The sequence below is a fragment of the Oncorhynchus masou genome, chromosome 23, assembly GCF_036934945.1.
Source record: "Oncorhynchus masou masou isolate Uvic2021 chromosome 23, UVic_Omas_1.1, whole genome shotgun sequence".
Lineage (NCBI taxonomy): Eukaryota > Metazoa > Chordata > Actinopteri > Salmoniformes > Salmonidae > Oncorhynchus > Oncorhynchus masou.
Genome location: NC_088234.1, coordinates 4,980,782 through 5,052,870, shown reverse-complemented (window position 1 = coordinate 5,052,870; position 72,089 = coordinate 4,980,782). Strand labels below are relative to the sequence as shown.

General features: G+C 42.4%; 1 protein-coding gene and 1 pseudogene across 1 annotated transcript; one reads left to right on the top strand and one right to left on the bottom strand.

The window, feature by feature from the left end:
* Nucleotides 1-14,728: 14,728 nt before the first annotated feature.
* Nucleotides 14,729-51,499, top strand: LOC135510205 (broad substrate specificity ATP-binding cassette transporter ABCG2-like). Its single transcript, XM_064930999.1, has 15 exons — nucleotides 14,729-14,928; nucleotides 28,967-29,026; nucleotides 30,939-31,053; nucleotides 34,656-34,808; nucleotides 34,895-35,052; nucleotides 39,005-39,156; nucleotides 39,381-39,482; nucleotides 39,657-39,789; nucleotides 39,922-40,039; nucleotides 42,623-42,705; nucleotides 46,524-46,613; nucleotides 47,298-47,422; nucleotides 50,307-50,461; nucleotides 51,076-51,245; nucleotides 51,337-51,499. Exons 1-15 carry the CDS (start codon nucleotides 14,729-14,731, stop codon nucleotides 51,482-51,484), a joined length of 1,962 nt encoding a protein of 653 aa, XP_064787071.1. The 3' UTR covers nucleotides 51,485-51,499.
* An 18,031-nt stretch (nucleotides 51,500-69,530) lies between these two features.
* The window catches only part of LOC135511230 (neuronal migration protein doublecortin-like), a 29,188-nt pseudogene continuing 26,629 nt past the window's right edge, over nucleotides 69,531-72,089 (bottom strand).

The following is a 72,089-nucleotide window of genomic DNA, read 5'->3' as shown; positions in this document are numbered from 1 at the left end:
GGTGTGTATAGACAGTAGTTATATAGGATGGTGTATAGACAGTAGTTATATATAGGATGGTGTGTATAGACAGTAGTTATATAGTATGGTGTGTATAGACAGTAGTTATATAGTATGGTGTGTATAGACAGTAGTTATATAGTATGGTGTGTATAGACAGTATAGACAGTAGTTATATAGGATGGTGTGTATATACAGTATAGACAGTAGTTATATAGGATGGTGTGTATAGACAGTAGTTATATAGGATGGTGTGTATAGACAGTAGTTATATAGGATGGTGTGTATAGACAGTAGTTATATAGGATGGTGTGTACAGACAGTAGTTATTTAGGATGGTGTGTATAGACAGTAGTTATATAGGATGGTGTGTATAGACAGTATAGACAGTAGTTATATAGGATGGTGTCTATAGACAGTAGTTATATAGGATGGTGTGTATAGACAGTATAGACAGTAGTTATATAGGATGGTGTGTATAGACAGTAGTTATATAGGGTGGTGTGTATAGACAGTAGTTATATAGGATGGTGTGTATAGACAGTAGTTATAATAGGATGGTTTGTATAGACAGTAAAGACAGTAGTTATATAGGATGGTGCGTATAGATAGTAGTTATATAGGATGGTGTGTATAGACAGTAGTTATATAGGATGGTTTGTATAGACAGTAGTTATATAGGATAGTGTGTATAGACGGTATAGACAGTAGTTATATAGGATGGTGTGTATAGACAGTAGTTATATAGTATGGTGTGTATAGACAGTAGTTATATAGGATGGTGTGTATAGACAGTAGTTATAATAGGATGGTGTGTATAGACAGTAGTTATATAGTATTGTGTGTATAGACAGTAGTTATATAGGATGGTGTGTATAGACAGTAGTTATATAGGATGGTGTGTATAGACAGTATAGACAGTAGTTATATAGGATGGTGTGTATAGACAGTAGTTATATAGGATGGTGTGTATAGACAGTAGTTATATAGGATGGTGTGTATAGACAGTATAGACAGTAGTTATATAGGATGGTGTGTATAGACAGTATAGACAGTAGTTATATAGGATGGTGTGTATAGACAGTTATATAGGATGGTGTCTCTAGACAGTAGTTATATAGGATGGTGTGTATAGACAGTAGTTATATAGGATGGTGTGTATAGACAGTATAGACAGTAGTTATATAGGATGTTGTGTATAGACAGTAGTTATATAAGATGGTGTGTATAGACAGTAGTTATATAGGATGGTGTCTATAGACAGTAGTTATATAGGATGGTGTGTATAGACAGTTATATAGGATGGTGTCTATAGACAGTAGTTATATAGGATGGTGTGTATAGACAGTAGTTATATAGGATGGTGTCTATAGACAGTAGTTATATAGGATGGTGTCTATAGACAGTAGTTATATAGGATGGTGTCTATAGACAGTATAGACATGTGGATACATTGAAGAATCATCTCAAGACATCAGTCAGGAAGTTAAAGCTTGGTCGCAAATGGGTCTTACAAATGGACAATGACCCCAAGCATACTTCCAAAGTTGTGGAAAATGTCTTAAGGACAACAAAGTCAAGGTATTGTAGTGGCCAACACAAAACCCTGACCTCAATCTTATAGAACATTTGTGGGCAGATCTGAAAAGGAAGGAGACTGTGCGAGGAAGGAGGCCTACAAACCTGACTCAGTTACACCAGCTCTGTCAGGAGGCCTACAAACCTGACTCAGTTACACCAGCTCTGTCAGGAGGCCTACAAACCTGACTCAGTTACACCAGCTCTGTCAGGAGGCCTACAAACCTGACTCAGTTACACCAGCTCTGTCAGGAGGCCTACAAACCTGACTCAGTTACACCAGCTCTGTCAGGAGGCCTACAAACCTGACTCAGTTACACCAGCTCTGTCAGGAGGCCTACAAACCTGACTCAGTTACACCAGCTCTGTCAGGAGGCCTACAAACCTGACTCAGTTACACCAGCTCTGTCAGGAGGCCTACAAACCTGACTCAGTTACACCAGCTCTGTCAGGAGGCCTACAAACCTGACTCAGTTACACCAGCTCTGTCAGGAGGCCTACAAACCTGACTCAGTTACACCAGCTCTGTCAGGAGGCCTACAAACCTGACTCAGTTACACCAGCTCTGTCAGGAGGCCTACAAACCTGACTCAGTTACACCAGCTCTGTCATTAGGCCTACAAACCTGACTCAGTTACACCAGCTCTGTCAGGAGGCCTACAAACCTGACTCAGTTACACCAGCTCTGTCAGGAGGCCTACAAACCTGACTCAGTTACACCAGCTCTGTCAGGAGGCCTACAAACCTGACTCAGTTACACCAGCTCTGTCAGGAGGCCTACAAACCTGACTCAGTTACACCAGCTCTGTCAGGAGGCCTACAAACCTGACTCAGTTACACCAGCTCTGTCAGGAGGCCTACAAACCTGACTCAGTTACACCAGCTCTGTCAGGAGGCCTACAAACCTGACTCAGTTACACCAGCTCTGTCAGGAGGCCTACAAACCTGACTCAGTTACACCAGCTCTGTCATTAGGCCTACAAACCTGACTCAGTTACACCAGCTCTGTCAGGAGGCCTACAAACCTGACTCAGTTACACCAGCTCTGTCAGGAGGCCTACAAACCTGACTCAGTTACACCAGCTCTGTCAGGAGGCCTACAAACCTGACTCAGTTACACCAGCTCTGTCAGGAGGCCTACAAACCTGACTCAGTTACACAAGCTTTGCCAGGAGGAATGGGACAAAATTAACCCAACTTATTGTGGGAAGCTTGTGGAAGGCTACCCAAAAGGTTTGACACAAGTTAAACAATTCAAAGGCAATGCTACCAACTACAAATTGAGTGTATGTAAACTTCTGACCCACTGGGAATGTGATGAAAGCAATAAAAGCTGAAATAAATAATTCTCTCTACTATTATTCTGACATTTTACATTCTTAAAATACAGTGGTGATCCTAACTGATCTAAAACAGGGAATTTTTACTTGGATTAAATGTCAGGAATTGTGAAAAACTGAGTTTAAATGTATTTGGCTCAGGTCAAATCAAATTTATTTATATAGCCCTTCGTACATCAGCTGATATCTCAAGGTGCTGTACAGAAACCCAGCCTAAAACCTCAAACATCAAGCAATGCAGGTGTAGAAACACGTTGGCTAGGAAAAACTCCCTAGAAAGGCCAAAACCTAGGAAGAAACCTAGAGAGAAATCAGGCTATGAGGGGTGGCCAGTCCTCTTCTGGCTGTCCCGGGTGGAGATTATAACAGAACCTGGCCAAGATGTTCAAATGTTCAAATATAATAATAATAATAATAATAATCACAGTAGTTGTCGAGGGTGCAGCAAGGTGTATGTAAACGTCCAACTTCAACTGTATACATGACTAGAATCCAGTAGATACATACAGGCCTTGGCAGGGTTACTGATCACACAAACCTACATCACTACTGTCACCACTATATCATGAGCCCAAGCCCCTCCATTACGCAGGAGACCCTGTGACACACAGAGATGTGACCCTTAAACAATCCTAACAGGTCAGAGTGTAGGTTACACCGCTCTGGAAGTGTGTGTGTGTGTGTGTGTGTGTGTGTGTGTGTGTGTGTGTGTGTGTGTGTGTGTGTGTGTGTGTGTGTGTGTGTGTGTGTGTGTGTGTGTGTGTGTGTGTGTGTGTGTTCATATGCTGGGTAGATTTCTCATGAACTAAAATTAGAATCTCCACATATTTTGAGGAAGCCTGACTACTAGAGGTATCTTCTTTACATGACGTGTGTACGTGTGTGTGGGTCAATGTGGGTGTATTTGTGTGTTTGCGTGTGTTTGTTTCACAACATGAACTCTGTGACCTTTCTTCTTTCTCACAGGAAGACTGTAAACTGTTAAATGTTAGACTGCCAGACATTAACCTACTGAGAGAAAGACTGTTACTATGACTACTGACTCAAGACTGCATTAACCTACTGAGAGAAAGACTGTTACTATGACTACTGACTCAAGACGGCATTAACCTACTGAGAGAAAGAGCGTTACTATGACTACTGACTCAAGACGGCATTAACCTACTGAGAGAAAGAGCGTTACTATGACTACTGACTCAACACGGCATTAACCTACTGAGAGAAAGAGCGTTACTATGACTACTGACTCAAGACGGCATTAACCTACTGAGAGAAAGACTGTTACTATGACTACTGACTCAAGACGGCATTAACCTACTGAGAGAAAGACTGTTACTATGACTACTGACTCAAGACTGCATTAACCTACTGAGAGAAAGAGCGTTACTATGACTACTGACTCAAGACTGCATTAACCTACTGAGAGAAAGACTGTTACTATGACTACTGACTCAAGACGGCATTAACCTACTGAGAGAAAGAGCGTTACTATGACTACTGACTCAAGACAGCATTAACCTACTGAGAGAAAGAGCGTTACTATGACTACTGACTCAAGACGGCATTAACCTACTGAGAGAAAGAGCGTTACTATGACTACTGACTCAAGACTACATTAACCTACTGAGAGAAAGACTGTTACTATGACTACTGACTCAAGACTGCATTAACCTACTGAGAGAAAGAGCGTTACTATGACTACTGACTCAAGACTGCATTAACCTACTGAGAGAAAGACTGTTACTATGACTACTGACTCAAGACGGCATTAACCTACTGAGAGAAAGAGCGTTACTATGACTACTGACTCAAGACGGCATTAACCTACTGAGAGAAAGAGCGTTACTATGACTACTGACTCAAGACGGCATTAACCTACTGAGAGAAAGAGCGTTACTATGACTACTGACTCAAGACTACATTAACCTACTGAGAGAAAGACTGTTACTATGACTACTGACTCAAGACGGCATTAACCTACTGAGAGAAAGACTGTTACTATGACTACTGACTCAAGACGGCATTAACCTACTGAGAGAAAGACTGTTACTATGACTACTGACTCAAGACTGCATTAACCTACTGAGAGAAAGAGCGTTACTATGACTACTGACTCAAGACTGCATTAACCTACTGAGAGAAAGACTGTTACTATGACTACTGACTCAAGACTGCATTAACCTACTGAGAGAAAGAGCGTTACTATGACTACTGACTCAAGACGGCATTAACCTACTGAGAGAAAGACTGTTACTATGACTACTGACTCAAGACTGCATTAACCTACTAAGAAAGACTGTTACTATGACTACTGACTCAAGACGGCATTAACCTACTGAGAGAAAGACCGTTACTATGACTACTGACTCAAGACGGCATTAACCTACTGAGAGAAAGACTGTTACTATGACTACTGACTCAAGACTGCATTAACCTACTGAGAGAAAGAGCGTTACTATGACTACTGACTCAAGACGGCATTAACCTACTGAGAGAAAGACTGTTACTATGACTACTGACTCAAGACTACATTAACCTACTGAGAGAAAGACTGTTACTATGACTACTGACTCAAGACTGCATTAACCTACTGAGAGAAAGACTGTTACTATGACTACTGACTCAAGACGGCATTAACCTACTGAGAAAGAGCGTTACTATGACTACTGACTCAAGACGGCATTAACCTACTGAGAGAAAGACCGTTACTATGACTACTGACTCAAGACGGCATTAACCTACTGAGAGAAAGACTGTTACTATGACTACTGACTCAAGACGGCATTAACCTACTGAGAGAAAGACTGTTACTATGACTACTGACTCAAGACTGCATTAACCTACTGAGAGAAAGAGCGTTACTATGACTACTGACTCAAGACTGCATTAACCTACTGAGAGAAAGACTGTTACTATGACTACTGACTCAAGACTGCATTAACCTACTGAGAGAAAGAGCGTTACTATGACTACTGACTCAAGACGGCATTAACCTACTGAGAGAAAGACTGTTACTATGACTACTGACTCAAGACTGCATTAACCTACTAAGAAAGACTGTTACTATGACTACTGACTCAAGACGGCATTAACCTACTGAGAGAAAGACCGTTACTATGACTACTGACTCAAGACGGCATTAACCTACTGAGAGAAAGACTGTTACTATGACTACTGACTCAAGACTGCATTAACCTACTGAGAGAAAGAGCGTTACTATGACTACTGACTCAAGACGGCATTAACCTACTGAGAGAAAGACTGTTACTATGACTACTGACTCAAGACTACATTAACCTACTGAGAGAAAGACTGTTACTATGACTACTGACTCAAGACTGCATTAACCTACTGAGAGAAAGACTGTTACTATGACTACTGACTCAAGACGGCATTAACCTACTGAGAAAGAGCGTTACTATGACTACTGACTCAAGACGGCATTAACCTACTGAGAGAAAGACCGTTACTATGACTACTGACTCAAGACGGCATTAACCTACTGAGAGAAAGACTGTTACTATGACTACTGACTCAAGACGGCATTAACCTACTGAGAGAAAGAGCGTTACTATGACTACTGACTCAAGACGGCATTAACCTACTGAGAGAAAGAGCGTTACTATGACTACTGACTCAAGACGGCATTAACCTACTGAGAGAAAGACTGTTACTATGACTACTGACTAAATCAGCACTCCTACTCTGAGACACTTTGAAAAATCAAATCAAAGTGCATTTGGTCTCGTACACAGTTTTACTTAAGTTTCTAGCTCCAACAATGCAGCAATATCTAGCAATACAATATTCATACACAGTGCAGGAAAATCTGTGTACAGCATTAGCTATACTGTCACCACTATATCATGGGTCCAAGCCCCTCCATTACGCAGGAGACCCTGTGACCCACAGAGATGTGACCCTTAAACAATCCTAACAGGTCAGAGTGTAGGTTACACCGCTCTGGAAGGGTGTGTGTGTGTGTGCGTGTCCAGGGTAGATTTCTCATGAACTAAAATTAGAATCCCCACATATGGAGAGGAGGCCTGACAGTACTAGAGGTATCTTCTTTACATGACGTGTCAGACAGACAGACAGACAGACAGACAGACAGACAGACAGACAGACAGACAGACAGACAGACAGACAGACAGACAGACAGACAGACAGACAGACAGACAGACAGACAGACAGACAGACAGACAGACAGACAGACAGACAGACAGACAGACAGACAGACAGACAGACAGACAGACAGACAGACAGACAGACAGACAGACAGACAGACAGACAGACAGACAGACTGTGACCTTGTTAGTCTACAGACTGATCTATATCCGAGTTAGTCTACAGACTGATCAATAACCAAATTAGTCTACAAACTGTGATCAATAACATAGTTAGTCTACAGACTGAGCAATACCTAGTTAGTCTACAGGCTGTGATCAATAACCTAGTTAGTCTACAGACTGATCAATACCTAGTTAGTCTACAGACTGATCAATACCTAGTTAGTCTACAGACTGATAAATACCTAGTTAGGCTTCAGACTGTGATCAATAACTTAGTTAGTCTACAGACTGATCAATAACCTAGTTAGGAGGCAGACTGATCAATACCTAGTTAGTCTGCAGACTGATCAATACCTAGTTAGTCTGCAGACTGATCAATAACTAGTTAGTCTACAGACTGATCAATACCTAGTTAGTCTACAGACTGATCAATACCTAGTTTCTCTACAAACTGTGATCAATACCTAGTTAGTCTACAGACTGATCAATACCTAGTTAGTCTACAGACTGATAAATACCTAGTTAGGCTTCAGACTGTGATCAATAACTTAGTTAGTCTACAGACTGATCAATAACCTAGTTAGTCTACAGACTGATCAATACCTAGTTAGTCTACAGACTGATCAATACCTAGTTAGTCTACAGACTGTGATCAATACCTAGTTAGTCTACAGACTGTGATCAATACCTAGTCAGTCTACAGACTGATAAATACCTAGTTAGTCTACAGACTGATCAATACCTAGTTAGACTACAGACTGATCAATACCTAGTTAGTCTACAGACTGATCAATAACTAGTTAGTCTACAGACTGATCAATACCTAGTTAGTCTACAGACTGATCAATACTTAGTTAGTCTGCCTTACATCATAATATGGAGTTCAGTTTGTTAAAGGTTTTCGTATAATTTGTTTCACGATTGTGAACAACTTCCTCCATTTTGTATGATGTGTTACGTCCTGTAAAAACATACATAATCAGACTAATGATCCCTGCTATTCCTACAAAATGTTATGAATTAAATGATTAAACTCACTTTGAATCTCTTTTAAGTATTGTCTGCTTTTACTATGGAACTGATACACTGTCCAGTGGAACAGAGCGGAACATTCCGCAGCGTGAGCCAGTTCAGATGGATGCAGGTGGAAGCCTCCGTTTCCTGATGGAAAACACTTCAAATCATTGTAATGTACAGTATGTGTAGGTAAATAAGCAGGTCTCTCTCTCTCTGGCTCTCTCTCTGGCTCTCTCTCTCTCTGGCTCTCTCTCTCTCTCTCTGGCTCTCTCTCTCTCTCTCTCTCTCTCTCTCTCTGGCTCTCTCTCTCTGGCTCTCTCTCTCTCTCTCTCTCTCTCTCTCTCTCTGGCTCTCTCTCTCTCTCTGGCTCTCTCTCTCTCTCTCTGGCTCTCTCTCTCTCTCTGGCTCTCTCTCTCTCTCTGGCTCTCTCTCTCTCTGGCTCTCTCTCTCTCTCTCTGGCTCTCTCTCTCTCTCTGGCTCTCTCTCTCTCTCTGGCTCTCCCCTCTCTCTGGCTCTCCCTCTCTCTCTGGCTCTCCCTCTCTCTCTGGCTCTCCCTCTCTCTCTGGCTCTCCCTCTCTCTCTGGCTCTCCCTCTCTCTCTGTCTCTCTCCCTCTCTCTCTGTCTCTCTCTCTGGCTCTCCCTCTCTCTCTGGCTCTCCCTCTCTCTCTGGCTCTCCCTCTCTCTCTGGCTCTCCCTCTCTCTCTGGCTCTCCCTCTCTCTCTGGCTCTCCCTCTCTCTCTGGCTCTCCCTCTCTCTCTGGCTCTCCCTCTCTCTCTGGCTCTCCCTCTCTCTCTGGCTCTATCTCTGGCTCTCTCCCTGGCTCTCTCTCTCTGGCTCTGTCTCTCTGGCTCTGTCTCTCTGGCTCTGTCTCTCTGGCTCTGTCTCTCTGGCTCTGTCTCTCTGGCTCTGTCTCTCTGGCTCTGTCTTTCTGGCTCTGGCTCTCTCTCTCTCAGAGAGATACTGTAGATAGCCCCCTCTAGTGGCTCAATGGTAAAACGAGGCATTGTGTAACGGTACTTTATGATGTTGGGTCTTTCCTTCCCATGACCATGGAAAACACCTATTGGACTCAAAAGTAGTGTACTATATGTAGGGAATATAAGGCCAATGGGCCCTGGTCAAAAGTAGTGCACTATATAGGGAATATAATGCCAATGGGCCCTGGTCAAAAGTAGTGCACTATATAGGGAATATAATGCCAATGAGCCCTGGTCAAAAGTAGTGCACTATATAGGGAACATATTATTATGTTTCATTCTTTATTTATGCAGGTTAAAACCCATTGAGACCAGGGTCTCTTTCTGAAAGGTGCCCCGATCACAGCAATTCAACACCAATTACAATGTAAGATAAAACGTCAATCATTACAAAACACAACAGAAAAACTGTTACATTCCTCAGCTATGTGGTCCTTCATAATAAACACCCTAAGCTGCCTGAGCTGCACCAGAACATCCAATCATAAAGAGTTCTGCAAATTGATTCAGCAGGCGCATTAAAACTAAAAGCGGATTTACCTGATTTGGCGCAGACCCAAGGAACCTCAACATTTAATACCCAACCCTGTGAATGTGGTTGGTAACTCGTGTTTTTATACTTCAACGACGTAGTTAGGTAAGTTGTAAACTTGTGTAGTAGAACTCTGTAAACAAAAAGAGAATAGTGAAGTGATCTAGGAGACTTTAATGAGGACCAGCCAACCTTTAGATACAGGATGTAGGGATGAGCCAACCTTTAGATACAGGATGTAGTGATGAGCCAACCTTTAGATACAGGATGTAGGGATGAGCCAACCTTTAGATACAGGATGTAGTGATGAGCCAACCTTTAGATACAGGATGTAGGGATGAGCCAACCTTTAGATACAGGATGTAGGGATGAGCCAACCTTTAGATACAGGATGTAGTGATGAGCCAACCTTTAGATACAGGATGTAGGGATGAGCCAACCTTTAGATACAGGATGTAGTGATGAGCCAACCTTTAGATACAGGATGTAGGGATGAGCCAACCTTTAGATACAGGATGTAGGGATGAGCCAACCTTTAGATACAGGATGTAGGGATGAGCCAACCTTTAGATACAGGATGTAGTGATGAGCCAACCTTTAGATACAGGATGTAGCGATGAGCCAACCTTTAGATACAGGATGTAGTGATGAGTATTAAACCTGAGGACCAGCCAACCTTTAGATACAGGATGTAGGGATGAGCCAACCTTTAGATACAGGATGTAGTGATGAGCCAACCTTTAGATACAGGATGTAGTGATGAGTATTAAACCTGAGGACCAGCCAACCTTTAGATACAGGATGTAGGGATGAGCCAACCTTTAGATACAGGATGTAGGGATGAGCCAACCTTTAGATACAGGATGTAGTGATGAGCCAACCTTTAGATACAGGATGTAGGGATGAGCCAAACCTTTAGATACAGGATGTAGGGATGAGCCAACCTTTAGATACAGGATGTAGGGATGAGCCAACCTTTAGATACAGGATGTAGTGATGAGCCAACCTTTAGATACAGGATGTAGGGATGAGCCAACCTTTAGATACAGGATGTAGTGATGAGTATTAAACCTGTGATAAAGTGAAGTGTGTTGTGGTAAACAGCATCCAAAGGTTTAAGAGTAGTGGCAGCTGAGTTCTGGTATATGGTGTGACCAGTCAAGAACTGTCAGGAAAGTTAACTGTACAATCTGCTTCCCGCTGTTTTTATTTATTTTTAATTTTATTTTATTTATTTCACCTTTATTTAACCAGGTAGGCTAGTTGAGAACAAGTTCTCATTTGCAACTGCGACCTGGCCAAGATAAAGCATAGCAGTTTGAACAGACAACACAGAGTTACACATGGAGTAAACAATAAACAAGTCAATAACACAGTAGGAAAAAAAAGAGTCTATATACATTGTGTGCAAAAGGCATGAGGAGGTAGGCGAATAATTACAATTTTGCAGATTAACACTGGAGTGATAACTGATCAGATGGTCATGTACAGGTAGAGATATTGGTACAGCTGCAGCGATCGGTTAGCTGCTCAGATAGCAGATGTTTGAAGTTGGTGAGGGAGATAAAAGTCTCCAACTTCAGCAATTTTTGCAATTCGTTCAAGTCACAGGCAGCAGAGAACTGGAACGAAAGGCGGCCAAATGAGGTGTTGGCTTTAGGGATGATCAGTGAGATACACCTGCTGGAGCGCGTGCTACGGGTGGGTGTTGCCATCGTGACCAGTGAACTGAGATAAGGCGGAGCTTTACCTAGCATGGACTTGTAGATGACCTGGAACCAGTGGGTCTGGCGACAAATATGTAGCGAGGGCCAGCCGACTAGAACATACAAGTCGCAGTGGTGGGTGGTATAAGGTGCTTTAGTGACAAAACGGATGGCACTGTGATAAACTGCATCCAGTTTGCTGAGTAGAGTGTTGGAAGCTATTTTGTAGATGACGTCGCCGAAGTCGAGGATCGGTAGGATAGTCAGTTTTACTAGGGTAAGTTTGGCGGCGTTAGTGAAGGAGGATTTGTTGCGGAATAGAAAGCCAACTCTAGATTTGATTTTCGATTGGAGATGTTTGATATGAGTCTGGAAGAAGAGTTTGCAGTCTAGCCAGACACCTAGGTACTTATAGATGTCCACATATTCAAGGTCGGAACCATCCAGGGTGGTGATACTAGTCAGGCGTGTGGGTGCAGGCAGCGAACGGTTGAAAAGCATGCATTTGGTTTTACTAGCGTTTAAGAGCAGTTGGAGGCCACGGAAGGAGTGTTGTATGGCATTGAAGCTTGTTTGGAGGTTAGATAGCACAGTGTCCAAGGACGGCCGGAAGTATATAGAATGGTGTCGTCTGCGTAGAGGTGGATCAGGGAATCGCCTGCAGCAAGAGCAACAACATTGATATATACAGAGAAACGAGTCGGCCCGAGAATTGAACCCTGTGGCACCCCCATAGAGACTGCCAGAGGACCGGACAGCATGCCCTCCGATTTGACACACTGCACTCTGTCTGCAAAGTAGTAGGGAGAAGCAAGATCTATTTTGAATTTTTTTTAAAAGCCCATTTTAATTCTTATCTTTTTAACTAGCTCATCAGTACCTTATTTAAACATTAAATCCTTGACAATCCAAACGCCCAGATATTTATAGGCAGGAACCCAATTGATGGGAAAACCCTTAAATTAACTAATGTAGTCTATCTGAAACATTTATTACGAGAATTTAGAGAACAACATAAATGTTGTCTTGCCCATATTATGTACCAGTTTTAGGTAGGTAACAAAGTCAGATTTCAGCTCTAACAACACCTGGTCTACAGTTGGGCCCACGGCATACATAACAGGATCATCTGCATGTATATAAACATTACGCATTTTAACAGGTAGACCAATATTATGTATATTACAAGTTAACAGAGAGACCAATGTTATTTATATACTATTTATATTACAAGTTAACAGATAGATAGACAGTTAACACTCCAATAGATAGTTAACACTCAGATAGACAGTTAACACTCAGATAGACAGTTAACACTCAGATAGACAGTTAACACTCAGATAGACAGTTAACACTCAGATAGACAGTTAACACTGACATAGATAGTTAACAAAAGGAAGAGCCTGTCCACGCCCTTAGTACATTGAACAAACTCTCTCTCCTGATACACACTATCTGCCAGAAAGCTCATGTACAACATTTGACATAATAGGACCTGGTGCTGCACGGCCACACACACAATGGGATTTTATGTGAGAGGTCATGAACTCCTGCCATAAACAGGTGTCACTGTGTGAGTGTGTGTTTCTGGAGAGCCAACGTAACCAGGTCACATGATAAGGTTATAACTGTGAATAGACAACTTTCCCCTCACAAGTTACATGGACAAAATGTGGACAAAATCACCTATGAATGTTATTATGTTCCTAAAACAAGTTGTAATATCACTGTGTTGCTGGTTAATTCGTTACCCTCGAATTCTAGAAAATCTTATTCTAACGCATTGATAAAAGCCTTTATTTCTAGAGTTACGGTAGCTCTGGGCCAGGGCGTTAGGTCTTCTACGCGTGTAGTGGAGAAACAACCTTTACGTCTTGTTACGAAACCTCCTCTACAAATACGATTATTCAACCACATTTTACTGCCAGCCAGACGTGGGTGCGTGTTCCCCTCCGGTCATAAACAGACGGTCATGCTGGCGTTCCAAGTGCCACCGTATTGCCTACATCGGTTCCTGGTCAAAAGTAAATAGAACGCTACATTATCCGGCCACTGATCAAGCCGCTGCCCTCCCGTTACAAAGCCGTTTTTTTCTTATCTGACTCAATTAATTTAAATTCAAAGGGCTTTATTGGCATGGGAAACATGTTTGAATTTGCCAAAGCAAGTGACATAGACAATAAATAAGAGGGAAATAAACAATCAGAAATGAACAGTAAACATCACACTCACAAAAGTGTTAAAATAATATATATTTCAAATAGTATATTATTGGCAATGTACCGTGTTGTAAGGATGTGCAAATAGTTGAAGTATGAAAGTGAAAATAAATAAACATAAATATGGGTTGTATTTACAATGGTGTTTGTTCTTCACTGGTTGCCCTTTTCTTGTGGCAACAGGTCACACATCTTGCTGCTGTGATGGTACACTGTCAGGTATTCTGCCACTGTGTACTCTCTGTTTAAGGCCAAATAGCATTCTAGTTTGCTCTCTTTCTTTGGTTGATTCATTCCAATGTGTCAAGTAACTATCTTTTTGTTTTCTAATGATTTGGTTTGGTCTAATTGTGTTACTGTCCTGGGGCTCTGTGGGGTCTGTTTTTGCTTGTGAACAGAGCCCCAGGACCAGCTTACTTAGGGGACTCTTCTCCAGGTTCCTCTCTCTGTAGGTGAAGGATTTGTTTTACGTAAGGTTTGAGAATCGCTTCCCTTATTGTGGTTGTAGAATTTAACAGGTATTTTCTGCATTTTGATCATTAGCGTGAATCTTCCTAGTTCTGCTCTGCATTACCTTGGTGTTTTACCTTGTAAACTCTCTCACAGTTCGGCAGGGCTGTAAAAACTATAAATCTGCTGAAGACATGCCAACACATTCATTTATATAGCTCTCAAACTTGGTTACACAACACAGCTTTAGAGCTTGCAAGAAAAGGCATTTCGCTGTACTTGTGCACGTGACATTAAAACTTGACATTTGAAACAATCCACATCACAGTCCCCACTGCAAGGAGAATTAGGATTACATTGGTCGACTCGGTAGTTCAGCGTTCAACTCTCCATTTTTCAGTCGCAGGGTAAGTGACACAAATGTGATATTTGATAGACAAATTATTTGGCGACTGACTATTTTGTTGTGTTTTTTTAGCGATAGTTAATGAATGTGAATAGATGTTACAGTTGTTTAACTTTCAGATGGGAATGGTAGAGAGCAATAGGCAATGTTTACGTGATATAATTATTCCCACAGGCTACCTTGTTGTCTCATTTCTGACAGGACCTTCAGAATGTCGGAGAAGTACAACAGCCACATCCTGGTGATGGAGGACCGAGGGACTAACGGGTCTCTTGAGTCTACCGGTACCGCCAAGTCCCTTCAAGGTTCAACCGTTAGTTTCCATAACGTCCACTATAAGGTGACGCAGAGGAGTGGCTGTCTGTGTATCAAGAGGAAGACCACAACCAAAGACATTCTCATAGATCTGAAGTAAGTTGACTAGACACTGTTGTTGAGATTTAATCAGGCCTATATCTATATATCTATATCTATCTGTTGTTGAGATAAAATCAGTCTTATACATTTGTCGGCCCTTAATACGACCCATTTCGTCGCAGGAAGAACATAATCCCGCAGAAGGATTTTAATTAATTTTTTAAATCTTTAGAATCAACCACCAGGGGGCAGCGGTGTTTGTCGTAACAGACAGCAGGTCCAATGTGTTTCAGTTGAAGTAAACTATGTCCACTGATAAATGGACAATATCTAAAAGGGGAAGATATATGTTCGTTAGAGAAAAATATATTTTTTATTATTTTTTTTAGCATTTGTTTTATTATAGGTTCAAGGCAAACAATAATCAGAATAAATTCACAATAGGTTCAGTACTTGTGTGGCCCAGTGGTTACAGCCGCTTATATGCCAGAGTCGGCTCAAATCAGTCCAACTTTTGCCCTTCTCAATTTTCTAGTAGGCTCCTTTTCTAGTTACTCTCTGTGGGCTGTACTCTTAATCAGGCAATTTCTGAAGGAAGTGACTTATTACTCTGTTACATTTGACCAAATCACTTCAATTACAGTCGGATGAAAACCTAACTCCAAATGAAAACTCCAAATGTGTGTTTTAAAATATATATATATATATATATATATTTTTTTTTTACATGAATCGATACTATTGGTTTCCGCATTCAAGACGACTGGGACCTCGGAAGAAGGGAAAAAACACGCTCCGACTTTGAAAAATAGTTTTGAACCTTGTTTGGGTGTCAAAAAGATTTCAATTCAATTTCAATTTCATTTCAAATAACACTAATTGATGCATAAAATAACACTATTTCACACGTCTTCTATTGAACCTTGTTTGGTATTTGTGTGTCAAAAAAATACATTTCAAATAACACTAATTGATGCATAAAATAACACTATTTCACACGTCAAATAAGCTTGTTGACCAATCAGGACCTGAATATTAAGGTTGAATATTTTCCAGTAACACCCAGAATTTCCCGCCAAAACCCAGAAGTGCCATTCAAAAGCATATAAAGCCTTTTAATGGGCCTATATCCTATATCTTCACTCCTGAAGATATTTTTGTTATTAGGTTCTTAGCCAGACAAGATCTGAGGTTAAGTTACACGTTAACAAGTTGAGTGTAGGGGGCAGTATTTTGATGTTTGGATGAAAAACATACCCAAATAAAACAGCCTATTTCTCAGGCCCAGAAGCTAGAATATGCATATAACTAGAATATGCATATAACTAAAAAACACTCTGAATTTTCCAAAACGGTCAAAATATTGTCTGTGAGTATAACAGAACTGATATGGCAGGCGAAAACCTGAGGAAAATCCAACCAGGAAGTGCCTCTTATTTTGAAACCTCCCTGTTCCATTGCATGCCTTCCCTCCATTTAAAGGGATATCAACCAGATTCCTTTCCTATGGCTTCCTCATGGTGTGGACAGTCTTTAGACATAGTTTCAGCCTTTTATTCTGAAAAATGAGCGAGAACGATCACATCAGTGGATGGCTGGGTGTCCCCAGAGTTTTGCATGCGCCAACAGATTGGAGCAGACATTTATCTCTCTCCAATTGGAAAAGCTCCCGTATGGTTGAAATATTATCGATTATTTATTGTAAAAACAAACAACCTGAGGATTGATTATAAAAACCGTTTGACATGTTTCCACAAACTTTACGGATACTATTTGGAATTTTCGTCTGCCCGTCATGACCTGCACGAGCCTGTGGATTACTCAACAAAACACGCCAACCAAATGGAGGTTTTTGGATATAAAAATAATCTTTATCCAACAAAAGGAACATTTATTGTGTAACTGGGAGTCTCGTGAGTGCAAACATCAGAAGATCATCAAAGGTAAGCGATTCATTTTATTGCTTTTCTGACTTTTGTGACTAATCTACTTTGCTGCTAGCTGTTTGTAATGTTTTATCTGCTGAGAGAGATGTCCTCAGATGTCCTTGATTTCCCTGTAAAGCTTTTTCTGAAATCTGACACGCCAGGTGGATTAACAACAAGCTAAGCTGTGTTTTGCTATATTGCACTTGTGATTTCATGAAAATTAAATATTTTTAGTAATTTAATTTGAATTTGGCGCTCTGCGATTCAGCGGATGTTGATGGAAAATGATCCCGCTAACGGGATCGGTGCGCCAAGAGGTTTTTAACCTGTAATGGCTGCAATCCCAATACCAGGATCGATATGACAACTACCGGTGAAAATAGAGGCCGCCAAATTCAAACAACAGAAATCTCATAATTACAATTCCTAAAACATACATATGTCTTTTCTCATTTTAAATCTATTTTTGTTGTTAGTCCCACCAAAGTGTCTGATCTCAAATAGGCTTTTCAGTGAAAGCACTTACAAACGATTATGTTAGGTCTCCACCAAACCACAATAGGCACAGCCATTTTCCAGCAAAATATAGCCTTCAGAATAAAGATAGAATTAATCACTAACCTTGAATTATCTTCATCAGATGGGACTTCATGTTACATAATACATGCATGTTTTATTTGATAAAGTTTGAGTTTACATTGGCGCGTTAGATTCACTAGTTCCAAAAACATCAAGTGATTTTGCATAGCCACATCATTCAACAGAAATACTCATCATAAATGTAGATGGGATTATAGATATACCTCTCCTTAATGCAACCGCTGTGTCAGATTTTTTAAAAACTTTACAGAAAAAGAAATGTATGCAATAATCTGAGACGGAGCTCAATTTAAAAACACCACAGCCGCAAAGATGGCGTCAACATAAACAAGAAATTGCATGATAAATATTCCCCTTACCTTTGATGATCTACATCAGAAAGCACTCCAGGAATCCCAGGTCCACAATAAATGTTTGTTTTGTTCAAAAATGTCCGTTATTTATGTCCAATTACCTTCTTTTGTTAGAGCGTTTGGTATACATATCCAAACGCTAATTCTGGTCAGCGTTATATCGGACAAAGACTTCAACAACTTAAAAAAGTGATTTTACCGGTTCGAAGAAACATTTCAAACTAAGTACAGAATCAATCATTAGGACATTTTTAACATATAGCTTCAATAAAGTTCCAACAGGAGTATTCCTTCTTGTCTCGTGAGCCATGGAACGCAATTGACTACCATGAGGAAAAAGTGAGATCACAAAATGGCTGCTTGATGGACAGCTTGATGGACAGCTGATAGATTCTGCTCTCATTCACTCCCACAACAACGTAGAAGCCTCATTATAATTTCTATTGATGGTTGACATCTAGTGGAACCCCTAGGCAGTGCAACATCATTCAGGCAGTTAACCCACTGTTCCTAGGCCGTCATTGAAAATAAGAATTTGTTCTTAACTGACTTGCCTACTTAAATAAAGGTAAAATAAAATAAAATAAATAAATAAATAAATATCTCAAGGGGATTTCATTGGGGACTCTGGTGGATACATACAAGCTCAGATTTCTGACTTCCTGTTCTGATTTCAACTCAGGATTTAGCCTGCCAATATTAGTTCTGTTATACTCACAGGCACAATTCAAACAGTTTTAGAAACTTTAGTGTTTTCTATCCAATACCAATAATAATCATCCAAGCTACTCAATACTGCCCCTGCAGCCATAACAAGTTATGAGAGGAAACTGAAATGTTTGTGTCTTTCCGTTAGCTGATTTTGTTTTTTATAAAGCCTGGAATAAATAAGAAAAAAAGGTGTGTCAAGGTGCATCAAGATGGCTATAAATATATATGCTGATAGTGGACCACCTTGTTGGGTGCGCCAAGAAGTTAACTATCCTCTGCCTTTATAATATTATATATATTTAATATATATATATTATATTTCATTCTGCTGTTTGAAATTGTGTTTTGAGGGCGGTTGAAAATCAAATGGCTAGGTAGCTAACTAGCTTAGCTTTCACTAACCCAGAATCTGACAGACAGAGTTTAATCCCCTGCTTTTAGCTCTCTGTGGTAAATGTGGTCTCTTATGGTCAATCTTCCAATGATCTGCCTACAAATACGTCACAATGCTGCAGACACCTTGGGGAAACGACAGAAAGGGCAGACTCATTCCTCTTGCATTCACAGCCATATAAGGAGATCATGAAAGACAGAGCCTCAAAAATCCTTGTCATTTCCTGGATGCCATGTCATCTTGGTTTTGCCTGAAGCTCACGTTAAAGGGCACGCACAGAGAAGATATTTGTATTTCTGGACACGTCAGAGTGTTTTCTTTCGAACAGTAGCAATTATATGCATAGTCGAGCATCTTTTTGTGACAAAATATCTTGTTTAAAACGGGAACGTTTTTCTTCCAAAAATGAAATAGCGCCACCATAGGTGTAAGAGGTTAAATACAGGGTTAGCTAAAATACAGGATTAGCTTAAATACAGGGTTAGCTAAAATACAGGGTTAGCTTAAATACAGGGTTAGCTAAAAATACAGGGTTAGCTTAAATACAGGGTTAGGGTTAGCTAAACTACAGGGTTAGCTAAAATACAGGGTTAGCTAAAAATACAGGGTTAGCTTAAATACAGGGTTAGCTAAAAATACAGGGTTAGCTAAAAACAGGGTTAGGGTTAGCTAAAATACAGGGTTAGGGTTAGCTAAAATACAGGGTTAGCTTAAATACAGGGTTTGCTTAAATACAGGGTTAGGGTTTGCTAAAATACAGGGTTAGCTAAAAATACAGGGTTAGCTAAAATACAGGGTTAGCTAAAAATACAGGGTTAGCTAAAAACAGGGTTAGAGTTAGCTAAAATACAGGTTTAGCTAAAAACAGGGTTAGGATTAGCTAATATACAGGGTTAGCTTAAATACAGTGTTAGCTAAAATACAGGGTTAGCTAAAATACAGGATTAGCTTAAATACAGGGTTAGCTAAAATACAGGGTTAGCTTAAATACAGGGTTAGCTAAAAATACAGGGTTAGCTTAAATACAGGGTTAGGGTTAGCTAAACTACAGGGTTAGCTAAAATACATGGTTAGCTAAAAATACAGGGTTAGCTTAAATACAGGGTTAGCTAAAAATACAGGGTTAGCTAAAAACAGGGTTAGGGTTAGCTAAAATACAGGGTTAGGGTTAGCTAAAATACAGGGTTAGCTAAAATACAGGGTTAGCTAAAAATACAGGGTTAGCTTAAATACAGGGTTAGCTAAAAATACAGGGTTAGCTAAAAACAGGGTTAAGGTTAGCTAAAATACAGGGTTAGGGTTAGCTAAAATACAGGGTTAGCTTAAATACAGGGTTAGGGTTTGCTAAAATACAGGGTTAGCTAAAAATACAGGGTTAGCTAAAATACAGGGTTAGCTAAAAATACAGGGTTAGCTAAAAACAGGGTTAGAGTTAGCTAAAATACAGGTTTAGCTAAAAACAGGGTTAGGATTAGCTAATATACAGGGTTAGCTTAAATACAGTGTTAGCTAAAATACAGGGTTAGCTAAAATACAGGATTAGCTTAAATACAGGGTTAGCTAAAATACAGGGTTAGCTTAAATACAGGGTTAGCTAAAAATACAGGGTTAGCTTAAATACAGGGTTAGGGTTAGCTAAACTACAGGGTTAGCTAAAATACAGGGTTAGCTAAAAATACAGGGTTAGCTTAAATACAGGGTTAGCTAAAAATACAGGGTTAGCTAAAAACAGGGTTAGGGTTAGCTAAAATACAGGGTTAGGGTTAGCTAAAATACAGGGTTAGCTAAAATACAGGGTTAGCTAAAAATACAGGGTTAGCTTAAATACAGGGTTAGCTAAAAATACAGGGTTAGCTAAAAACAGGGTTAAGGTTAGCTAAAATACAGGGTTAGGGTTAGCTAAAATACAGGGTTAGCTTAAATACAGGGTTAGGGTTTGCTAAAATACAGGGTTAGCTAAAAATACAGGGTTAGCTAAAATACAGGGTTAGCTAAAAATACAGGGTTAGCTAAAAACAGGGTTAGAGTTAGCTAAAATACAGGTTTAGCTAAAAACAGGGTTAGGATTAGCTAATATACAGGGTTAGCTTAAATACAGTGTTAGCTAAAATACAGGGTTAGCTAAAATACAGGGTTAGCTTAAATACAGGGTTAGCTAAAAATACAGGGTTAGCTAAAAACAGGGTTAGGGTTAGCTAAAATACAGGTTTAGCTAAAAACAGGGTAAGGGTTAGCTAAAATACAGGGTTAGCTTAAATACAGGGTTAGCTAAAATACAGGGTTAGCTTAAATACAGGGTTAGCTAAAATACAGGGTTAGCTTAAATACAGGGTTAGCTAAAAAGTGCACGCTAACCAACGTAGCCAGGTGCATGGTGTTTCCTCCGACACATTGGTGCGGCTGGCTTCCGGGTTGGATGCGCTCTGTGTTAAGAAGCAGTGCGGCTTGGTAGTTGGGTTGTGTTTCGGAGGACTCCCTGGATATACGTCAGATTAACAACAAATTTGACAAAGCTTGAAGAATAAAAAAAAAAATGGGCAAATGTTACACAATTCAGAGACTTACCCAGAATTATGGTGCTTTTGTGAATACTTATGTAAATGTGACATTTCTGTATGTAATTTTCAATACATTTGCAAACATTTGTCATCATGGTGCAATTATGTTAATTAGTCTTATGTTAATTAGTCTAGCCAGCTATCTAAACTGGTAGGGATCATGGTCTAATTATGTTAATTAGTCTAGCCAGCTATCTAAACTGGTAGGAATCATGGTCTAATTATGTTAATTAGTCTAGCCAGCTATCTGAACTGGTAAGAATCATGGTCTCATGGTGTTAAATAGTCTAGCCAGCTATCTAAACTGGAAGGAATCATGGTCTAATTATGTTAATTAGTCTAGCCAGCTATCTAAACTGGTAGGAATCATGGTCTCATGGTGTTAATTAGTTAATTAGGAGTTCAATGATACAGTAGGCTAAAAAGAGATCACAGTAGCCTTTATGCTGTTGTCACGTCCTGACCTTAGTTCCTTTTTTTATGTCTCTGTTTTAGTTTGGTCAGGGCGGGCATTCTATGTGTTTGTTCTATGTTTTGTATTTCTGGTTTTGGCCTGGTATGGTTCCCAATCAGAGGCAGCTGTCGATCGTTGTCTCTGATTGAGAACCATACTTAGGCAGCCTGTTTTCCCACTTGTGGGTAGTTGTTTTCTGTGTCTGTGTTTTACCATACAGAACTGTTTCGGTTTTCATTTATTTCTCTTGTTCTTTTGTTTTCTGTGTTCAGTTATATTCTGGACACTTGCCAACGCTGCGCATTGGTCCGAAATTTCATACTTCCCGTCAGAGGAAGAAGAAAATCGTTACAGCCAAATAGGGCTATCTTCTGTTTACCACCCCTACCATATCAATTTACTATAGACTGTAGCCTTTACAGAGGAACCATATCAGTCTGAGAATGCTTTCTGATCCTGTAATGGGGAGACTAGAATTCCATGGTTGAATTCTATACTCACTAAGTGGCTCTAGATAAGAGCGTCTGTTCAATGACCCAACGTATGTGTTGTGCCACTGTGTGTGTGAAGTGAATTCACCTGGGGAGGAGGGGACGTACATGATAACTCAGATCAAACACAAAATATTACCTTCTGTATCAGAGGAAGGAAGCAGGTTCAGGAGACCAGCAGGAGGAAACACACACGCACGCACGCACGCACGCACGCATGCACACACACACACACACACACACACACACACACACACACACACACACACACACACACATACAGACGCACATGCACGCACGCACACACAAATACACACACTTAAACACACACACACACACACAAACACACACATTAACCTAAATAATATTAAACCCAGACATTTCCTAAATAATACCTATTGAATCAGAGGAAGGAAAGGGACTGGTTCAGAGGCTCAGCAGGAGGACACACACACACACACACACACACACACACACACACACTTGCACACACATTCACACGCATACACACACTTAAACACACACACACACTTACTTACACACACAAACGCACATGCGTACACAGACACACACACACACACACACACACACACACACACACACACACACACACACACACACACACACACACACACACACACACTGGGTCATGTGTCAGTACATGGACCCTGCTTTCATAAGTCCATTGTCTTACGTAGGGAAACGATGACACCCTCAACATGTAACAACAAACATTCTCCCATGGCTCAGCTACACTGAACAGAATATAAAGGCAACACGTAAAGTGTTGTTTCCAAGGAGCTGAAATGAAATATCCCCAACATTTTCCATACTCGCAAAAATATTTATTTCTCAAAATGTGTTTTACATCCCTGTTAGTGACCATTTCTCCTTTGCCAAGATAATCCATCCACCTGACAGGTGGCATATCAAGAAGCTGATTCAACCGTATGATCATTGCACAGGTGCACCTTGTGCTGGGGACAATAAAAGGCCACTCTAAAATGTGCGGTTATGTCACACAACACAAAGTTTTGATGGAGTGTGCAATTGGCATGCTGACTACAGGAATGTTCACCCGAGCTTTTGCCAGAGAATTTAATGCTAATTTCTCTACCATAAGCCACCTCCAACATTGTTTTAGAGAATTTTGCAGTGCAGTTGTCATGCATAGGTGTAATAGGTGGCAGGGAAGTCAGGTGCAGGAGAGTCAAGTGGAGTGTAAAATGGAGTCTTTTAATAAAGTCCACGGAGTATGCTCCTTAACACTAAATGTACATAAACAAACATGGGTACGAGGACCCGACGCGCACCTATACACCATCACACTACACTGACAATAAAACAATCTCTGACAAAGACATGAGGGGAAACAGAGGGTTAAATACACAACAGGTAATGAATGGGATTGAAAACAGGTGTGTGGGAAGACAAGACAAAACCAAATGGAAAATGAAAAATGGATCAATGATGGCTAGAAGACCGGTGACGTCGAACGCCGAGCACCGCCCGAACAAGGAGAGGCAATGACTTCGGCAGAAGTCGTGACAGCAGTGCAGCGTTTTGCTGATGTCAACGTTGTGAACAGAGTGCCACATGGTGGTGGTGGGGTTATGGTATGGGCAGGCATAAGCTACATACAATGAACACAATTGCATTTCAACAAATTTTGCACAAAAATACTGTGATGAGATCCTGAGGCCCAATGTGAGGCAATTTTTATTTTTGAAAGGTTATCTGTGATACCAGATACCAGAACCAGATACTGACTGGTTTCTGATCACACCAGATACTGACTGGTTTCTGATCACACCAGATACTGACTGGGTTTCTGATCACACCAGATACTGACTGGTGTTCTGATCCACACCAGATACTGACTGGTGTTCTGATCACACCAGATACAGACTGGTTTCTGATCCACACCCCTACCTTTATTTAGGTGTCTGTGATGAACAGTTGAATATCTGTATTCCCAGTCATGTGAAATCCATAGATTAGGACCTAATGAATTCCATTCCATTTAAATGGACTGATTTGTTCATATGAAATGTAACTCAGTATAATGTGTGTTCAGCCTCTCTGATTCAATCCCATCAGCTGTGGATACACCTTATAGCAGCCTTGACATGTTAAAGGATAATTTCTGATTGAGTCGACATGTTTACTGGAAATGCGGAATCATTGCCTTTAAACAAGGTACATAGCTGACAAAACATGATCAGATTGAGTCCAGGCCTCTAATAATTTTACTCTCTTACTAAATATATCAGTGACGATATTGTCACGGCCGTCGAAAGAAGTGGACCAAAGTGCAGCGTGTTGAGCGTACATTTTCCATTATTTAAAATTTATTTCAATTATTATTATTATTATTATTCAATTATTATTTAAAAACAAAACAAGAAAAGAAGAAACAACCGTGAAGCTTAGTGCCACTAACAAAAGTCAACTACCCACAATCACAGGTGGGAAAAAGGGCTGCCTAAGTATGATTCCCAATCAGAGACAACAATAGACAGCTGTCCTTGATTGAGAACCAACCTTAACCGGCCAAACATAGAAATATAAATCATAGAAATAAAGAACATAGAATGCCCACCCCGCATCACACCCTGACCTAACCAAATAGAGAAATAAATCGGCTCTCTAAGGTCAGGGCGTGACAGATATGTTATATTTTTAACTTCAACTAAATATACACGAGATTTACTAACAGTTACTAAATGCAGAGAAGAATGGGAGAAACTCCCCAAATACAGGCTTGTAGCATAATACCCAAGAAGACTCAAGACTGTTAATCGCTGCCAAAGGTGGTACTTCAACAAAGTACTGAGTAAAGGGTCTGAATACTTATGCAAATGTTATATTTCCGTTTTTTTTATTTTGAATACATTTGCAGAAACCTGTTTATTTGCATTGTCATTATGGGATATTGTATGTAGATTTTAGAATAAGACTGTAACGTAAAACAAAATGATATTGCTAATAAAATAATACAATCATATCTGTTAATTGTAATATAAATAGTATATAAATAACATTGGACTCTCTGTTAACTTGCAATATACATAATATTGGTCTACCTGTTAAAATGCGTAATGTTTATATACATGCAGATGATCCTGTTATGTATGCTGTGGGCCCAACTGTAGACCAGGTGTTGTTAGAGCTGAAATCTGACTTTGTTACCTACCTAAAACTGGTACATAATATGGGCAAGACGACATTTATGTTGTTCTCTAAATTCTCGTAATAAATGTTTCAGATAGACTACATTAGTTAATTTAAGGGTTTTCCCATCAATTGGGTTCCTGCCTATAAATATCTGGGCGTTTGGATTGTCAAGGATTTAATGTTTAAATAAGGTACTGATGAGCTAGTTAAAAAGATAAGAATTAAAATGGGCTTTAAAAAAGAATTCAAAATAGATCTTGCTTCTCCCTAAACAGCTGGAAGCAGATTGTACAGGTAACTTTCCTGACAGTTCTTGACTGGTCACACCATATACCAGAACTCAGCTGCCACTACTCTTAAACATTTGGATGCTGTTTACCACAGCACACTTCACTTTATCACAGGTTTAATACTCATCCCTACATCCTGTATCTAAAGGTTGGCTCATCACTACATCCTGTATCTAAAGGTTGGCTCATCACTACATCCTGTATCTAAAGGTTGGCTCTTCCCTACATCCTGTATCTAAAGGTTGGCTCATCCCTACATCCTGTATCTAAAGGTTGGCTGGTCCTCAGTTTTAATACTCATCACTACATCCTGTATCTAAAGGTTGGCTCATCCCTACATCCTGTATCTAAAGGTTGGCTCATCCCTACATCCTGTATCTAAAGGTTGGCTGGTCCTCAGGTTTAATACTCATCCCTACATCCTGTATCTAAAGGTTGGCTCATCCCTACATCCTGTATCTAATGGTTGGCTGGTCCTCAGTTTTAATACTCATCACTACATCCTGTATCTAAAGGTTGGCTCATCCCTACATCCTGTATCTAAAGGTTGGCTCATCACTACATCCTGTATCTAAAGGTTGGCTCATCCCTACATCCTGTATCTAAAGGTTGGCTGGTCCTCAGGTTTAATACTCATCACTACATCCTGTATCTAAAGGTTGGCTCATCACTACATCCTGTATCTAAAGGTTGGCTCATCACTACATCCTGTATCTAAAGGTTGGCTCATCACTACATCCTGCATCTAAAGGTTGGCTCATCCCTACATCCTGTATCTAAAGGTTGGCTGGTCCTCAGGTTTAATACTCATCACTACATCCTGTATCTAAAGGTTGGCTCATCACTACATCCTGTATCTAAAGGTTGGCTCATCCCTACATCCTGCATCTAAAGGTTGGCTGGTCCTCAGGTTTAATACTCATCACTACATCCTGTATCTAAAGGTTGGCTCATCACTACATCCTGTATCTAAAGGTTGGCTCATCACTACATCCTGTATCTAAAGGTTGGCTCATCCCTACATCCTGTATCTAAAGGTTGGCTCATCCCTACATCCTGTATCTAAAGGTTGGCTCATCCCTACATCCTGTATCTAAAGGTTGGCTCATCCCTACATCCTGTATCTAAAGGTTGGCTCATCACTACATCCTGTATCTAAAGGTTGGCTGGTCCTCAGGTTTAATACTCATCACTACATCCTGTATCTAAAGGTTGGCTCATCCCTACATCCTGTATCTAAAGGTTGGCTCATCCCTACATCCTGTATCTAAAGGTTGGCTCATCCCTACATCCTGTATCTAAAGGTTGGCTCATCCCTACATCCTGTATCTAAAGGTTGGCTCATCACTACATCCTGTATCTAAAGGTTGGCTCATCCCTACATCCTGTATCTAAAGGTTGGCTCATCACTACATCCTGTATCTAAAGGTTGGCTCATCACTACATCCTGTATATAAAGGTTGGCTGGTCCTCATTAAAGTCTCCTAGATCACTTCACTATTCTCTTTTTGTTTACAGAGTTCTACTACACAAGTTTACAACTTACCTAACTACGTTGTTGAAGTATAAAAACACGAGTTACCAACCACATTCACAGGGTTGGGTATTAAATGTTGAGGTTCCTTGGGTCTGCGCCAAATCAGGTAAATCCGCTTTTAGTTTTAATGTGCCTGCTGAATAAATTTGCAGAACTCATTATGATTGGATGTTCTGGTGCAGCTCAGGCAGCTTAGGGTGTTTATTATGAAGGACCACATAGCTGAGGAATGTAACAGTTTTTCTGTTGTGTTTTGTATTGATTGACGTTTTATCTTACATTGTAATTGGTGTTGAATTGCTGTGATCGGGGCACCTTTCAGAAAGAGACCCTGGTCTCAATGGGTTTTAACCTGCATAAATAAAGAATGAAACATAATAATATATTCCCTATATATATATTCCCTCTACTACACCTGTTGTATTCAGCATTTCACTGTGAGGTCTACTATACCTGTTGTATTCAGCATTTCACTGTGAGGTCTACTACACCTGTTGTATTCAGCATTTCACTGTGAGGTCTACTACACCTGTTGTATTCAGCATTTCACTGTGAGGTCTACTACACCTGTTGTATTCAGCATTTCACTGTGAGGTCTACTACACCTGTTGTATTCAGCATTTCACTGTGAGGTCTACTACACCTGTTGTATTCAGCATTTCACTGTGAGGTCTACTCCACCTGTTGTATTCATCATTTCACTGTGAGGTCTACTACACCTGTTGTAGTCAGCATTTCACTGTAAGGTATACTACACCTGTTGTATTCAGCATTTCACTGTGAGGTCTACTACACCTGTTGTATTCAGCATTTCACTGTGAGGTCTACTACACCTGTTGTATTCAGCATTTCACTGTGAGGTCTACTACACCTGTTGTATTCAGCATTTCACTGTGAGGTCTACTCCACCTGTTGTATTCATCATTTCACTGTGAGGTCTACTACACCTGTTGTAGTCAGCATTTCACTGTAAGGTATACTACACCTGTTGTATTCATCATTTCACTGTGAGGTCTACTACACCTGTTGTAGTCAGCATTTCACTGTAAGGTATACTACACCTGTTGTATTCAGCATTTCACTGTGAGGTCTACTACACCTGTTGTATTCAGCATTTCACTGTGAGGTCTACTCCACCTGTTGTATTCATGATTTCACTGTGAGGTCTACTACACCTGTTGTATTCAGCATTTCACTGTGAGGTCTACTACACCTGTTGTAGTCAGCATTTCACTGTAAGGTATACTACACCTGTTGTATTCAGCATTTCACTGTGAGGTCTACTACACCTGTTGTATTCAGCATTTCACTGTGAGGTCTACTACACCTGTTGTATTCAGCATTTCACTGTAAGGTCTACTACACCTGTTGTATTCAGCATTTCACTGTGAGGTCTACTACACCTGTTGTATTCATAAACGTTGATTTGATATATAAGTGTCAGCTAAATAACATATTTTCTTATTATATTAGAATTGTTATCATATAGAGGTTTGAGAAATAACCAACTGCCAACCGTTCTCTTGGAGAGTATCTGCTGGGGCATCAGATCTGTTGTCCAGCTCAGCACTTACAGACGTTTGTTTCCTGTCTCTACAGCGGCCTGATGAAACCAGGGCTGAACGCTATCATGGGGGCGACAGGAAGCGGGAAGTCATCGTAAGTGACATTTTCAGCCGACTCTGACAAACCTGTGACTCTCATTGAACGTTGTGAGCTAACATTATGACGAATGGTTGTGATGTGGTTCTTTAAAAAAAAAGTTTGTATTATAGTTGTGTAAAGGTTGTGGTTATGTAAAGGTTGGGGTTGTATTATAGTTGTGTAAAGGTTGGGGTTGTATTATAGTTGTGTAAAGGTTGGGGTTGTATTATAGTTGTGTAAAGGTTGTGGTTGTTTTATAGTTGTGTAAAGGTTGTATTATAGTTGTGTAAAGGTTGTGGTTGTGTAAAAGTTGAGGTTGTGTTATAGTTGTGTAAAGGTTGGGGTTGTATTATAGTTGTGTAATGGTTGGGGATGTATTATAGTTGTGTAAAAGTTGGGGTTGTATTATAGTTGTGTAAAGGTTGGGGTTGTATTATAGTTGTGTAAAGGTTGGGGTTGTATTATAGTTGTGTAATGGTTGGGGTTGTGTTGTATTATAGTTATGTAAAGGTTGGGGTTGTATTATAGTTGTGTAAAGGTTGTATTATAGTTATGTAAAGGTTGGGGTTGTGTTAGAATTGTGTAATGGTTGGGGTTGTATTATAGTTGTGTAAAGGTTGTGGTTGTATTATAGTTGTGTAAAGGTTGGGGTTGTATTATAGTTGTGTAAAGGTTGTGGTTGTTTTATAGTTGTGTAAAGGTTGTATTATAGTTGTGTAAAGGTTGTGGTTGTGTAAAAGTTGAGGTTGTGTTATAGTTGTGTAAAGGTTGGGGTTGTATTATAGTTGTGTAATGGTTGGGGTTGTATTATAGTTGTGTAAAAGTTGGGGTTGTATTATAGTTGTGTAAAGGTTGGGGTTGTATTATAGTTGTGTAAAGGCTGGGGTTGTATTATAGTTGTGTAATGGTTGGGGTTGTGTTGTATTATAGTTGTGTAAAGGTTGGGGTTGTATTATAGTTGTGTAAAGGTTGTATTATAGTTATGTAAAGGTTGGGGTTGTGTTATAGTTGTGTAATGGTTGGGGTTGTATTATAGTTGTGTAAAAGTTGTGGTTGTATTATAGTTGTGTAAAGGTTGTGGTTGTATTATAGTTGTGTAAAGGTTGTGGTTGTGTTGTATTATAGTTGTGTAAAGGTTGTGGTTGTTTTGTATTATAGTTGTGTAAAGGTTGTGGTTGTGTTGTATTATAGTTGTGTAAAGGTTGTGGTTGTTTTGTATTATAGTTGTGTAAAGGTTGTATTATAGTTATGTAAAGGTTGGGGTTGTGTTATAGTTGTGTAATGGTTGGGGTTGTGTTATAGTTGTGTAATGGTTGGGGTTGTATTATAGTTGTGTAAAGGTTGTGGTTGTATTATAGTTGTGTAAAGGTTGTGGTTGTGTTGTATTATAGTTGTGTAAAGGTTGTGGTTGTGTAAAGGTTGGGGTTGTATTATAGATGTGTAAAGGTTGGGGTTGTATTATAGTTGTGTAAAGGTTGGGGTTGTGTTGTATTATAGTTGTGTAAAGGTTGGGGTTGTATTATAGTTGTGTAAAGGTTGGGGTTGTATTATAGTTGTGTAATGGTTGGGGTTGTATTATAGTTGTGTAAAGGTTGGGGTTATTATATAGTTGTGTAAAGGTTGGGGTTGTATTATAGTTGTGTAAAGGTTGGGGTTGTATTATAGTTGTGTAATGGTTGGGGTTGTATTATAGTTGTGTAAAGGTTGGGGTTATTATATAGTTGTGTAAAGGTTGGGGTTGTATTGTAATATAGTTGTGTAAAGGTTTTGGCTGTGTTGTATTATAGTTGTGTAAAGGTTGGGGTTGTGTTCTATTATAGTTGTGTATTGGTTGTGGTTGGGGTTGTATTATAGTTGTGTAATGGTTAGGGTTGTGTTGTATTATAGTTGTGTAAAGGTTGTATTATAGTGGTTGTGTTGTGTGTAGGTTTCTGGATGTGCTGGCAGCCAGGAAGGACCCAGCAGGTCTGGCTGGAGAGGTGTTGATAGACGGAGCTCCTCAACCTCCCAACTTCAAATGTCTCTCAGGATACGTGGTCCAGGTGGGGGACTGGACACATACACACAGACACGCACGCACGCACACAGACACACACACACACAGACACACACACAGACACACACACACACTCTCTCTCTCTCTCTCTCTCTCCCTCTCTCTCTCTCTCTCTCCCTCTCTCTCCCTCTCAATTCATTTAAATTCAAATGGCTTTATTGGCATGGGAAACATATTTTAATAACATTGCCAAAGCAAGTGAGGTAGATAATATACAAAAGTGAAATAAACAATAAAATGAACAGGAAACATTAAACTCACAGAAGTTCTAAAAGAATAAAGACATTTTACATTTTCATTATGTCTATATACAATGTTGCAACGAAGTACAAATGGTTAACTAACCTATTAGTGATCCCTTCACCATGACAACATCCAGTGAAATTGCAGAGCGCCAAATTCAAACTACAGAAATATCAATATTCAACATTCACGAAAATATAAGTGTAATACACCAAAATGAATCTTGTTAATCCCGTCGCTGGGTCAGATTTTCAAAAAGGCTTTACGGCGAAAGCAGACCATGCGATTATCTAAGGACAGCGCCCCGCGTACAAACACATGAAAATCATTTTTCAACCAGGCAGGTGAGACACAAAAGCCAGAAATAACAAATAATAATAATAATAATAAATAAAATATAATAAAATAATAATAAAAATAAAATAAAAAATCCTTTGAAGATCTTCTTCTTTTTTTTCCCCAAATGTCTCAGTGACACAATAAATTAATGGTTGTTTTGTTTGATAGATTCCTTCTTTATAAAAGGTCAATTTATTTGGCGCGTTTGATTCAGAAATACAACATAACTCCAAAGTATCTAATAAATGACCTATAAACTTGATCCAAACATTTCAAACAACGTTCCTAATCCAACCTCAGGTATCCTAAAATAAATAATTGATACAATTTAAGACAATAATAATCTGTTTCCAATACTGAAGAAAAATAACAGGAGCACGCTCCTGTTCACACCAAAATAGTAGGGACCTTCAGAGTGACACATGGAATGAATAGCACTACTTCTTCATTTCTCAAAAGAAAAACATCGACCAATTTCTAAAGACTGTTGCCATCTAATGGAAGCCCTAGGAACTGCAAGCAGATTCCTAATAAATAGGGTTTCCCATAGAAAATATATGACCTCATTTTTTCCCCCCTGGAAGGTTTGTCCTCGGGGTTTCGCCTGCCGAATCAGCTCTGTTATACACACAGACATTAATTTAACGGTTGTAGAAACTTTAGAGTGTTTTCTATCCATATCAACCAATTATATGCTCATCCTAGCTTCTGGGCCTGAGTAGTAGGCAGTTTACTTTGGGCACACTTTTCATCCGGACGTCAAAATGCTGCCCCCTAGAGCCCCCTTTAAGAAGTTTTAAAGTACAAAAGGGAAAATAAATCATCATAAATATGGGTTGTATTTACAGTGGTGTTTGTTATTCACTGGTTGACCTTGTCTTGTGCCAACAGGTCACACATGTTGCTGCTGTGATGGCACACTGTTGTACTTCACCCAGTAGATATGGGAGTTTAACAAAATCGGGGTGGTTTTCGAATTCTTTGTTGGTCTGTGTATTCTGAGAGAAATATGTCTCTCTAATATGGTCATACATTGGGCAGGAGGTTAGGAAGTGCAGCTCAGTTTCCACTTCATTTTGTGTGTAGTGTGCACATAGCCTGTCTTCTCTTGAGAGCCAGGTCTGCCTACGGTGTCCCTTCTCAATAGCACGGCTATGCTCACTAAGTCTGTACATAGTCAAAGCTTTCTTTAAGTATGGGTCAGTCACAGTGGTCAGGTATTCTGCCACTGTATACTCTCTGTTTATGGCCAAATATTTTTTGAGTTTGCTGTTTTTTTGTTAATTTTTTACAACGTGTCAAGTAATTATCTTTTTGTTTTCTCATGATTTGTTTGGGTCTAATTGTGTTGCTGTCCTGGAGCTCTGTGGGGTCTGTTTGTGTTTGTGAACAGAGCCCCAGGACCTGCTTGCTTAGGGGACTCTTCTCCAGGTTCATCTCTCTGTAGGTGATGGTTTTGTTATGGAAGGTATGGGAATCTCTTCCTTTTAGGTGGTTGTAGAATTTAATGGCTCTTTTCTGGATTTTGATAATTAGTGGGTATCGGCCTAATTCTGCTCTGCATGCATTATTTGGTGTTTTACGTTGTACACGGAGGATATTTTTGCAGAATTCTGCATGCAGAGTCTCAATCTGTTGTTTGTCCCATTTTGTGATTCTTGGTTGGTGAGCGGACCCCAGACCTCACAACCATAAAGGACAATGTGTTCTATAACTGATTCAAGTATTTTTAGCCAGATCCTAATTGGTATGTTGAAATTTATGTTCCTTTTGATGGCATAGAATGCCCTTGCCTTGTCTCTCAGCTCGTTCACAGCTTTGTGGAAGTTACCTGTGGTGCTGATGTTTAGGCCAAGGTTTGTATAGTTTTTTGTGTACTCTAGGGCAACGGTGTCTAGATGGAATTTGTATTTATGGTCCTGGCAACTAGACCTTTTTTGGAACACCATTATTTTTGTCTTACTGAGATTTACTGTCAGGGCCCAGGTCTGGCAGAATCTGTTCAGAAGATCTAGGTGTTGCTGTAGGCCCTTCTTGGTTGAGGACAGAAGCACCAGATCATCACCAAAACAGTAGACAGTTGACTTCAGATTCTAGTAGGGTGAGGCCTGGTGCTGCAGACGTTTCTTGTGCCCTCGCCAATTCGTCGATATATATGTTGGGGCTTAAGCTGCATCCCTGTCTCACCATACAGCCCTGTGGGAAGAAATGTGTGTGTGTTTTACCCATTTTAACCGCACACTTGTTGTTTGTGTACATGGATTTATAATGTCGTATGTTTTTCCCCCAACACCACTTTCCATCAGTTTGTATAGCAGACCCTCATGCCAAATTGAGTCAAAGGCTTTTTGAAATCAACAAAGCATGAGAAGACTTTGCCTTTGTTTTGGTTTGTTTGTTTGTCAATTAGGGTGTGCAAGGTGAATACGTGGTCTGTTGTACGGTGATTTGGTAAAAAGACAATTTGACATTTGCTCAGTACATTGTTTTCACTGAGGAAATGTACGAGTCTGCTGTTAATGATAATGCAGAGGATTTTCCCAAGGTTGCTGTTGATGCATATCCCACGGTAGTTATTGGGGTCAAATTTGTCTCCACTTTTGTGGATTGGGGTGATCAGTCCTTGGTTCCAAATATTGGGGAAGATGCCAGAGCTAAGGAAGATGTTAAAGAGTTTTAGTATAGCCAATTGGAATTTGTTGTCTGTATATTTTATCAATTCATTGAGGATACCATCAACACCACATGCCTATTTGGGTTGGAGGGTTTTTATTTTGTCCTGAAGCTCATTCAAGATAGTTGGAGAATCCAGTGGGTTCTGGTCTTTAATAGTTGATTCTAAGATCTGTATTTGATCATGTGTATGTTTTTGCTGTTTGTTCTTTGTTATAGAGCCAAAAAGATTGGAGAAGTGGTTTATCCAAACATCTCCGTTTTGGATAGATAACTCTTTGTATTCTCCCCCCCCCTCTCTCTCTCTCTCTCTCTATCCATCCCCCCCATCAGGATGATGTGGTGATGGGAACTCTGACTGTGAGGGAGAACTTCCGTTTCTCTGCAGCGTTGCGTCTTCCGTCCTCCATCAGCCAGAAGGAGAAAGAGGACAAAGTCAACCGACTCATCACAGAACTGGGCCTCACTAAAGTAGCAGACTCACGGGTCAGTGTGGATGGGTTTATGTGGGGGGATGTGGGGGAGAGGACAGAGAGAGTGTGTGACTATGCATGTGTGTATTCTGTCTCCAGGTTGGTACCCAGTTGATCAGGGGAATATCAGGAGGGGAAAGGAAGAGGACAAACATTGGTATGGAGCTGATCATCGACCCTCCTGTTCTCTTTCTGGATGAACCCACCACCGGCCTGGACGCGAGCACAGCTAACTCTGTACTACTACTGCTCAAGAGGTAGAACCTGGGTATTGTAGTTCTAATATTGTAGGGTTAGTCTGGGTATTGTAGTTCTCTTTCTGGATGAACCCACCACCGGCCTGGACGCGAGCACAGCTAACTCTGTACTACTACTGCTCAAGAGGTAGAACCTGGGTATTGTAGTTCTAATATTGTAGGGTTAGTCTGGGTATTGTAGTTCTCTTTCTGGATGAACCCACCACCGGCCTGGACGCGAGCACAGCTAACTCTGTACTACTACTGCTCAAGAGGTAGAACCTGGGTATTGTAGTTCTAATATTGTAGGGTTAGTCTGGGTATTGTAGTTCTCTTTCTGGATGAACCCACCACCGGCCTGGACGCGAGCACAGCTAACTCTGTACTACTACTGCTCAAGAGGTAGAACCTGGGTATTGTAGTTCTAATAGTGAGGGGTTAGCCTGTGTATTGTAGTCTGGGTTATTGTGGTGATAATACTGGGGGTTAGTAAGGGTAGCATTCCAGAGGGACATCAGAGACTGTAACGTTCTTTGCTTCACGGAAACATGGTTCACTGGAGAGACGCTTTCGGAGGCGGTGCAGCCAGCGTGTTTCTCCACGCATCGCGCCGACAGAAACAAACACCTTTCTGGTAAGAAGAGGGGCGGGGGCGTATGCCTTATCGCTAACGAGACGTGGTGTGATCACAGAAACATACAGGAACTCAAATCCTTCTGTTCACCTGATTTACAATTCCTCACAATCAAATGTAGACCGCATTATCTACCAAGAGAATTCTCTTCGATTATAATCACAGCCGTATATATTCCCCCCCAAGCAGACACATCGATGGCTCTGAACGAACTTTATTTGACTCTTTGCAAACTGGAATCCATACATCCTGAGGCTGCATTCATTGTAGCTGGGGATTTTAACAAGGCTAATCTGAAAACAAGACTCCCTAAATTGTATCAGCATATCGATTGCGCCACCAGGGCTGGAAAAATCTTGGATCATTGTTATTCTAACTTCCGCGACGCATATAAGGCCCTGCCCCGCCCTCCTTTCGGAAAAACTGACCACGACTCCATTTGGCTGATCCCTGCCTACAGACAGAAACTAAAACAAGAAGCTCCCACGCTGAGGTCTGTCCAACGCTGGTCCGACCAAGCTGATTCCACACTCCAGGACTGCTTCCATCACGTGGACTGGGACATGTTTCGTATTGCGTCCGACAATAACACAGACTAAATAACTTTTTTGCCCGCTTTGAGGACAATACAGTGCCACTGACACGGCCTGCAACAAAAACATGCGGTCACTCCTTCACTGCAGCCGAGGTGAGTAAAACATTTAAACGTGTTAACCCTCGCAAGGCTGCAGGCCCAGACGGCATCCCCAGCCGCACCCTCAGAGCATGCGCAGACCAGCTGGCTGGTGTGTTTACGGACATATTCAATCAATCCCTATACCAGTCTGCTGTTCCCACATGCTTCAAGAGGGCCACCATTGTTCCTGTTCCCAAGAAAGCTAAGGTAACTGAGCTAAACGACTACCGCCCCGTAGGACTCACTTCCATCGTCATGAAGTGCTTTGAGAGACGAGTCAAGGACCTTATCACCTCCACTCTACCTGACACCCTAGACCCACTCCAATTTGCTTCCCGCCCAAATAGGTCAACAGACGACGCAATCTCAACCACACTGCACACTGCCCTAACCCATCTGGACAAGAGGAATACCTATGTGAGAATGCTGTTCATCGACTACAGCTCGGCATTTAACACCATAGTACCCTCCAAGCTCGTCATCAAGCTCGAGACCCTGGGTCTCGACCCCGCCCTGTGCAACTGGGTACTGGACTTTCTGACGGGCCGCCCCCAGGTGGTGAGGGTAGGCAACAACATCTCCACCCCGCTGATCCTCAACACTGGGTCCCCATAAGGGTGCGTTCTGAGCCCTCTCCTGTACTCCCTGTTCACCCACGACTGCGCGGCCACGCACGCCTCCAACTCAATCATCAAGTTTGCGGACGACACAACAGTGGTAGGCTTGATTACCAACAACGACGAGACGGCCTACAGGGAGGAGGTGAGGGCCCTCGGAGTGTGGTGTCAGGACAATAACCTCACACTCAACGTCAACAAAACTAAGGAGATGATTGTGGACTTCAGGAAACAGCAGAGGGAACACCCCCCTATCCACATCGATGGAACAGTAGTGGAGAGGGTAGTAATTTTAAGTTCCTCGGCATACACATCACAGACAAACTGAATTGGTCCACTCACACAGACAGCATCGTGAAGAAGGCGCAGCAGCACCTCTTCAACCTCAGGGGGCTGAAGAAATTCGGCTTGTCACCAAAAGCACTCACAAACTTCTACAGATGCACAATCGAGAGCATCCTGGCGGGCTGTATCACCGCCTGGTACGGCAACTGCTCCGCCCACAACCGTAAGGCTCTCCAGAGGGTAGTGAGGTCTGCACAACGCATCACCGGGGCAAACTACCTGCCCTCCAGGACACCTACACCACCCGATGTTACAGGAAGGCCATAAAGATCATCAAGGACAACACCCACCCGAGCCACTGCCTGTTCACCCCGCTATCACCCAGAAGGCGAGGTCAGTACAGGTGCATCAAAGCTGGGACCAAGAGACTGAAAAACAGCTTCTATCTCAAGGCCATCAGACTGTTAAACAGCAACCACTAACATTGAGTGGCTGCTGCCAACACACTGACACAACTCCAGCCACTTTAATAATGGGAATTGATGGGAAATGATGTAAAATATATCACTTGACATTTTAAACAATGCTACCTAATATAATGTTTACATACCCTACATTATTCATCTCATATGTATACGTATATACTGTACTCTATATCATCCACTGCATCTTTATGTAATACATGCATCACTAGCCACTTTAACTATGCCACTTTGTTTACTTACTCATCTCATATGTATATACTGTACTCGATACCATCTACTGTATCTTGCCTATGCTGCTCTGTACCATCACTCATTCATATATCCTTATGTACATATTCTTTATCCCCTTACACTGTGTATAAGACAGTAGTTTAGGAATTGCTAGTTAGATTACTTGTTGGTTATTACTGCATTGTCGGAACTAGAAGCACAAGCATTTCGCTACACTCGCATTAACATCTGCTAACCATGTGTATGTGACAAATAAAATTTGATTAGATTTTTTTAGTCTGTGTATTGTAGTCTGGAAATTGTAGTCTGGGTATTGTAGTGCTAATGCTGAGGGTTCGTCTCTACATTGTATATTGTAGTCTGGGTATTGTGGTCTGGGTATTGTAGTCTGTGTTTTGTAGACTGGATATTGTAATCTGGGCATTGTAGTCTGGGTATTGTAGTCTGGGTATTGTAGTCTGGGTATTGTAGTCTGGGTATTGTAGTCTGTGTTTTGTAGTCTGGGTATTGTAATCTTGGTATTGCAGTTTGGGTATTGTAGTCTGGGTATTGTAGTTTGGGTATTGTAGACTGGTTATTGTTGACTGGTTTTTGTAGTCTGGGTATTGTAGTCTGGCTATAGTAGTCTGGGTATTGTAGTCTTGGTATTGCAGTCTGGGTATTGTAGTGCTAATTCTGCGGGTTAGTATGGTGCTGTAGTCTGAGTATTATCGACTGGTTATTGAAGACTGGCTATTGTAGTCTGGGTATTGTAGTTTGGATATAGTCGTCTTAGTATTGTAGTCTGGGTATTGTAGTTTAGATATAGTCGTCTTAGTATTGTAGTCTGGGTATTGTAGTTTGGATATAGTCGTCTTAGTATTGTAGTCTGGGTATTGTAGTTTGGATATAGTCGTCTTAGTTTTGTAGTCTGGGTATTGTAGTTTGGATATAGTCGTCTTAGTATTGTAGTCTGGGTATTGTAGTTTGGATATAGTCGTCTTAGTATTGTAGTCTGGGTATTGTAGTCTGGGTAACACTAACCCTCCTCCTCTCTCTCTCTCAGGATGTCTAGTCATGGCCGTACCATCATCCTGTCCATCCACCAGCCTCGTTATTCCATCTTCCGTCTGTTTGACAGTCTGACTCTGCTGGTTAGCGGTAAACAGGTTTACCACGGCCCTGCTCAGAGTGCTCTAGACTACTTCTCTAACATCGGTGAGACTCCATCCTTAGAAATGTCCTGTTTCTAGTGAGTCTAAATCACACTCCTCCTGCTAACCAGACAGTGTAGTCTCAGCTCTCTGCTGGCATTAGTTATTATATCCATCATTATATTGTCTTTCTTTAGAGGTTACTAAGAACAGAGGCATTTCCTGTATCCAAACCTTTTCTGTATCTATAAACAATGTAATTACAACTATGATGTCATCATTACCCAGGGTACACTTGTGAACCCCACAACAACCCGGCTGACTTCTTCCTGGACGTGATCAATGGAGATTCTACCTCCATCGCCTTCGACAGGATAAAGGAAGGAGACGGTGAGTTCTGATTGGCTAAGGAGCAGAGTCAGTGGGCGGGATCAGTCAGGTCATCCAATGGGAGACATATTTTGTCTCTTCATATCCTCCCTCCCTAACTTTGTTTACCCTCCATTTACCTCTGTTCTGGCCCCTCTATCCCTTCCCCTCCCGTCCAAACCCCCCCTCCCCCAGACTCTGACCCAGACAGGTTAACCAGTTCCAGGCAGAACATCGAGGACCATCTGGTCCAGGAGTACCGGGGCAGTCAGTACTATGGAGAGACCAAGGCCCAGTTAGAACGCATCACCATGAACAGAGAGTACAGGTACCAACACACACTCTCTCTCTGTCTCTGTGGTCTCTCTATTGTCTGTCTGTCTGTCTGGTCTGGTCTGGTCTGGTCTGGTCTGTCCTGTCCTGCAAGTTAATGGACCATCTTCTTGTTGTTGTTCTCCAGTGTGAAGACTCCCTCTCGGACCATCACGTACAACACCTCCTTTTCTACTCAGTTCAGATGGGTCCTGAAGAGAACCTTCACTAACCTCATCCTCAACCCTCAGACATCCTTCGCTCAGGTGTGTGTCTGTATGTGTGTGTTGCTGTGTGTGTGTGTTACACTCACAGAAGTTCCAAAAGAATAAAGACATTTCAATTGTCATATTATGTCAATATACAGAGTTGTAATGATGTGCAACTAGTAGTTCAAGAACAAAAGGGAAACTCAATAAACATAAATATAGGCTGTATTTACAATGGTGTTTGTTCTTCACTGGTTGCCCTTTTCTTGTGGCAACAAGTATTGCTGCTGTGATGGCACACTGTGATATTTCACCCAGTAGATATGGGAGTTTATCAAAATTTGATTTGTTTTCGAATTCTTTGTTGGTCTGTGGAAGCTCTCCTATCTATCTACAGTGGGGAGAACAAGTATTTGATACACTGCCGATTTTGCAGTTTTTCCCTACTTACAAAGCATGTAGAGGTCTGTAAATTTTTATCATAGGTACACTTCAACTGTGAGAGACGGAATCTAAAACAAAAATCCAGAAAATCACATTGTATGATTTTTAAGTAATTAATTTGCATTTTATTGCATGACATAAGTATTTGATACATCAGAAAAGCAGAACTTAATATTTGGTTTGCAATTACAGAGATCATACGTTTCCTGTAGTTCTTGACCAGGTTTGCACACACTGCAGCAGGGATTTTGGCCCACTCCTCCATACAGACCTTCTCCAGATCCTTCAGGTTTCGGGGCTGTCGCTGGGCAATACAGACTTTCAGCTCTCTCCAAAGATTTTCTATTGGGCTCAGGTCTGGAGACTGGCCAGGCCACTCCAGGACCTTGAGATGCTTCTTACGGAGCTACTCCTTAGTTGCCCTGGCTGTGTGTTTCGGGTCGTTGTCATGCTGGAAGACCCAGCCACGACCCATCTTCAATGCTCTTACTGAGGGAAGGAGGTTGTTGGCCAAGATTTCGCGATACATGGCCCCATCCCATCCTCCCCTCAATACGGTGCAGTCGTCCTGTCCCCTTTGCAGAAAAGCATCCCCAAAGAATGATGTTTCCACCTCCATGCTTCACGGTTAGGATGGTGTTCTTGGGGTTGTACTCATCCTTCTTCTTCCTCCAAACACAGCGAGTGGAGTTTAGACAAAAAAGCTCTATTTTTGTCTCATCAGACCACATGACCTTCTCCCATTCCTCTCCTGGATCATCCAGATGGTCATTGGCAAACTTCAGACGGGCCTGGACATGCGCTGGCTTGAGCAAGGGGACCTTGCGTGCGCTGCAGGATTTTACTTGAATTACTTAGAAATCATACAATGTGATCTGTCTGTCTGTCTGTGTCTGTCTGTCTGTCTGATTCAATGGGCTTTATTGGCATGGGAAACGTGTTAACATTGCTAAAGCAAGTGCGGTAGATAATATACAAAAGTGAAATAAACAATAAAAATGAACAGTAAACATTACACATACAGACGTTTCAAAACAATAAAGACATTACTAATGTCATATTACATATATATACAGTGTTGCAACAATGTACAAAGGGTACACAAGGGAAAATAAATAAGCATAAATATGGGTTGTATTTACAATGGTGTTTGTTCTTCACTGATTGCCCTTTTCTTGTGGCAACAGGTCACAACTCTTGCTGCTGTGATGGCACACTGTGGAATTTCACCCAGTAGATATGGGAGTTTATCCAAATTGGATTTGTTTTCAAATTCTTTGTGGATCTGTGTAATCTGAGGGAAATATGTCTCTCTAATAGGGTCATACATTGGGCAGGAGGTTAGGAAGTGCAGCTCAGTGTCCTCCTCATTTTGTGGGCAGTGAGCACATAGCCTGTCTTCTCTTGAGGGCCATGTCTGCCTATGGCGGCCTTTCTCAATAGCAAGGCTATTTCCTTAACCTGTTATGGCTGCATCCCTTTGTTCTCAATTTCCGCCAGAAGACAAACCCTCATCTAACTGCCTGTAGCTCAGCCCCAGAGGCAGAAGACATACCCACATCTAACTGCCTGTAGCTCAGCCCCAAAGGCAGAAGACATACCCTCATCTAACTGCCTGTAGCCCAGCCCCAGAGGCAGAAGACATACCCACATCTAACTGCCTGTAGCTCAGCCCCAGAGGCAGAAGACATACCCTCATCTAACTGCCTGTAGCTCAGCCCCAGAGGCAGAAGACATACCCTCATCTAACTGCCTGTAGCCCAGCCCCAGAGGCAGAAGACATACCCAAATCTAACTGCCTGTAGCTCAGCCCAAGAGGCAGAAGACATACCCACATCTAACTGCCTGTAGCTCAGCCCCAGAGGCAGAAGACATACCCTCATGTAACTGCCTGTAGCTCAGCCCCAGAGGCAGAAGACATACCTCATCTAACTGCCCGTAGCTCAGCCCCAGAGGCAAGGATATGCATATTCTTGGTATCATTTGAATGGAAACATTCTGAAGTTTGTGGAAATGTTAAGTTTGGGTCAGTCACAGTGGTCAGGTATTCTGCCGCTGTGTACTCTCTGTTTAGGGCCAAATAGCATTCTAGTTTGCTCAGTTTTTTTGTTAATTCTTTCCAATATGTCAAGTAATTATCTTTTTGTTTTCTCATGATTTGATCTATCTCTCTCTCTATCTCTCTATCTAATCCAGATTGGAGTGACTGTGTTCCTGGCCCTCATCGTTGGGGCCATATTCTTCGGAGTGAAGAATGACCAGAGTGGCTTACAGAACAGGTCTGTGTGTATGTTTTTATGTGTGTGTGTGTGTGTGTGTGTTTAATATAATGTATTTCAAGTTTTTCTTCAATCGCTAACTAACAATGCTAACTAACAATGCTAACTAACAATGCTAACTAACAATGCTAACTAACAATGCTAACTAACAATGCTAACTAACAATGCTAATTGCATTGGTCAAAACCGAAGTCACATCGTAGAAACTCTTCACACAGTCAGTGAAACAGAAGTGTATGTGGACCAAACGTTGAATCGTTTTTCACACAAAATGCATTCAACGACCACATTCTTCTCAAAATCCATGAACTCTTTTCTCATTCAAACTCCACTATATATTTGCAGCACATTTTTAAATGCTAACACACTGTTTCCAAAACTGTTAAAAACACATTCAAAACAGAATGATGGTAAATGTCGTGAATTTCTACAGTAACCAGATAGAAACATATAGAAAATCTCAGCAGAATATTTAATAATTTCAAACAAGCAATTTCAGCTGAAAGCCTACCCAAGTTTGTGGCCAAATGCAGGAGAGAGAGAGAGAACTAGAACCCTCACAGTACCGTACAGTATGAGTGATTATATTATACATGTTGATGAGAACTAGAACCCTCACAGTACCGTACAGTATGAGTGATTATACATGTTGATGAGAACTAGAACCCTCACAGTACCGTACAGTATGAGTGATTATACATGTTGATGAGAACTAGAACCCTCACAGTACCGTACAGTATGAGTGATTATATTATACATGTTGATGAGAACTAGAACCCTCACAGTACCGTACAGTATGAGTGATTATATTATACATGTTGATGAGAACTAGAACCCTCACAGTACCGTACAGTATGAGTGATTATACATGTTGATGAGAACTAGAACCCTCACAGTACCGTACAGTATGAGTGATTATATTATACATGTTGATGAGAACTAGAACCCTCACAGTACTATACAGTATGAGTGATTATACTATAGATGTTGATGAGAACTAGAACCCTCACAGTACCGTACAGTATGAGTGATTATACTAGACATGTTGATGAGAACTAGAACCCTCACAGTACCGTACAGTATGAGTGATTATACTATACATGTTGATGAGAACTAGAACCCTCACAGTACCATACAGTATGAGTGATTATACTATACATGTTGATGAGAACTAGAACCCTCACAGTACCATACAGTATGAGTGATTATACTATACATGTTATATACTACACACTATACTATACAATGCTCTAACCACTAGGCTACCTGCCGTCATAACAGGAATCATATGGGTGGTCCTGAGAGGAATCATATGGGTGGTCCTGAGAGGAATCATATGTGTGGTCCTAACAGGAATCATATGGGTGGTCATGAGAGGAATCATATGGGTGGTCCTGAGAGGAATCATATGGGTGGTCCTAACAGGAATCATATGGGTGGTCATGAGAGGAATCATATGGGTGGTCCTAACAGGAATCATATGGGTGGTCCTAACAGGAATCATATGGGTGGTCATGAGAGGAATCATATGGGTGGTCCTAACAGGAATCATATGGGTGGTCCTAACAGGAATCATATGGGTGGTCCTGAGAGGAATCATATGGGTGGTCCTGAGAGGAATCATATGGATGGTCCTGAGAGGAATCATATGGGTGGTCCTAACAGGAATCATATGGGTGGTCCTAACAGGAATCATATGGGTGGTCATGAGAGGAATCATATGGGTGGTCCTAACAGGAATCATATGGGTGGTCATGAGAGGAATCATATGGGTGGTCCTAACAGGAATCATATGGGTGGTCCTGAGAGGAATCATATGGGTGGTCCTGAGAGGAATCATATGGGTGGTCCTATCAGGAATCATATGGGTGGTCCTAACAGGAATCATATGGGTGGTCCTGAGAGGAATCATATGTGTGGTCCTAACAGGAATCATATGGGTGGTCCTAACAGGAATCATATGGGTGGTCCTGAGAGGAATCATATGGGTGGTCCTAACAGGAATCATATGGGTGGTCCTAACAGGAATCATATGGGTGGTCCTATCAGGAATCATATGGGTGGTCCTAACAGGAATCATATGGGTGGTCCTGAGAGGAATCATATGGGTGGTCCTGAGAGGAATCATATGTGTGGTCCTAACAGGAATCATATGGGTGGTCCTAACAGGAATCATATGGGTGGTCCTAACAGGAATCATATGGGTGGTCCTGAGAGGAATCATATGGGTGGTCCTAACAGGAATCATATGGGTGGTCCTGAGAGGAATCATATGGGTGGTCCTAACAGGAATCATATGGGTGGTCCTGAGAGGAATCATATGGGTGGTCCTGAGAGGAATCATATGGGTGGTCCTAACAGGAATCATATGGGTGGTCCTAACAGGAATCATATGGGTGGTCATGAGAGGAATCATATGGGTGGTCCTAACAGGAATCATATGGGTGGTCATGAGAGGAATCATATGGGTGGTCCTAACAGGAATCATATGGGTGGTCCTGAGAGGAATCATATGGGTGGTCCTGAGAGGAATCATATGGATGGTCCTGAGAGGAATCATATGGGTGGTCCTAACAGGAATCATATGGGTGGTCCTAACAGGAATCATATGGGTGGTCATGAGAGGAATCATATGGGTGGTCCTAACAGGAATCATATGGGTGGTCATGAGAGGAATCATATGGGTGGTCCTGAGAGGAATCATATGGGTGGTCCTGAGAGGAATCATATGGGTGGTCCTAACAGGAATCATATGGGTGGTCCTAACAGGAATCATATGGGTGGTCCTAACAGGAATCATATGGGTGGTCCTGACAGGAATCATATGGGTGGTCCTAACAGGAATCATATGGGTGGTCCTGAGAGGAATCATATGTGTGGTCCTGAGAGGAATCATACGGGTGGTCCTAACAGGAATCATATGGGTGGTCCTGAGAGGAATCATATGGGTGGTCCTGAGAGGAATCATATGGGTGGTCCTGAGAGGAATCATATGGGTGGTCCTGACAGGAATCATATGGGTGGTCCTGACAGGAATCATATGGGTGGTCCTAACAGGAATCATATGGGTGGTCCTAACAGGAATCATATGGGTGGTCCTGAGAGGAATCATATGGGTGGTCCTAACAGGAATCATATGGGTGGTCCTAACAGGAATCATATGGGTGGTCCTGAGAGGAATCATATGGGTGGTCCTGAGAGGAATCATATGGGTGGTCCTGAGAGGAATCATATGGGTGGTCCTAACAGGAATCATATGGGTGGTCCTGAGAGGAATCATATGGGTGGTCCTGAGAGGAATCATATGGGTGGTCCTAACAGGAATCATATAGGTGGTCCTGAGAGGAATCATATGGGTGGTCCTAACAGGAATCATATGGGTGGTCCTAACAGGAATCATATGGGTGGTCCTGAGAGGAATCATATGGGTGGTCCTGAGAGGAATCATATGGGTGGTCCTAACAGGAATCATATGGGTGGTCCTAACAGGAATCATATGGGTGGTCCTGAGAGGAATCATATGTGTGGTCCTGAGAGGAATCATATGGGTGGTCCTAACAGGAATCATATGGGTGGTCCTAACAGGAATCATATGGGTGGTCCTGAGAGGAATCATATGGGTGGTCCTAACAGGAATCGAATTTATGTGATCCATGTGTGTGTTGAACGTGTGTGTGTGTGTGTGTGTGTGTGTGTGTGTGTGTGTGTGTGTGTGTATGTGTGTATGTGTGTGTGTGTGTGTGTGTGTGTGTGTGTGTGTGTGTGTGTGTGTGTGTGTGTGTGTGTGTGTGTGTGTGTGTGTGTGTGTTGTCTACAAGGATGGGTGCTCTATTCTTCATCACCACCAACCAGTGTTTCAGTTCCGTGTCTTCTGCTGAACTCTTCATCACCGAGAGAAAACTGTTCCTGTGAGTAACACACACACACACACACACACACACACACACACACACACACACACACACACACACACACACACACACACACACACACTCATGTAAGCATCTCCAGTCATGAATACATTAGTGGTTACTGCAGAGTATCAGTCTAAACTCTCTGTCTCTCTCTCTCTCTCTCTCTCTCTCCCCCCTCTCTCCCCCTCTCTCTCTCTGCTCTCTGCTCTCTCTCTCCCCTCTCTCCCCTCTCTCCCTCTCTGCTCTCTGCTCTCTCTGCTCTCTCTCTCTCCCCTCTCTCCCCCTCTCTCTCTCTCTCCCCTCTCCCCCCCCCTCTCTCTCTCTCTCTCTCTCTCTCATTCTCTCTCCTCTCTCTCTCTCTGGCTCTCTCTGCTCTCTCTCTCTCTCCCCCATCTCTCTCTCTCTCCCCCATCTCTCCCTCTCTCTCCCCTCTCTGTCCCTCTCTCCCATTTCTCTCTCTCTGTATCTCTCTCTCTGTCTCTCTCTCTGTATCTCTCTCCCCCCTCTCTCTCTCTCTCACTCTCTCTCTGCTCTCTCTGCTCTCTCTCTCTCTGCTCTCTCTCCCCCTCTCTCTCTCTGCTCTCTGCTCTGTCTCTCTCTGTTTGTCTCTGTATCTCTCTCTCTCTCATCTCTCTCTGTCTCTGTATCTCTCTCTCCCATCAATCTCTCTCTCCCCAGTCATGAGTACATCAGCGGTTACTACAGAGTATCAGTCTACTTCCTGTGTAAGTTACTCAGTGACATCATCACCTTAAGGACACTCCCTGCCATCTTCTTCAGCTGTGTGGCTTACTTCATGATCGGTGGGTAGACCCTACAACCACGTAGACACAGTGAACCCTAACCCATGATTGCTGGGTAGACCCTTCACACACACAAACAAACCAATGAACGAACACACACACACACACACACACACATCATTAGTCAGTGTCATGTCACATCTTTTCTAGTATAATATTTCTATGTTCTCTGTCTCGTCAGGTTTTAAGCTACAACCGTTCATGATCTAGTATTAGATTTCTATGTTGTGTTCTAGTATGGTATTTCTATGTACTGATCTAGTATTATATTTCTGTATTCTGATCTAGCATTGTATTTCTGTGTTCTGGTCTAGCATTGTATTTCTGTGTTCTGATCTAGTGTTGTATTTCTATGTCCTAATCTCGTGTTAAATTTCAGTTCTCGTCTAGTATTATATTTCTCTGTTCCAATCTCATAATATATTTTTATTTTCCGATCTTGTATTATGTTTCTCTGTTCTGATCATTTATTATATTTTTCTGTTCTGATCTAGTATTATTTTTCAGTTCTCGTCTAGTGTTATATTTCTATGTTCTGCTCTAGTCTTATATTTCTATGTTGTAATCTAGTATTACGCTTCTCTGTTCTGATCCAGTATTATATTTATATGGTCTGATCTAGTATATTTCTGTTTTGATCTAGTACATTTCTGATCTAGTATAATATTAATATTGTCTGATCTAGTATATTTCTGATCTGGTATTCTATTACTCTGTTCTGATTTAGTATATTTCTGATCTGGTATTATATTACTCTGTTCTGATCTGGTATTATATTACTCTGTTCTGATCTGGTATTATACTACTCTGTTCTGATCTGGTATGTTTCTGTTCTGATCTGGTATTATACTACTCTGTTCTGATCTGGTATTATATTACTCTGTTCTGATCTGGTATTATATTACTCTGTTCTGATCTGGTATTATATTACTCTGTTCTGATCTGGTATTATATTACTCTGTTCTGATCTGGTATTATATTACTCTGTTCTGATCTGGTATTATACTACTCTGTTCTGATCTGGTATTATATTACTCTGTTCTGATCTGGTATGTTTCTGTTCTGATCTGGTATTATACTACTCTGTTCTGATCTGGTATTATATTACTCTGTTCTGATCTGGTATTATATTACTCTGTTCTGATCTGGTATGTTTCTGTTCTGATCTGGTATTATACTACTCTGTTCTGATCTGGTATGTTTCTGTTCTGATCTGGTATTATACTACTCTGTTCTGATCTGGTATTATATTACTCTGTTCTGATCTGGTATTATACTACTCTGTTCTGATCTAGTATGTTTCAGTTCTGATCTGGTATTATATTACTCTGTTCTGATCTGGTATTATATTACTCTGTTCTGATCTGGTATTATATTACTCTGTTCTGATCTGGTATTCTACTACTCTGTTCTGATCTGGTATTATACTACTCTGTTCTGATCTGGTATTATACTACTCTGTTCTGATCTGGTATTATACTACTCTGTTCTGATCTGGTATTATACTACTCTGTTCTGATCTGGTATTATATTACTCTGTTCTGATCTGGTATGTTTCTGTTCTGATCTGGTATTATATTACTCTGTTCTGATCTGGTATTATATTACTCTGTTCTGATCTGGTATTATATTACTCTGTTCTGTTCTGGTATTATATTACTCTGTTCTGATCTGGTATTATACTACTCTGTTCTGATCTGGTATTATATTACTCTGTTCTGATCTGGTATGTTTCTGTTCTGATCTGGTATTATATTACTCTGTTCTGATCTGGTATTATATTACTCTGTTCTGATCTGGTATTATATTACTCTGTTCTGTTCTGGTATTATATTACTCTGTTCTGTTCTGGTATTATACTACTCTGTTCTGATCTGGTATTATACTACTCTGTTCTGATCTGGTATTATATTACTCTGTTCTGATCTGGTATGTTTCTGTTCTGATCTGGTATTATATTACTCTGTTCTGATCTGGTATTATATTACTCTGTTCTGATCTGGTATTATATTACTCTGTTCTGTTCTGGTATTATATTACTCTGTTCTGATCTGGTATTATATTACTCTGTTCTGTTCTGGTATTATATTACTCTGTTCTGATCTGGTATTATATTGCTCTGTTCTGATCTGGTATTGTAATACTCTGTTCTGATCTGGTATTATATTACTCTGTTCTGTTCTGGTATTATATTACTCTGGTCTGATTTAGTATATTTCTGTTCTCATCTAGTGTTATATTTCTATGTTCTGATCTAGTATATTTCTGTTCTGATCTAGTATCACTCTGTTCTGATCTAGTATATTTCTGATCTGGTATTGTAATACTCTGTTCTGATCTGGTATTGTAATACTCTGTTCTGATCTGGTATTATATTACTCTGGTCTGATCTGGTATTATATTACTCTGGTCTGATTTAGTATATTTCTGTTCTCATCTAGTGTTATATTTCTATGTTCTGATCTAGTATATTTCTGTTCTGATCTAGTATCACTCTGTTCTGATCTAGTATATTTCTGATCTGGTATTGTAATACTCTGTTCTGATCTGGTATTGTAATACTCTGTTCTGATCTGGTATTATATTACTCTGGTCTGATCTGGTATTATATTACTCTGGTCTGATTTAGTATATTTCTGTTCTCATCTAGTGTTATATTTCTATGTTCTGATCTAGTATATTTCTGTTCTGATCTAGTATATTTCTGTTCTGATCTAGTATCACTCTGTTCTGATCTAGTATTTTTCTGATCTGGTATTGTAATACTCTGTTCTGATCTGGTATTGTAATACTCTGTTCTGATCTGGTATTGTAATACTCTGTTCTGATCTAGTATATTATATATATATATATATATCTCGTGTGCCATTTCTCTATTCTCCAGGGTTTAAAGCTACAGTGGAGGCCTTCTTCCTGTTCATGTTGACTGTAGCTCTGGTAGCCTATACAGCTACTGCTATGACCATGGCTATATCAGCTGACCAGAGTGTTGTGGCGATCGCCAACATCTTCATGACCATAGCCTTCGTCTTCATGATGGTGAGAGCGACAGAGAGAGAGAGACTAAATCATTTGTGATGGTTTGTTTTGGCAATGTTAGCATGTTTTTCCCATGCCAATGAAGCCCCTTTGAATTGAGACACACACACACACACACACTAATATAAGATGATTATAAACATGAGAAATGATGTTGCTCTCCTCTTCCTCCTCCTCTCCCCTCATCACCTTTCTCCTCCCCCTCCTCTTCCTCTCCCTTTCCCTCCCCTCCTAAAATCTCCTCTTTGCTCCCTTCCCCTCCTCCCTCCTCGCTCCCTTCCCTTCCCTCCTCTCCTCACCCCTCCTCTCCTAAAATCTCCTCTTCGTTCCCTTCCCTCCTCTACTCACCCCTCCTTTCCTAAAATCTCCTCTTCGTTCCCTTCCCTCCTCTCCTCACCCCTCCTCTCCTAAAATCTCCTCTTTGCTACCTTCTCCTCCTCTCCCCTCCCCCTCCTCTTCTCTCCCCTCCCCTCCTCTCCTCCCACCCCTCCTCTCCCCTCCCCTCTTCTCCTCCCTCCTCTCCCCTCCCTCTTCTCCTCCCTCCTCTCCCCTCCCCTCTTCTCCTCCCTCCTCTCCCCTCCCCTCCCCTCCTCTTCTCTCCCCTGCCCTATCAGATCTTCTCAGGCCTGTTGGTGAACCTGCCCAGTATTGTTGAGTGGCTTGCCTGGTTCCAGTACCTCAGCATCCCTCGGTACGGACTAACAGCTCTCCAAATTAATGAGTTTGTAGGTCTCCAGTTCTGTGGAGACATTCCCCTCAACGGCACCTTGCCCCCTGGTATGACGTAAGTGATAATGTCTCACTATACCTTTTTAAATGATCCATAATTGAGGTGTTTTGTTTCTGAGGTAGGAACCTTTCTCTCCTGTGTCCAGATGCACGGGGGAAGACTTTCTGAAGAACCAGGGGATCGACTACACCACGTGGGGGCTGTGGCAGAATCACGTTGCCCTGGCGATCATGACCGTTATCTTCCTGTTGATCGCATACTTCAAACTACGCTTCACTAAGAAGTTCACATAGGGGTCAGGGGTTAAGCCTATTGTACACCTTCCCGTTCACATAGAGGTCAGGGGTCACGGGTTAAGCCTATTGTACACCTTCCCGTTCACATAGAGGTCAGGGGTCAGGGGTTAAGCCTATTGTACACCTTCTCGTTCACATAGAGGTCAGGGGTCAGGGGTTAAGCCTATTGTACACCTTCCCGTTCACATAGAGGTCAGGGGTCACGGGTTACGCCTATTGTACACCTTCCCGTTCACATAGAGGTCAGGGGTCAGGGGTTAAGCCTATTGTACACCTTCCCGTTCACATAGAGGTCAGGGGTCAGGGGTTAAGCCTATTGTACACCTTCCAGTTCACATAGAGGTCAGGGGTCAGGGGTTAAGCCTATTGTACACCTTTCCTGTTCACATGGAGGTCAGGGGTCACGGGTTAAGCCTTTTTTACACCTTCCCATTCACATAGAGGTCAGGGGTCAGGGGTTAAGCCTATTGTACACCTTCCCGTTCACATAGGGGTCAGGGGTTAAGCCTATTGTACACCTTCCCGGTCACATAGAGGTCAGGGGTCAGGGGTTAAGCCTATTGTACACCTTCCCATTCACATAGAGGTCAGGGGTCAGGGGTTAAGCCTATTGTACACCTTCCCATTCACATAGAGGTCAGGGGTCACGGGTTAAGCCTATTGTACACCTTCCCGTTCACATAGAGGTTAGGGGTCACGGGTTAAGCCTATTGTACACCTTCCCGTTCACATAGAGGTCAGGGGTCACGGGTTAAGCCTATTGTACACCTTCCCGTTCCTTGCCGTCCCTTTGGCTCAAACGAAATGCTGCAATATCCAACTTCTGTCCGCATTGGACTCTGAAATGTCAGCATGGACTCTGAAATGTCAGCATGGGACTCTGAAATGTCAGCATGTACTCTGAAATGTCAGCGTGGATGCAGATGTTTCGATTGAAATGGAAGTTGAAATTAGGTATTTAGAGGTCAGGGGCAATGTTCCTTTTAATTGTTTTTTGGGTACTGAGCAAATTTCAGGTTTAGTGAGAGGAAACTTGCAAGTTGTGAGTATTCTGTGCAACTTCCAGCGCACGTTTCCACTGAGGCTGTACCCTTACAGTTTTAGACAGTAGCCAACAGGCTGTACCCTTACAGTTTTAGACAGTAGCCAACAGGCTGTACCCTTACAGTTTTAGACAGTAGCCAATCGGCTGTACCCTTACAGTTTTAGACAGTAACCAACAGGCTGAACCCTTACAGTTTTAGACAGTAGCCAATAGGCTGTACCCTTACAGTTTTAGACAGTAGCCAACAGGCTGTACCCTTACAGTTTTAGACAGTAGCCAATAGGCTGAACCCTTACAGTTTTAGACAGTAGCCAATAGGCTGTACCCTTACAGTTTTAGACAGTAGCCAATGGGCTGTACCCTTACAGTTTTAGACAGTAACCAATAGGCTGTACCCTTACAGTTTTAGACAGTAGCCAATAGGCTGTACCCTTACAGTTTTAGACAGTAGCCAATAGGCTGTACCCTTACAGTTTTAGACAGTAGCCAACAGGCTGTACCCTTACAGTTTTAGACAGTAGCCAATAGGCTGTACCCTTACAGTTTTAGACAGTAGCCAACAGGCTGAACCCTGACAGTTTTAGACAGTAGCCAATAGGCTGTACCCTTACAGTTTTAGACAGTAGCCAATAGGCTGTACCCTTACAGTTTTAGACAGTAGCCAACAGGCTGTACCCTTACAGTTTTAGACAGTAGCCAATAGGCTGAACCCTGACAGTTTTAGACAGTAGCCAACAGGCTGTAGTGTATCCTTACAGTTTTAGACAGTAGCCAATAGGCTGTACCCTTACAGTTTTAGACAGTAGCCAATAGGCTGAACCCTGACAGTTTTAGACAGTAGCCAACAGGCTGTAGTGTATCCTTACAGTTTTAGACAGTAGCCAATAGGCTGTACCCTTACAGTTTTAGACAGTAGCCAACAGGCTGTACCCTTACAGTTTTAGACAGTAGCCAATAGGCTGTACCCTTACAGTTTTAGACAGTAGCCAATAGGCTGTACCCTTACAGTTTTAGACAGTAGCCAATAGGCTGTACCCTTACAGTTTTAGACAGTAGCCAACAGGCTGAACCCTTACAGTTTTAGACAGTAGCCAACAGGCTGTATCCTTACAGTTTTAGACAGTAGCCAACAGGCTGAACCCTTACAGTTTTAGACAGTAGCCAACAGGCTGTACCCTTACAGTTTTAGACAGTAGCCAATAGGCTGAACCCTTACAGTTTTAGACAGTAGCCAATAGGCTGTACCCTTACAGTTTTAGACAGTAGCCAATAGGCTGAACCCTGACAGTTTTAGACAGTAGCCAACATGCTGTAGTGTATCCTTACAGTTTTAGACAGTAGCCAATAGGCTGTACCCTTACAGTTTTAGACAGTAGCCAATAGGCTGTACCCTTACAGTTTTAGACAGTAGCCAATCGGCTGTACCCTTACAGTTTTAGACAGTAGCCAATAGGCTGAACCCTTACAGTTTTAGACAGTAGCCAATAGGCTGAACCCTTACAGTTTTAGACAGTAGCCAATAGGCTGAACCCTTACAGTTTTAGACAGTAGCCAATCGGCTGTACCCTTACAGTTTTAGACAGTAGCCAACAGGCTGTACCCTTACAGTTTTAGACAGTAGCCAATAGGCTGAACCCTTACAGTTTTAGACAGTAGCCAATAGGCTGTACCCTTACAGTTTTAGACAGTAGCCAATAGGCTGAACCCTTACAGTTTTAGACAGTAGCCAATAGGCTGTACCCTTACAGTTTTAGACAGTAGCCAACAGGCTGTACCCTTACAGTTTTCGACAGTAGCCAATAGGCTGAACCCTTACAGTTTTAGACAGTAGCCAATAGGCTGTACCCTTACAGTTTTAGACAGTAGCCAATAGGCTGAACCCTTACAGTTTTAGACAGTAGCCAACAGGCTGTATCCTTACAGTTTTAGACAGTAGCCAATAGGCTGTACCCTTACAGTTTTAGACAGTAGCCAATAGGCTGTACCCTTACAGTTTTAGACAGTAGCCAATAGGCTGTACCCTTACAGTTTTAGACAGTAGCCAATAGGCTGTACACTTACAGTTTTAGACAGTAACCAATAGGCTGTACCCTTACAGTTTTAGACAGTAGCCAATAGGCTGAACCCTTACAGTTTTAGACAGTAGCCAATAGGCTGTACCCTTACAGTTTTAGACAGTAGCCAATAGGCTGTACCCTTACAGTTTTAGACAGTAGCCAATAGGCTGTAGTGTACCCTTACAGTTTTAGACAGTAGCCAATAGGCTGTACCCTTACAGTTTTAGACAGTAGCCAATAGGCTGTAGTGTACCCTTACAGTTTTAGACAGTAGCCAATAGGCTGTACCCTTACAGTTTTAGACAGTAGCCAATAGGCTGTACCCTTACAGTTTTAGACAGTAGCCAATAGGCTGTACCCTTACAGTTTTAGACAGTAGCCAATAGGCTGAACCCTTACAGTTTTAGACAGTAACCAACAGGCTGTACCCTTACAGTTTTAGACAGTAGCCAATAGGCTGTACCCTTACAGTTTTAGACAGTAGCCAATAGGCTGTATCCTTACAGTTTTAGACAGTAGCCAACAGGCTGTACCCTTACAGTTTTAGACAGTAGCCAATAGGCTGTACCCTTACAGTTTTAGACAGTAGCCAATAGGCTGTACCCTTACAGTTTTAGACAGTAGCCAATAGGCTGTAGTGTACCCTTACAGTTTTAGACAGTAGCCAATAGGCTGAACCCTTACAGTTTTAGACAGTAGCCAATAGGCTGTACCCTTACAGTTTTAGACAGTAGCCAATAGGCTGTACCCTTACAGTTTTAGACAGTAGCCAATAGGCTGTACCCTTACAGTTTTAGACAGTAGCCAATAGGCTGTAGTGTACCCTTACAGTTTTAGACAGTAGCCAATAGGCTGAACCCTTACAGTTTTAGACAGTAACCAACAGGCTGTACCCTTACAGTTTTAGACAGTAGCCAATAGGCTGAACCCTTACAGTTTTAGACAGTAGCCAATAGGCTGTACCCTTACAGTTTTAGACAGTAGCCAATAGGCTGAACCCTTACAGTTTTAGACAGTAGCCAATAGGCTGAACCCTTACAGTTTTAGACAGTAACCAACAGGCTGTACCCTTACAGTTTTAGACAGTAGCCAATAGGCTGAACCCTTACAGTTTTAGACAGTAGCCAATAGGCTGTACCCTTACAGTTTTAGACAGTAGCCAATAGGCTGAACCCTTACAGTTTTAGACAGTAGCCAATAGGCTGAACCCTTACAGTTTTAGACAGTAACCAACAGGCTGTACCCTTACAGTTTTAGACAGTAGCCAATAGGCTGAACCCTTACAGTTTTAGACAGTAGCCAATAGGCTGTACCCTGACAGTTTTAGACAGTAACCAACAGGCTATTGTGGCAATGGGAGCATAATGTAGGCCTACCAACAAAAACCAATAGAGTAAATCACATAATAGCTTTTGATTTCGCACACGGAAATGCACTCTGATCTGAAAAGCGCCTTGACACCCGAGGGTGACTGAAAGACCATTCCCGAGCTCCAGGTCAATAGAAGTCTGTTCTGTTGGGCTCTGGCTCTGCCTACAACAAAATCACTTAATCTCAATCAAAGTTAGATTTGCTTTTTTGTTTGTTGCATTAACGTTGATTAGATTACAGAATGAAACATTGATCTATGTAGTGGTGAACTCAGGACTCTGCGCGTCCTGGTATTTCCTGGAGGGGTCAAGAGGTTAGGGAAATCATCACCATCATCATCATCATCATCATCACCATCATCATCACCACCATCAATCATTGTTCCAAACCAATACTTTCAATGATTTCTCTACCAATGTGTCTTATCTACAGATGTTTTAAATCATGTCTCAAGATGTCTATGTGATTTATTTTTAACCATTCGTGTTTTTATGACGTGCAATTTGTTAAATGTTTTATCGATGCAACACAATTAACGTGTATTGATACCAAATATATTGTTGATTTGGTGCTCTGTAAAGACAGATCATAAATACTTATGCAGGTGAGTCCCAAACGGTACCCTGTCCCCTACTGTTGAACAGGGCCCCTAGGACTTTGGACACAAGAGGTTTACTATAAAGGGACTAGGGTGCTGTTTAGGACACAGTCCTAGACATTGTTTCTATTTACGTTTTGTACACTGTGTTTAAACACTCCTACAATAACACATGATCGACGGCACAGGAGGCTGGTGAGGAGGAGGACTGTGCATAATAATGGCTGGAATGGAGTGAATCACGTGTTTGATACCAACCCCTTAATTCCGTTCCTGCCATAAATATGAGCTCTACCTCCCCAATTAAGGTACCACCAGCCACCTGTGACGAACAGTATAAACATGTTAATTATGCAAATAAAACATCATATCAACGTTGTACTTGTTCTATTTCCTCTCCTGTGTATCAACACGCACACACACATACCACACATACCACACACACACACACACACACACACACACACACACACACACACACACACACACACACACACACACACACACACACACACACACTCTCTCTACTTTATATAGTTGACTCTTGGAAAGCCCTTTATAACATAGTCTGGTAACATCAAAAGGTAACGAGGAAACGTTACGGAACCATATTTCGGAAATGGAACCATATTTCGGTAATCCAACCAGTTGAAAAGATGAGTTGTACATAATGAATATGATGTCAGATCAGTTGTTGTCTTACTACTAATGATAGTATGACGTAAACTGTATCTTGGAAAGTCTACAGATTCACATAGAATTGTTGTGCAATTTAAATGTTTAAATATGAAACTATTGTGAAAAGATGAAATGTAATTTTAGCTTCTTCATGAGAGAACAGTTTGTCATAGAGTGAACTCTGCTCACTCAGAGGCCCCGCCCATGTGAACAGACATTGGTTGTAAACTCTGCTCACTCAGAGGCCCCGCCCAAGTGAACAGACATTGGTGGTAAACTCTGCTCACTCAGAGGCCCCGCCCAAGTGAACAGACATTGGTTGTAAACTCTGCTCACTCAGAGGCATCTTCATCTGAAGAGGAGGTGTCACAAGGATCGGACCAAGATGCAGCGTGGTAAGTGTCTATAATGTTTTTAATGAAGACAAAATGAACACTAGAACAAAAACAATAAATGATGACGTGAATTACAAAACCGAAAACCGGAAATCTAACTTTGTGTTCCGAGGACGAGAGGACGACGGTCCCCACGTTGAAAGGGCTACGATAAGAACCTAACGAAATGTGCATCGAATTTCAACATGAAGATGACGATCGACATGCCAAAAGGATGAATTCTGAATATACCTGTAACGGCGTTCTTCGTATGTCGAAAGAGAGTCGGACCGAAATGCAGCGTGTTGGTTACTCATGTTTTTAATAGAACAAATGACGATACATGAAATAACAAAAACAACAAACGGAACGTGAAAACCTATACAGCCTGTCTGGCGAACACTAACACAGAGACAGGAACAATCACCCACGAAATACAAAGTGAAAGCCAGGTTACCTAAATACGGTTCCCAATCAGAGACAACGAGAATCACCTGACTCTGATTGAGAACCGCCTCAGGCAGCCAAACCTATGTAACACACACCCCTAATCAGCTACAATCCCAATAACTAAAAAAAACCACTAAGAATTACAACAAACAATAAACCCATGTCACACCCTGGCCTGACCAACTAATAAATTAAAACACAAAATACTAAGACCAAGGCATGACAATACCAGCCAGAATATAGCATGAGCTTAAAGTATGGCAACTTGGTATGAACTTTGAACTCTTGTTCACTAAAGAAGTGATACCTCCAAGCCGATTGAGTTAGCCGCAGCAACTGTGAACGTGGGCTCGGAGAGGACAGACAAAGGATCCATTCTACCACGCTCCAGTTCACCACTAGACATCCTTCAGAGGACAAGAGAACCATGCTGGACAACCCGGCCTTCTATCTACGACCAACCTATCGAAGCGCAGCTCAGAGTAAATATTCATTGCATTTTCCTTTTCCAAATGGGCGGTTATTTAGAATGCCTGAGATTCTGTATTTATGATAGCATAGCTTTCCCCTTTGTTCCTCAGTTCTCCCGCTCTTTCATTCAAGCTCAACCCCCTCTCTTTGTGTAACCGGCCGTCATAACGGTTCCGTCCACCAGGGACGTTTTTCATGTATGACCCATCCTGTGTATGTGTAATTCTGTGTGATTGTTTAGGTATTTAATAAATAAATAATGAAACCAAATTTTGTATTGCTGATTCAACCTGTTAGCCAGGGTTTGTGAAGAATTTACAACTGAGAGAGATGCGTGTAGTAATAGTGTTCGTATCTCAAATCTCAGAAAGCCATTTGTATTGCTAGTTATAATATAATAGCTATTAGTTATATAGTTATATAGTTATAATAGTCATAATAGTTATAATAATATAATACTAGTTATAGTCTAATGTTAGATAACAAAATGTTAGCTGACTTATTACATGACCCATTAATTTAGGGTGATTACGGCCATCTATAGTATTTCATAAACATGTGAATAGGTCTAGACAAATAGAGACCCATCCACTTAGCTAGATGTAGCTGGGGGGGGGATTACGGCCATCTATACTATTTCATGAACATGTGGACAGGTCTAGACAATAGAGACCCATCCACTTAGCTAGATGTAGCTGGGGGGGGATTACGGCCATCTATAGTATTTCATGAACATGTGAACAGGTCTAGACAATAGAGACACATCCACTTAGCTAGATGTAGCTGGGGGGGATTACGGCCATCTATAGTATTTCATGAACATGTGGACAGAGGGAGAAGCGTTCATCCATGTATACAGGTAAGAGTCTAGCTAGCTTCATTTTCAGATATTATACTGTCAAAACGATGGCCTGTTGGGGGAGGTTCATGACCTCCATAAATTTCCCCTTTTCTTCTCTCTCATTGGTTGTAAACTCTGCTCACTCAGAGGCCCCGCCCAAGTGAACAGACATTGGTTGCATCCGATGTGAGTAGGAACTTTGAAAAGGTTAACATTCACAAGGCCGCAAGGCAAGTGTCTTCACTGACATTTTCAACCTCTCCCTGTAATACCCACATGTTTCAAGCAGACCACCATTGTCCCTGTGCCCAAGAACGCCAAGGTAACCTACCTAAATTACTGCTGACCCGTAGCACTCACATCTGTAGCCATGAAATGCTTTGAAAGGCTGGTTATGGCTCACATCAATACCATCATCCCAGAAACCCTAGACCCACTGACATTTTCATACCGCCCCAACAGATCCACAGATGATGCAATCTCCATTGCACTTCACTCTGCCCTTTCCCACCTGGACAAAAGGAACACCTATGTGAGAATGCTATTCATCGACTACAGCTCAGTGTTCAACACCATAGAGCCCACAAAGCTCATCACTAAGCTAAGGACCATGGGACTGAACACCTCCCTCTGCAACTGGATACTGGACTTCCTGATGGGCCGCCCCCATGTGGTAAGGGCAAGCACACTGATCCTCAACACTGGGGCCCCTCAGGGGTGCGTGCTCAGTCCCCTCCCGTACTCCCTGTTCACCCAAGACTGCATGGCCACACATGACTCCAACACCATCATTAAGTTTGCCGACGACACACCGGTGGTAGGGCTGATCACCGACATTGATGATACAGCCTATAGGGAGGAGGTCAGACACCTGGCGGTGTGGTGCCAGGACAATAATCTCTCCCTCAAGGTGAGCAAGAAAAAAGGAACTCATTGTGGACTACAGGAAAATGAGGGCCGAGCCCCGAGTCACATAGATGGGGCTGTAGTGGAGCGGTCGAGAGCTTCAAGGTCCTCCACATCACGAAGGACATAGCATGGTCCAAACACACCAAGACAGTCGTGAAGAGGGCACGACAAAGCCTATTCCCCCTCAGGAGGCCGAAAAGATATGGCGTGGGACCTCAGATCCTCAACAAAGCTCTACAGCTGCACCATCGAGAGCATCCTGACCGGTTGCATCACCGCTCGGCATCCAACCGCAACAGAAGGCGTACGGCCCACAACATCATGTCAGAGGCAGGAAGTGATGACGGTCAGAGGAAGGCCCAAAAAATTGTCAAAGAATCCAGCCACCCAAGTCATCGACTGTTCTCTCTGCTACCGCACGGCAAGCGGAACCGATCACCAAGTCTAGGACCTTAACAGGTTATTAATGGACTATTTGAATTGATCCCCTTATTTTTATTATTATTTATGATTATCTTTTTGCACTGACTCTCTTGCAACATCGTGCTCCATGTACACTCAATGGACTATACCCACACACTCACACATAGTGTACACACACACACACACACACACACACACACACACACACACACACACACACACACACACACACACACACACACGCACACACACAGAGGGGTGAAAGAGAAAGAAGGGAGAGAGAGCAGGAACGGAAGAGAGAAGGAGAGACAAAGAGAGAGAGAAGCGAGAAAGAGGGGGTAGAGAGAGCCGATAAGGGATAGAGAGAGAGGGGAGAGAGAGAGAATGGGAGAGGTGTTAAGATAAGTTAATCATTTGTATCACTATTTATTTAACCTTTATTTAACGAGGCAAGTCAGTTAAAAATACATTATTATTTACAATGATGGCCTACACCGGCCAAACCCGGACAATGGAGGGCCAATTGTGCACCGCCCTATGGGACTCCTAATCACGGCCGGTTGTGATACAGCCTGGAATTGAAACAGGGTGTCTGTAGTGAGATGCAATGCCTAATTCTGCTGCGACAACAGACTCCTACAGTCCTTCAGTGAAAGCAATGTCCTGAGCAAATGTCAAAATTGGCTTTTTACCAAACTAATGTACAACACACCACGTATACTTCCTGCACACCCTAATTGACAGACAAAACAAAACAAAAGCAAAGCCTTCGCATGTTTGTTGATTTTCAAAAAAAAAAAAAGCTTTTGATTAAATTTGGCATCAGGATCTGCTATACAAACTGATGGAAAGAGGGGTTGCACATGTCATTATAAAATCCATAAACACAAACAACAACAAGTGTGTTAGGATGAAGCTCCTCCCCTCCCCTCCCCTCCCCTCCCCCTCCCTCCCCTCCCTCCCCTCCCCTCCCCCTCCCCCTCCCCTCCCCTCCCCTCCCCCCTCCCCTCCTCCCTCCCCTGTGTGTGGTGAAGCTTGCCAAAAAAACACACACACTGGGGGGTGAGACAGGGATAAATCTTGAGCCACAACCTCTTCAACATATATATACACAAAAGTATGTGGACACCCCTTCAAATTAGTGGATTCGGCTATTACAGCCAAACCCATTGCTGACAGGTGTTTAAAATCGATCACACAGCCATGCCATCTCCATAGACAAACATTGGTAGTAGAATTGCCTTACTGAAGAGCTCGGTGAGTTTCAATGTTGGTGGTTGGTCGGGGTGTATAATGTGAATGCCTAGCAACCCAAAGGTTGTGAATTCGAATGTAGCATTTTAGTTAATTAGCAACTTTTCAAATACTTTGAACTACTTTGCAACTACTTAGCATGTTAGCTAATGCTTCCCCTAACCTTAAGCCTTTAATCTCACTCCTAAACTAAACCCTAACCTCAAGCCTAGCTAAGAAAGGGCAAGCAGGCACAATCATCGGATGCCACCTTTCCAACAATTCAGTTTGTTAAATTTCTGCCTTGCTTGAGCTGCCCCAGTCACCTGTAAGTGCTGTTATTGTGAAAGTGGAAATGTCTGGGAGCAACAACGGCTCAGCCACGAAGTGGTAGGCCACACAAGCTCACAGAACGGGACCGTCGCGTGCTGAAGTACGTACCGTATAAAAAAATCGTCTCAGTTGCAGTTACTTCGTACCGAGTTCCAAATTGCCTCTGGAAGCAGCGTCAGCACAAGACCTGTTCTTCGGGGAGCTTCATGAAATGGTTTCCGTGGCCGAGCAGCCTAGATCTCTTAGTGCCAGTGAAGGGAAATCTTAACCCTACAGCATACAATGACATTCTAGACGATTCTGTGCTTCCAAATTTGTGGCATCAGTTTCCTGTTTGGGAAATGCTGTTTCCTGTTACAGCATGACAATCCCCCACAATGCCCCTGTGCACAAAACAAGATCCATAGAGAAATTGTTTGTTGAGATCAGTGTGGAAGAACTTGACTGGCCTGCACAGAGCCCTGAACTCAACACCATCAAACACCTTCAGGATGAATTGGAACACCGACTGGGAGCCTAATCACCCAACATCAGGGCCCAACCTCACTAATGCTCTTGTGGCTGAATGGAAGCAAGTCCCCACAGCAATGTTCTAACATCTAGTGGAAAATTCTTTTGAGAAGAGTGGAGGCTGTTATAGTAGCAAAGGGGGAACAGCTCTATATTAATACCCATGATTTTGTAATGAGATGTTTGACGAGCAGGTGTCCACATACTTTTGGTTATGTAGTGTATGTATCAATGAATTGGCGAGGGCGCGAGAAAAGTCTGCAGCACCCGGCCTCACCCTAATAGAATCTGAAGGCAAATCAAATCAATGTGGAGGCTATATAAAGGGTGTTACGGTACAGAGTCAATGTGGAGGCTATATACAGGGTGTACCGGTACAGAGTCAATGTGGAGGCTATATACAGGGGGTACCGGTACAGAGTCAATGTGGAGGCTATATACAGGGTGTTACGGTACAGACTCAATGTGGAGGCTAAATATAGGGTATTACGGTACAGAGTCAACGTGGAGGCTATATACAGGGTGTTACGGTACAGAGTCAATGTGGAGGCTATATACAGGGTGTTTTACGGTACAGAGTCAATGTGGAGGCTGTATACAGGGGGTACCGGTACAGAGACAATGTGGAAGCTATATACAGGGTGTTACGGTACAGAGTCAATGTGGAGACTATATACAGGGGGTACTGGTACATAGTAAATGTGGAGGCTATATACAGGGTATCACGGTACAGAGTCAATGTGGAGGCTATATACAGGGGGTACCGGTACAGAGTCAATGTGGAGGCTATATACAGGGGGTACCGATACAGAGTCAATGTGGAGGCTATATACAGGGTGTTACGGTACAGAGTCAATGTGGAGGCTATATACAGGGTGTTACGGTACAGAGTCAATGTGGAGGCTATATACAGGGTGTTACGGTACAGAGTCAATGTGGTGGCTATATACAGGGTTTTACGGTACAGAGTCAATGTGGAGCCTATATACAGGGTGTTACGGTACAGAGTCAATGTGGAGGCTATATACAGGGTGTTACGGTACAGAGTCAATGTGGAGGCTATATACAGGGTGTTACGGTACAGAGTCAATGTGGAGGCTATATACAGGGTGTTACGGTACAGAGTCAATGTGGAGGCTATATACAGGGTGTACCGGTACAGAGTCAATGTGGAGGCTATATACAGGGGGTACCGGTACAGGGTCGATGTGGAGGCTATATACAGGGTGTTACGGTACAGACTCAATGTGGAGACTATATACAGGGTATTACGGTACAGAGTCAATGTGGAGGTTATATACAGGGGGTACCGGTACAGAGTCAATTTGGAGGCTAAATACGGGGTATTACGGTACAGAGTCAATGTGGAGGCTATATACAGGGTGTACTGGTACAGAGTCAATGTGGAGGCTATATACAGGGGGTACCAGTACAGAGTCAATGTGGAAGCTATATACAGGGTATTACGGTACAGAGTCAATGTGGAGGCTATATACAGGGGGTACCGGTACAGAGTCAATGTGGAGGCGAAATACAGTGTGTTATGTTACAGAGTCAATGTGGAGGCAATATACAGGGGGTACTGAAGATTGTCATCTGTCCAGGACATGTTGTGCCAGCACTACGACCTCCAGTGCGTCTCCCGAACGGTTCCAAGTCCGGAGCCACCAGTGATGATCCACGGTCCGGTTCCTCCGGCAACGATCCACGGTCCGGAGTCTCCGACGATGATCCACAGTCCGGTCCTCTGGCGACTATCTTCCGGCCGGAGCTTCTGGCGATGAACACCATCACCAGAGTCGCCACCGAAGCGAGCGGAGCGGGGTCTACGTCCTGCACCGGAGCCGCCACAGAGGCTAGATGCCCACCTGGACCCTCCCCTATAGAGTCAGGTTTTGCGGCCGGAGTCCGCACCTTTGGGGGGGGAGCACTGTAACACCTTGCCCTTAGAGATCCTTTATTCTTTATTTTGGGTTAGGTCAGGGTGTGACTCGGGTGGGCATTCTAGTTTTGTTATTTCTATGTTGGACTGGTATGGTTCCCAATCAGAGGCAGCTGTCTATCGTTGTCTCTGATTGGGGATCATATTTAGGCAGCCTTGTTTGTTGTGGGATCTTGTTTGTGTATAGATGCCTTGTGAGCAGTGCACTAGCATAGCTTCACGTGCGTTTCTTTCTTCTGTATTGATGAGTTTCATAAATTAAACATGTGGAACTCATACATACGCTGCGCCTCGGTCCATTTACAACAACGACCGTGACAATAGCGTGACAACTCCTTCAGTATGCCGTGTTCAGCTAAACCGAAGCATGCGGAAGACTGTTACCCAGCAAACCGGGAACATTTTTAAACCACTCAAACCTTTCCCATGAGCCCGTCCTCCCCAATTAAGGTGCCACCAACCTCCTTTGATATATAGTCAAAATGTTTTTCGATAAGTAAATATTGTTGTTGTTATTGTTACATTTTGTCCTTAACCTCTAGCGTCGAGCAATCCCGTATCCGGGAGCGTAATCATAGCCTCAAGCTCATTAGCATAACGCAACGTTAACTATTCATGAAAATCGCAAATGAAATGAAAGAAATATATTCACTCACTCACAAGCTTAGCCTTTTGTTAACAACACTGTCATCTCAGATTTTCAAAATATGCTTTTCAACCATCGCTACACAAGCATTTGTGTAAGAGGTATTGATAGCTAGCATAGCATTAGCCTAGCATTCAGCAGGCAACATTTTCACAAAAACAAGAAAATCATTCAAATAAAATCGTTGACCTTTGAAGAACTTCGGATGTTTTCAATGAGGAGACTCTCAGTCAGATAGCAAATGTTCAGTTTTTCCACAAAAATTATTTGTGTAGGAGAAATCGCTCCGTTTTGTTCATCACGTTTGGCTAAGAAAAAAACCCGGAAATTCAGTCATTACAACGCCAAACTTTTTTCCAAATTAACTCCATAATATTGACAGAAACATGGCAAACGTTGTTTAGAATCAATCCTCAAGGTGTTTTTCACATATCTATTCGATGATAAATCATTCATGGCAGTTGCCTTTCTCCTCTGAACCAAATGGAAAAGTGCACGCAGCTGGAGATTGAGCAATAATTTTGACGGAGGACACCAAGTGGACACCTGGTAAATGTAGTCTCTTATGGTCAATCTTCCAATGATATGCCTACAAATATGTCACAATGCTGCAGACATCTTGGGGAAACAACAGAAAGTGTATGCTCATTCCTGGCGCATTCACAGCCATATAAGGAGACATTGGAACACAGCGCCTTCAGAATCTGGGCAATTTCCTGTTTGAAATTTCATCTTGGTTTCGCATGTAGCATAAGTTCTGTGGCACTCACAGATAATATCTTTGCAGTTTTGGAAACGTCAGAGTGTTTTCTTTCCAAATCTGTCAATTATATGCATAGTCGAGCATCTTTTCGTGAAAAAATATCTTGTTTAAAACGGGAACGTTTTTTTTATCCAAAAATTAAAAGAGTGCCCCCTATATCGAAGAAGTTAACATTCACATAAATGTTGTTCAAAACATCTGTTTACAACCACGACAGAGACAAAACTTCTCCTTAGGTTTCCAGGTCATGTAAAAACACAATACACCAACAACAAAAAATATCCGCAAACCAAAATTGGTTCTATGAAAGTTCCCAGAACTGTAACGGTTCTCTTCGTCATCTGAGGAAGAGTAGTCAAAGGTCGGACCAATGCCGCAGCGTGGTATGTGTCCATGTTAAGGTTTAAAAAATCAACTGAACACTGAATAACAACAGAACAAAGAGAGTGAAACGACAGTCCTAACAGTCCTGTAAGGTGCAAACACACAAACCAGAAAACAACTACCCACAAATCAAGTGGGAAAAACAGGCTACCTAAGTATGATTCTCAATCAGAGACAACGATTGACTGCTGCCTCTGTTGGGGACCATACGAGGCCAAACACATAGAAAACCAAAACTAGAACAACACATAGAATGCCCACCCCAACTCACGCCCTGACCAACCTAAACAAGAAGAACAACAAAGGAACTAAGGTCAGGACGTGACAAGAACATTTGTTAGGTCACAGCAAAATGTTCTCATAACACAACAAAAAACTGTACTGTACTATGTTTAGTTCTTAGCTTTCTGGAACTGAGGAAGGAAGACCATGAACACGGCTGGAGCTGGACCAAGTTCATACCTGAGGAAGGGCGGTTGAGGACGGTATGTGTGCCAAGTATTTACTTAAAATGGGGTGTTGGGGGGTGGTGAATGTTATGTATGCTTGGTCTCTCTCCAACAACCAAACACAGCAGTGGTTTCATAATGGGAAATGGTCTAGGTCAGGCTAACGCAAACTTTCCAAACCCAGGGGCGGTGGGAAGACTAAGTCAGGGTCAATGTAGAGTAACATTCAAAGATGTAACATTTAGAAAGACTATAATGTGACTAGAGCTGGACCAAGTTTTCTTGCCAGGGCTGTTAACTATGATTAGTCTGTTTTTTATGGTCTCTGACCCTTCATCTCTCTACCCTCATCTCTCTACCCTCCATCTCTCTACCCTCCATCTCTCTACCCCATCCTCTCTCTACCCTCCATCTCTCTACCACCCCATCTCTCTACCCCCATCTCTCTACCCTCCATCTCTCTACCCCCCTCTCTCTACCCCCCCTCTCTCTACCCCCCGTCTCTCTCTACCCCCGTCTCTCTCTACCCACCCCTCTCTCTACCCCCTCTCTCTACCCCCCTCTCTACCCCCTCCCTCTCACTCTACCCCCCTCTCTCTACCCCCTCTCTCTAACACCCCTCCTCTCTCTACCCCACCCTCTCTCTACCCCCATCTCTCTACCCACCCCCTCTCTACCCCCCCTTTCTCTACCCCCTCTCTCTCTACCCCCTCTCTCTAACACTCCTCCTCTCTCTACCCCACCCTCTCTCTACCCCCGTCTCTCTACCCCCCCTCCTCCCACTCTACCCCCTCTCTCTACCCCCCCCTCTCGCCTAACCCCCTCTCTCCCCCCCTCTCTACCCACCTCTCTCTACCCCCTCTCTCTACCCCCTCTCTCTCTACCCCCTCTCTCTACCCCCCTCTCTCTACCCCCCCCCTCTCTCTCTACCCCTCTCTCTACCCCCCTCTCTCTACCCCCCTCTCTCTCTACCCCCCTCTCTCTACCCCTCTCTCTACCCCCCTCTCTCATCCCTCTCTCGCTCTTAATTCAATGGGCATTATTGCCATGGGAAACATATGTTTACATTTCCAAAGCCACTGAAACAGATACTCAGCAAAAATGTAAAAAGTAATAACAAATAAACAGCAAACATTACACTCACAAAAGTTCCATTTCAAATGTCATATTATGCTTATATACGGTGTTGTAACGATGTGCAAATAGTTAAAGTACAAAAGGGAAAATAAATCAACTTAAATATGGGTTGTTTTTACAATTTTCTTTTCTCAAATCTTGCTGCTGTTGTAACATAATACACAGGGAGTCAAGCAGGTGCAGAAGGTGAGTTTAATGAATAATGAAACGGTACAGATGAACAAACATGACAAGCGTACTGAGAGAAAACAATACTACCTAATGGGGTGGCAGGTAGCCTAGTGGTTAGAGCATTGGGCCAGTAACTGAAAGGTTGCTTGATCGAATCCCCGAGTTGTCATTGTAAATAAGAATTTAACAAGCCAAGAACTGACTTGCCCAGTTAAATAAAGGTTAAATAAAAAAATATATAATGACTGATGTCAACTGAGGGCTAAGGGAGAGGGAGAGAAAATGATGACAAGGTGTAATGTTTATTTCGTCCATCCTGGATGATGTTAAAGTTCAGGATGTCTGCCACCAGGAGTACAGGAGGGACCTAACAGGACCACACTCCTCCCAGTCCACCAGGTACTGGAGCTGGTTCCCTCTCCAGAGCCTGGTGGATGTCCCAAAATCCGGGGCCAACGATACGGAAGGACAGATTGATGGGCTGGAGGACACTCACAGGGCTCTCCATCGACGTGGAACCACATGGTGAGGGACAGCAGGTCCTCCGGCATCCTGGTCCTCAGGCAGTGATTCTTATCCTCGACCAGGAGATGGTGTGGTTATGAAGTTGGAGCCTGGGAGGCTGTGGATGACGTTGTGTGCGTCTACAGTGATGAGGAAGGGAAGGCCTTCCTGGTGCATGGGTTCCACGGTGAGGGTGAGTGGTGCTGTGATGTGCTGGATCCCAACGGCCTGGGAACCAGGGCTTGGAAAGGAAAATGAGAGGAGAGCGGGCATGAAGTTATAGTCAAGGAGGAGGCGAGACCCTGGTCGATGAAATTTCCTGCGGCACCGGAGACAACATCTGAGGCACAGCCAGCCAGCCAGTAAAATGGGAACCAGGAAGGGTTTGGTGGAAAACGATGATGATGATTTAATACTCACAACTACCCTGGGAGATGGAAGGTCACAGGGCCACCCCGCTGCTCTAGTTGACCCCGGGGTGGGACACACCGGACACCGCTGAAGCTGGTGCCCGTCCTGGCCGCAATAGGGACAGAGCCCCAGCTGTCTCCGGCAACGCCGCTCTGCCGCGGGGAGGTGCCCCCTACCTCTATGGATTCAGGCTCTGCCTCAGCACAACCAAAGGAGGGAGGTGAGTGGCGAGGTGGGGACTGGCGCTCCTGAAGAATGTTATTCAGACGGATGGCCATCACGATGAGTGCGTCCAAGGATAGGTTGTCATCCCGACATGCCAACTCCGTCTGGACCCCTACGCTCAGTCTTCTCCAAAATAGACCGCCCTGAACAGAGTCATGAACCTCTCATAGGAACCCAGTTCGTCCTGTACTCTATCCCGGACGGCGGTAGCCCACTCCAGTGCTCGTCCGGTCAGCAGGGAAATTACCATGGCAACTTTGGACCTCTTGGTGGTGGGGGCTTCCATCTGATAGGCGAAATAAATGGAGCACCGGAGTAGGAAGCCATGGCATTTCGATGGAATACCGTCATACTTCTCCGGAAGGGATCGTTGACCTGGGCGACGGATGGGTAGGCTGGGGGACTGGTTCACTGTGACGACCCGTGGTAGGAGGCCCTCTGTTAGGGGTGTATGGAGAACCTCACTGGTGGTGTCGAGGTCGGTGGAGAACGCGGAGGACCTACTCCATGGCCGTGCCAGCTGGTCACAGATGACCCTATTCCTTGAACGTCTGGAAGATGGTGTTGTGCCGGGAGTCAGGAAGCAGGTGCAGAAGGTGAGTTTAATGATGAAACGATACAGATGAACAAACATGAGAAGCGTACTGATCGTGAGAGAAAAACCTAATGACTGATGTCTACTGAGGGCTAAATGAAGGGGAAGTAATCACGGAGAAAATTAATGACCAGGTGTGCGTAATGATGGGGAACAGGTTTGCGTAATGATGGGGAACAGGTTTGCGTAATGATGGGCAACAGGTGTGCGCAATGATGGGGAGCAGGTGTGCATAATGATGGGGAACAGGTGTGCGTAATGATGGGGAACAAGTGTCCGTAATGATGGGGAACAGGTGTGCGTAATGATGGGGAACAGGTGTACGTAATGATGGGGAACAGGTGTCCGTAATGATGGGGAACAGGTGTGCGTAATGATGGGGAACATATGTGCGTAATGATGGGGAACAGGTGTGCTTAATGATGGGGAACAGGTGTCCATAATGATGGGGAACAGGTGTGCGTAATGATGGGGAACAGGTGTGCGTAATGATGGGGAACAGGTGTGTGTAATGATGGGGAACAGGTGTCCGTAATGATGGGGAACAGGCGTGCGTAATGATGGGGAACAGGTGTGCGAAAGGATGGGGAACAGGTGTCCGAAAGGATGGGGAACAGGTGTCCGTAATGTTGGGGAACAGGTGTGCGTAATGACGGGGAACAGGTGTGCGTAATGATGGGGAACAGGTGTTTGTAATGACGGGGAACAAGTGTGCGTAATGACGGGGAACAGGTGTGCGTAATGATGGGGAACAGGTGTGCGTAAAGATGGGGAACAGGTGTGCGTAATGACGGGGAACAAGTGTACGTAATGATGGGGAACAGGTGTGCGTAATGATGGGGAACAGTTGTGCGTAATGATGGGGAACAGGTGTGCGTAATGACGGGGAACAGGTGTGCGTAATGATGGGGAACAGGTGTGCGTAATGATGGGGAACAGGTGTGCGTAATGACGGGGAACAGGTGTGCGTAATCATAGTTGCCAGCGCTGGAGGGAGAGAGCAGGAGGATATACTGCTCTCCGGAGAGCAGGCCCAAATCCCTGTCATTTGCATGAATAAATGTAAGCGATACAAAGGGAGAAGGTTGGGGTGTCTTGATAGGATTCGTAGGCGAGTGAGTAAAACGCCATTACCAAAAAAACTTTATGATCTATGGTCGAGACTATCAACAGGACATTAAAAACGGTAATAGCTTATGCTACACCCAGTAGTGGCTGAACGACACATATAATATAGAGCTGACTGGGTTTTGGGGCATCGGCAGGACAGGGCAGCTGCGTCTGGTAAGACGAGGGGCGGTGATGTGTGTCTATTTGTCAATAACAGCTGGTACGCGATGTCTAATATTTAAAAGGTTTTGAGGTATTGCTCGCCTGATGTACAGTACCACATGATAAGCTGTAGACCACACTATCTACCAAGAGAGTTCTCATCTATATTAAAACCTCTTAGGGATAGTGAGACGCTAGCGTCTCAAGTGGCCAATAGCCTCGGGAAATGCATAGCGCCAAATTCAAATAAAATGTGATAAAACTCAAACTTTCATTAAATCACACATGCAGGGTACTCAATTAAAGCCACACTCGTTGTGAATCCAGCCAACATGTCAGATTTTAAAAATGCTTTTCGGCAAAAGCATGAGAAGCTATTATCTGATAGCATGCACCCCCCTGAACCACCTGAACGAGTTTTAAACAAAATAATTAGCGTAGCCGGCGCTACACAAAACACCGAAATAAAATATAAAACATGCATTACCTTTGACAAGTTTCTTTGTTGGCACTCCAATATGTCCCATAAACATCACAATTGGTCCTATTTTTCGATTAATTCCGTCCATGTATACCCAAAATGTCCATTTATAAAGCAGATTTGATCTGGAAAAAAACAGCTTTCCAAAACACAACATCACTACAAAACCTTTCAAAAGTTGCCTATAAACTTTGTCAAAATATTTCAAACTACTTTTGTAGTACAACTTTAGGTATTTTTAAACGTTAATAATCGATCAAATTCTAGACGGGGCAAACTGTATTCGATAAAGTAAACAAAACATGCCCCTTTTTCCCTCTTGCGTAACT

Bases quoted from the DNA above. Each gene is read 5' to 3' on its own strand.
- LOC135510205 (XM_064930999.1), top strand. From the start codon at position 14,729: ATGTCGGAGAAGTACAACAGCCACATCCTGGTGATGGAGGACCGAGGG. The intron at 42,706-46,523 runs GTCTGTGTGTAT...GTTGTCTACAAG, and splicing joins CAGAGTGGCTTACAGAACAG to GATGGGTGCTCTATTCTTCA. The intron at 47,423-50,306 runs GTGGGTAGACCC...TCTATTCTCCAG, and splicing joins TGTGGCTTACTTCATGATCG to GGTTTAAAGCTACAGTGGAG.